Source organism: Panicum virgatum, chromosome 9N, assembly GCF_016808335.1.
Source record: "Panicum virgatum strain AP13 chromosome 9N, P.virgatum_v5, whole genome shotgun sequence".
Taxonomy (NCBI): Eukaryota; Viridiplantae; Streptophyta; class Magnoliopsida; order Poales; family Poaceae; genus Panicum; species Panicum virgatum.
Window position 1 is genome coordinate 34,106,472 of NC_053153.1, and position 71,647 is coordinate 34,178,118.

General features: G+C 46.4%; 3 protein-coding genes across 4 annotated transcripts; 2 read left to right on the top strand and 1 right to left on the bottom strand.

The window, feature by feature from the left end:
- Positions 1–13,795: 13,795 nt before the first annotated feature.
- On the top strand, positions 13,796–19,601 carry LOC120691031 (pyridoxine/pyridoxamine 5'-phosphate oxidase 1, chloroplastic-like). Its single transcript, XM_039973984.1, has 13 exons — positions 13,796–14,109; positions 14,208–14,246; positions 14,980–15,150; positions 15,235–15,340; positions 16,483–16,646; positions 16,754–16,996; positions 17,090–17,178; positions 17,286–17,336; positions 17,414–17,504; positions 17,961–18,065; positions 18,190–18,260; positions 18,965–19,060; positions 19,176–19,601. Exons 1-13 carry the CDS (start codon positions 13,801–13,803, stop codon positions 19,240–19,242), a joined length of 1,602 nt encoding a protein of 533 aa, XP_039829918.1. The 5' UTR covers positions 13,796–13,800; the 3' UTR covers positions 19,243–19,601.
- Positions 19,602–29,191: 9,590 nt separating this feature from the next.
- Positions 29,192–33,281, top strand: LOC120690241 (ras-related protein Rab11D-like). The gene is made up of 2 exons (XM_039972827.1): positions 29,192–29,611; positions 32,585–33,281. Exons 1-2 carry the CDS (start codon positions 29,397–29,399, stop codon positions 33,021–33,023), a joined length of 654 nt encoding a protein of 217 aa, XP_039828761.1. The 5' UTR covers positions 29,192–29,396; the 3' UTR covers positions 33,024–33,281.
- Positions 33,282–37,335: 4,054 nt separating this feature from the next.
- On the bottom strand, positions 37,336–39,367 carry LOC120692159 (homeobox-leucine zipper protein HOX8-like). 2 transcript variants are annotated; one of them, XM_039975397.1, is made up of 3 exons: positions 39,108–39,367; positions 38,442–38,848; positions 37,336–38,321 (listed from the first exon to the last, which is right to left on the bottom strand). In XM_039975397.1, the coding sequence occupies exons 1-3, from the start codon at positions 39,166–39,168 to the stop codon at positions 37,905–37,907; spliced, it is 885 nt and encodes a 294-aa protein (XP_039831331.1). In that variant the 5' UTR covers positions 39,169–39,367; the 3' UTR covers positions 37,336–37,904. The 2 variants fall into 2 exon arrangements, with proteins under 2 accessions (XP_039831331.1, XP_039831330.1); XM_039975396.1 differs by having other exon boundaries at positions 38,442–38,851; positions 39,108–39,365.
- Positions 39,368–71,647: the final 32,280 nt, after the last annotated feature.

The window sequence follows — 71,647 nt, forward strand, 5'->3', positions numbered from 1 at the left end:
CACCAGGAGCACCGGTTCCGGTTCTGGCCAGCAGCAGGGTCAGAACAACCAGGGTACCGGGATGCCGATGCCTCCGCCTCTGACCCCGGAGCAGTACTTCCAGCTCCAAATGCAGATGATGGCTACCCTGAACAACACTGTTCAGGCACTTCAGCAGGCTCACACTCAGCCTCCGCCTCCTCCACCGCCGCAGCCCCACGACAGGCGTGCCGAGTTCCTGAGGGGTCACCCGCCAATGTTCTCTCACACGTCCGACCCTCTACAGGCTGACGACTGGCTCCGTGCAGTGGAGCGCCAGCTGGACATCGCCCAGTGCGATGATCGAGAGCGAGTCTTGTACGCAGCAGGACAGTTGTGAGGGGCAGCTTTGGACTGGTGGGAGTCCCACCCAGTTCAGGATCACGAGGCTCTCACCTGGCTCCAGTTCCGGGAGCGATTCCGCAGCCACAACGTCCCCACGGGTGTTATGAAGATGAAACAGAAGGAGTTCCTTGCACTGAAGCAGGTAATCTCAGAAATAATCATTCAGCGTTTCCTTTTGAGCTAATACCCCCTTGTTCTATCTTTCTGAGTCATGAATTAATCCTTCGATATATAACTCTGTCTTTTTCACTTCAGGGGACTATGACGGTCATGGAGTATCGTGATCATTTTCTGCAGCTTGCTCGCTACGCCCCTGCCGAGGTTGCGGATGACCGCAAGAAGCAGGAGCACTTCATGGAGGGCCTTGAGGACTACCTCCAGTACGCACTGCTCAACCTCCACTTCGACGACTTCAACCATCTGGTTGACAACGCGCTCAACACTGAGCGCAAGCACTTGGAGATGGAGGACAAGAAGAGGAAGATTGTTCCCGTTGCTTCCGGCAGCAACACCTGTCCTCGCCTCCATCCACCTCAGCAGTACCGGCCTCCCCAGCAGTACTAGCATAGGCCGCAGCAGTACCCGCCTCGACAGCAGCAGCAGGCAGGTCAGGGCCAGAGGTTACCGGCACCTCCGGCTCGTGCTCCACCAGCTCCGCCAGCACCTCAGGCTCCACGGCAGGCAGATCCTCCTGCCGGACAGCAGGCTCCAGCACCTCCTCGCGTGTGCTATCACTGCGGCCAGCCGAGGCACTACGCCAACACTTGCCCCCGGAAGGCGCAGGCAGGACAGCGGGGGCGCCCAGCTCAGCCCAGGGCGCCAACATAGGCCAGAGTGAACCACGTGACAGCCGAGTCAGCGGCCGAGGCTCCTAACGTGGTTATTGGTACGTTCATGGTCAACTCCCATCCAGCTACAGTGCTTTTCGATACTGGTGCTACTCATTCATTCATCACCAAGTCATATGTTGAGGAGCATAGTTTCTTTACCACTGCATTAAGGAAGTGTCTGCTAGTCTCTTCACCGGGAGGGGAGTTGAGATCCCATATTGTTTTCCCCCGAGTCAGTATAGCCATAAGGGGGGCAACGTTCAGTGCTGATCTGAGGGTGCTAGACACCAAGGGTATTGATGTGATTCTGGGAATGGATACTCTTGCCAAGTGGGGAGTCAGAATTGATTGTGCTCATCGTGCAGTTCACCTGACAGCATCTGATGGCCAAGAGGTGATAGTCAGTGCTTCAGAGCCCTCGGGATTTCTTCATCAGATCGAGGCTAGACCCACGGACGGTATTCGCGTGGTGTATGAATTCCCGGATGTCTTTCCGGATGATTTGCCAGGTATGCCGCCTGAACGCGACATCGAGTTTTCTATTGATCTCTTGCCTGGCACAGCTCCTATTGCAAAGCGGCCCTACCGCATGGCACCTATAGAGCATGAGGAAGTTAAGAAGACTATTGATGAGTTGCTAGCCAAGGGCTATATCTGCCGCAGCTTCTCTCCTTGGGCTTTTCCATTGTTGCTAGTAGATAAGAAGGATGGCTCGAAGAGAATGTGTGTCGATTATCGGGAGCTGAATGCAGTTACCATCAAGAACAAACATCCACTGCCCCGTATTGAGGATCTCTTCGATCTGCTTCGAGGTGCTCGTATATTCTCGAAGATTGATCTGTGTTCGGGTTATTTTCAGCTGAGGATTCGTCCTGGGGATATTCCGAAGACGGCATTCACTTGCAAGTACGGGCTTTATGAGTACACGGTCATGTCCTTCGGCTTGACTAATGCCTCGGCTTTCTTCATGCACTTGATGAACATGGCTTTCATGGATTATCTGGATGTCTTCATGGTGATCTTCATTGATGATATTCTGATCTTCTCCAAGACAGAGGAAGATCATGAAGAGCATCTGAGGCTCGTGTTGCAGAGATTGAGAGAACATCAGCTGTATGCTAAGCTCAGCAAGTGCGAGTTCTGGATTGACGAGGTTCCATTCCTCGGTCATGTCATCTCCAAGGGAGGTATTGCAGTTGATCCGAGCAAGGTGAAGGATGTGATCGAGTGGGAGACACCGCAGACGGTGAAGGAACTCCAGTCATTCTTGGGCTTAGCGGGATATTATCGGAGGTTCATTGAGAATTTCTCCAAGATCGTGAAGCCTTTGACTTCCTTGCTAGAGAAGAATGCGGCATTTATATGGACTGATGAGCGTCAGATGGCCTTCGATGAGCTGAAGAAGAGGTTGACTACGGCGCCAGTCCTTACTCTACCAGACCAGAGCAAGAGGTTCACGGTGTATTGTGATGCCTCGAAGGATGGTCTTGGGTGTGTTATGATGCAGGAGGGTAGAGTGATTGCTTATGCTTCACGGCAGTTACGTCGGCATGAGCTGAATAATCCCACTCATGATCTTGAGTTAGCTGCAGTCGTGCATGCTCTGAAGATTTGGAGGCATTACTTGTATGGGCAGCAGTGCGATATCTATACTGATCACAAAAGCCTCAAGTATATATTCACGCAGAATGAGCTAAACATGCGGCAGAGGAGATGGTTAGAATTGGTAAAGGATTATGACCTGGAGATTCACTATCATCCGGGTAAGGCCAATGTCGTGGCAGATGCTCTGAGCAGAAGAAGCTATGTCAACATGGCCGTTGCTTTCCAGATGCCTCAGGAGTTATGTGAGGAGTTTGAGCAGTTGAGTCTGGGTTTCTTGCATCATACTTTGAGTGCGGCATTCGAGACAGTACCCACTCTAGAGGCAGAGATCAGGCAACATCAGAAAGAAGATGAGAAGCTGCAGGAGATCCGTGAGTTTCTCAAGAAAGACAAGGCTCCTCATTTCAGAGAGGATGATCAGGGTACCTTGAGGTACAAGAACTGGATCTGTGTGCCAGATGTGAAGGATCTCCGGAAGCTGATTCTGAGTGAGGCCCATGATACAGCTTACTCTATTCATCCGGGCAGCACGAAGATGTATTATGATCTGAAGGAACGTTTCTGGTGGTATGGGATGAAGCGTTCAGTGGCAGAGTACGTGGCTATTTGTGACACCTATCAGCGTGTCAAGGCTGAGCATAAGAGGCCAGCAGGTCTGTTACAGCCTTTGAAGATTCCAGAGTGGAAATGGGAGGAAATCACTATGAACTTCATTGTTGGATTGCCTCGTACTCAGAAAGGGTACAACTCCATATGGGTAGTAGTGGATCGTCTGACGAAGGTTGCTCACTTCATCCCAGTAAACACTACTTACTCTGGTGCTAGACTTGCAGAGTTGTACATCTCTCGGATTGTCTGCTTGCATGGTGTGCCCAAGAAGATCATATTAGACAGAGGATCTCAGTTCACTTCACGGTTCTAGGAGCAGCTCCATGATTCGTTGGATACGAAGCTGCGCTTCAGTACCGCCTATCATCCTCAGACAGATGAGCAGACAGAGAGAACCAACCAATTGTTGGAGGATATGCTGAGAGCCTGTGCTATTCAGTATGGTACTAGTTGGGATAAGTGCCTGTCGTATACTGAGTTTTCATACAACAACAGCTATCAGGCCAGTCTGAAGAAGTCCCCCTTCGAGGCATTGTATGGCAGAAAATGCAGGACTCCTCTCTATTGGGATCAGATTGGTGAGAAGCAGCTCTTTGGCCCTGACATTATAGAAAATGCAGAGCAGATGGTACAGGCTGTGCGAGAAAATCTGAGGATTGCACAGAGCAGGCAAAAGAGCTATGCAGATGGCAAACGGAGAGATCTGACCTTCAGTGTTGGTGATTATGTGTACTTGAAGGTGTCTCCGATGAGAGGAATCCGCAGATTTAACGTCAAGGGGAAGTTAGCACCTCGGTATGTGGGCCCATTCAAGGTGCTAGAGCGGAAAGGCGAAGTCGCTTATCACCTGGAGTTGCCCACCAGCCTCTCAGGAGTTCACGATGTCTTCCATATATCTCAGCTGAAAAAGTGTCTGCGAGTACCCGAGGAGCAGGCACCACTGGATGGATTAGAGGTTCAGGAAGATCTGACTTATACTGAGCATCCGGTGAAAATTATGGAGACATCAGAAAGGGTTACTCGGAACAAACGCATCAAGATGTGCAGAGTTCAGTGGAACCATCACAGTGAGGCTGAAGGTACATGGGAGCGAGAAGATGAGCTGAGGAAGACATATCCAGATCTCTTTGCTAGCCAGCCCAACTAAATCTCGGGGACGAGATTTCTTTAAGGGGGTAGGGTCTGTAACACCCTAGTTTAAATTCCAGCATTTATTAATAAATTTAATTGGCTTTATTTAAATTTCTAAGGTTTATTGTGATTAGTCTTGCATTTAATATAATTTTGTTTCATAAGGAATTAAAATTTTTCTAGGATAAATATGTTTGTGCATTCATGCTGGAGCATCTCCTTTATTTGGTTGAGTGTATAGGGTTTGAATTCAAAGTTGGTTTTGAATTCAATTAGAATTTGAGTGGTTTGTATTAGAAATAGAATAGAGAAGTGAGAAGGAAAGAAAACCCAAACTCAACCCAGGCCCAGCCCAACCTTCCCTGGAAACCCAACCCAAATCCCGCGCTAGGCCCAACCTGCCTGGCCCAGCTCCCCTCCTCTCTCCGCGCTGGCTCGGCCCACCGCCTCCAGCTCAGCCCAGCGCCCTCTCCCGCACTCCGCAACCCAGTCGGCTTCTCCCCGCGGACCCCTACCCTCTCAGCCCGCGCGCGTCACCCTCCCCGTCTCTCTGACCAGCCGGGCCTGCCGTCAGATCCTCCTCCTTCCTCTCTCCGCGATCCTCGCCGGACTCTCTGCTCCGCCCGCGCTGCGCCCCGCTGCCCCGTGGACCACCCCAGCTCCGCAGGGCCTACCCGCCAGCCTCACCCGAGTGTCTTCCCCTTCCAGAAGCTTCCCCAACCGAGCTAGGAGATCACGCCGAGCCGCTCCTCGATCCGCTATCCCCGCACGGCACCAATGCTGGCCGCTATTCTCGCCGGCCTTCCGTTCGTGGCACGCACGCCCAGGATCCCGGGATCCCCTTTAATTGGCACCGCAGCCGCACCCCGGACCTCCCTTCATCCCGCAGCCGCCACCTCGGCACCGCAGCTCCACGCCCGCACAGCTCCACCGCGCAGAGCACCGTGCGCCGCCGCGGCCACGCCGCACCGCCGCATCCTAGCCCCGGCCAAACCCCGCAGTAGATCTACCTCGGCACCAGCAAGCTTCTCCAGGCCCGCACCCGCGACCCCGGCCCGTGAAGCCATTTGATTTGCGCCGGATGCCGCCGGAGGTGAGCCGGTCCGCTGCCGCAATTCTATGCCCCTGGTTCCGCTCCGTGCCTGCTGACCCCCGTGGCTCCCTCGCAGGACCTTCACGGACCGACCCGTGGAATCCCGGAGCCGGGAGACGCCCTGCAACGCACGTCCAAGATTAGATCGTTCCCCCTATTAGATCCAACAGCTGAGATCCACCCATACCGGTTCGGCTTGGCTCTTTTTCTAAAGAGACCCCCGGTTTTGTCAATATCATCCCGCAGTCCACAATAGTGTAAAAGTATTTCCAGATAAGCCCAGAATTTATCGTTTTGAACCCTGAGCTTTTTAGATTTCGAACCCGCCGTCCAGCCCCTATTCTTTTGCGTGTTAGACCCTAGATTTAATGTTTAATTATGTTTTAGTCCTTAGTTTTGCCCAGAAACCCCCTGGAACTCCAGTTTTCTTACAAATAGGTGCCTGGAACTTGTTTTAGCTCTAGTTTTTGCGTTTTAGCTCCGTTTTAGGCGTTCTTTATGTTCACGCGATCATTGTAGTGCGAACAACAGTTCTAGCTTAGTTTTGTTTGCTATTTTTATGTATTGTTGTACTATTTCTTAGTGTTAGCCTTTGTTTGCATGTATGTTTATGTTGTTGCCTTGTTTTTGGCCATGTGTTCGTGAGTAGACGTTGAGCTACCGGAGGAGCCCCAGTACCAGTACCCGGAGCAGCCGTCATCCGACCAGTTTGAGTAGCAGCAGGAGCAGTACGAGGAAGGCAAGTATAACATGAACACCACCTATCACTTTAATTACAATTTCATACTGCATTTTAATACTGTATGCCTATAAGGACTTTCCTAGCCACTTTATATCATTTATATATATCCTTTGGGTTGCATTTTGGTTAGTTGTGCTAGGTGCCGCGCTATAACACACTTGGTCCTTTTTAATTAATTTGATTAATGGTATATGCAACTTAATTCTGAGAGTGGCCCGTTGGAGGGGCTCACGTCTCGTTTAAAATTGGTTTTGTTAGAAACATGGTTTAGGGGGGGCCAGCACAGTGCTTACTGCTGGGTTGGCCACTCTCCATAAGGACCGGTTCATAGAGCGACAACCTGGGACAACAGCGCTACCACAAGACTGGAATGGGACGGTCTTGGCTTACTAATTAGGTCATTTTGGTTCGGGAGTAACTTACCGACGGGGCAAGAGGGGAGTCGAGCTTCAATGGTCCCTACGCTACGAGGCTGGTCTGTGTTGTCTTGTACCCCCCTCGAGGTGGGCACCATCGTTGCATTGACTGAATCCTTAGCGGTTCCACCTTACCAACGTGATCCTTTGTAACGGCCTCGTAGTGAGTTTGCTAGTCATCTCACCTAAGGAAGTGTGATGAACAACTAGTGTAGCTCACGACTTGTGGGTAAAGATGTGCAACCTCTGTAGAGTGTAAAACTGGTATACTAGCCGTGCTCACGGTCATGAGCGGCCCAGATCCTCCTTTTGATTAGTGGGGTTATCTCCTTCCGACGAAGGGGGTGCCTCTTAGGGTTACCTTGGTGGTTTCGGTTTGGTTCTCAGTAGTAACATGATTAATTTTGATTAATTACTATGTAACTGGGTATATGGTAATTCATCAACTTGTAGTAAATAGCTTTAATAAAATTTTGCCAAGACTTAAAAGCTAATGCAGTCAGTCAGCCAACCTTAGAGCCTCATTGTTTGTGTTATACTTGTTGAGTACAAGTTGTGTACTCACTCTTGCCTACTCTACTCTTTTTCCTCTTGGGGATACTCTACTGCTGCTCAGTTCCTGCCGACGCGAGGGAGTTCGCTCAGCGCTACCAGGACTACGAGGACTTCTAGGTGTTTCGTCTCCCAGTCGACATCCCTGTGGCGTCCTGCTCAGCTTCCGACGAGAGTTATCGTTTATGTATTACGCTTCCGCATACTCTGTACCAGACTTTTGTCATTAATATAATAAATAACATTCGTATTTGCTTTATTATATCTTTTTACGTGATATGTGCTGTGATATACTGTTCATTCTGTTGTATATACGTGTGACTTGATCCTGACACGTATATGATTTCTCGGTTTATGTCCTTTTATAAACCGGGTGTTACAGGGGTGACCCCGGTCTTTACCGTGACGGGGGCGCGGTAAATGGGAGTGGGTCCCAGCCACCACCCATCTTCAAGTTGATGGGACAGGCAGCTCAGAGATAAGTTGTCCGCCGCATATCGTCTTATCTTCTAAGCACACGGCATCCCCGTAATCATGATGTTCTTACGGGGAAGCCGTGCGTCCTCTCGTGCTCCGCACAAAGTACGGCGGCGAGGCATCGTAACCGCCTGGTAAAAGATCTTTTTACTAGGCGGGTGTCATCGAGGGGAAGGAACCGTCCCTCCGGGTTCTACGCGCCGGGCCCGGCCCGGCCCGCTCTGGATGGACGCCCACCACTGGGGTGTGGATGTCGTGGTGGGTCCTCTGGCCATGCCTGGCTGACGTCGCCAGCTGACGCGGCCAGTAGGCCCCGTCCTCCTTAACCTTGTATGGGTCCGGAGTTAGGGGACCCCCGTTCCCATTACGCTGACACACGCACAGCATAAGATGAAAATGAGAAGCTCAAGAAGTTGAAATGTAATTTATCTTTGATCTTGAGTATAAGTTTGATGTACTATCAAGAGAGATGCATCATAATGATCTTTGGTTTAGTCTCAGTGCTCAAATAACCTAAGTGAGTTGAGAGAGACACAAAAAGCCTCACGTGCACATTTGGCATTGATGCCAGTGCAAATCCGGAAGTTTCGGATTTGGCACATGTGGCACTAATGGCTAATTGGTTTGAAAACTCGGAGGTTCTGGCTAATTCGAAAGTTTCGGGTTCCAACTGTCACATAACGGCTACTTTCTTTGGGACCGGCTATTTATACCCCTCAGCCCCGTCCTTGGTGGGTTGCTGTTCTAGGCTCTATTATGTTGGTTGCTGGTCGTCCAAAGAAACTTGGTAGCCATTGTTGAGCTCTACCCAACCTCTCTTTGTGAGATTGTGTGATTAGAGTATATCCTTGAGTTGGGTTGGGAGAGAGAGAGTGGTTGAGAGCACTAAAGAGCACATCAAACCTTGAGCACTTGAGTTTAGCCGAGATTTGTGTGATTCACATTTGTTACTCTTGGAGGTGAGCCTCCTAGACGGTTAGGCGTCGTCAGCTAGCTCCCAAGATTGTGGTGAGCAGCGGCAAGTTTGTTGCAGCACCGATCTTGTGCCACGAGGACGCATGGTCATATAGTGGAAGGAGAAAATAGCTTGACCTAGTGGTCGCCATAAGCTTCCTCAACGGAGACTAGAATTCACACATGGGTGTGCGGGGTGAATTTGAACTTCGGTAAAAATAAATTCTTGTGTTCATTACATTTACATTTGCTTTGTGGATTTGAGGAGCTCTCCATTAGACACTTTTGTCTTGGAGAGATTGTTGTTTTGTGTGTGCATGATCTTTGTGAACTTGCTCAAGAAACTTCACTGAGAAGACTCTACAATTGGGGTTTGAACTCGTATTAGTTTACACGCACTAGGTTTATTGTGTTCACTCTGCTCTGTGTGAATCCGGACGTTCCGGTTTGGTAAACCCGGAAGTTCCGAGTTCACCTATTGTCCTCTGCCGGATTTGCAAACCTGGAAGTTCCGGGTTTGGCAAACAGAGAATTTAATCCGCTGCATTTGAGTGAAAATTTGTAGGTGTGCCTATTCACCCCCCCCCCCTCTAGGCGACTTCACGATCCTCTAACGGCGTCTTCCTCCATAGTTGAAGAAGCCCCTGCCGCGTTGAGGGTGATGCACTGGAGCTTGGAGGAGTGCGTCCATCAGTCGACGAAGGTGTCGTGCAGGGAGGTTTCTAGGGAAAGAGGAACCAACTTCAAAGGAAGTTGATCTACGGGCCATACTTACCCTTGCAAAACAGGTAACCTCTTGCTTGCTCAATTGATGAGTTTTTACCATTAGGTTTTTCTAATACAAAGTTTCTAATGAGACAATGTTTAATGCAAGCATATGCCTTATCTCATGTTTTCCCCCACCGGGTTTTTTCTAGAGATAAAATCAAGGCATGGATTACTCCTTACACTTGCAGGTACATGATAGAGTAATCACCAGACATATTATTCCTATTTTTTCGCACAGGGTTTTTAAAGGAATTTATTCACATGTTGATCTCAAGATGGATTCGATCAAAAGGGGGAGTGTTACAATATCTTTATTTGATCTCATCAAATAGCAGTTACAATGGAGACCATAAAGACATGGTTAAGGCCAGGCTAACAGCTATGTTTCATGGTAATAAATCAATTTTATTTATGCTATTACACAGTAAATGAATGAGTTCGATTCCTGAAATTAGTGACCTTGTAAATCTCCCTATATATGTGTAATCCTGAGATCAATGAAATTCAGCCATTGTCACTATTCTATTGTCTCCACAATTTTACTCCTAACATTATAGATGCAAACAGAGCAAATTTGTATTGCCTCTGAGTGTAATGGCCAGGGGATAACCCTCGCCGATAGCTGACAACAGAGGAAGTTGTGTTCGCAGCAGTTGAGGAAGGGAAACGGATCTCCAGTGCCATTGAAAGTTGGAAAATCCAACTTGTCAAGCATGTGTTGCCGAAGGGGCCCTCCTTGCGTTGCTGGAGAAGCTCTGGACCTTGGGCGTGCAGGGTCATCTGCTTCTGCGCATGCTCCATGCGTCCGAGCCGATCTTTAAGTGTGGATAGGACGTCAAACTTCTTGAGTAGGCCTGCGATGAGCTCTCGGTGTTCCTTCTCCGCCGCCACCAAGAACTCGGCCGTGGCCTTGTCTTGGGAGTCGGATCCCTGGTTGTCTGATACCAATGTAATGGACAGGGGATAACCCTCGCCGATAGCTGACAACAACGGGAGAAGATCAAGTCTTCTCTGCCCTGCACTTATAGGAGCTGAGAGAGGCAAGGAAGACACTTGTATATTTATTGATCACGTAGTGTTTACATGGCTGGGCATATAAAGCCCGCATTGCAACCCCACGCCAAGCCTAACAAACCAAATCTATCTGACTACCCCAATCTGCTAACAAAAATCATCTCCTCATCTTAACTAACTGAACTAATCCAAATGACAACCAAATCTAACCTGGTAAATATCCTAGGATACACGTGGCTTAACCGGCCACCTTCTTTGGGCGCCGAGCATCATGTTTGCCCACATGACACTGAGGTTTTGATGCAAAGATTTTTTGTAGGCAACAACTTGTGTGCTCTCCAATTTGTCCTTCAGAGATGGTGATCGGCAAGAAATAAATCCAAGGCTGGGGAGAGAATGTATGGAGCTGCATATGCAAGTTCCTCAGTAACGTACCACTTACTAGAATTTGGAAACTTAAATCTGAACTATAGAGAATAGATTCAGGACCAAGCTAAATGGAGTCTACTAGACGAGGGAACATACAAGATCGACAGTGGCGGAGCTCCCCATGCAGCACGGTGGGGCAGCTGCCCCACCTACTGCTGGAGTAGCCCTCTAGGACCCTTGTCTTCCTCCCTTCCGGCTTGGAGGTGAGCCGACGAGCAATGGAGCGGCGCCAGGGTGGCGTCCGTCATCTCCGACTCTCCGTGACGAGTGGCAGAGCAGGCAAGTGGAAAAATCTCCATGACGAGAGCAGAGGCGCCCTGGTCGACCGGCCCCGCCCTCGAGCTGCGCGGCACCGCCCCAAGCGCCGGCGGGAGGCTGCTCTGGTAGAGGAGGAGTTGGTGGGGGAGGTTGGTCGCAGCGATGCCGGCGAGCCGACGAGCGTAGACCACCGCCGCAGCGCTCCGCCTCCGTGCTCTAGCCCGTCGGGCCACCACCCATTGCTGGTGCGTGCCGCGCCATGCCGCCGTCCATTGCCGCAGCGCTCCGCGACGCCGCTGCCCACCGCCGGTGCACGCTGGCGCCACACCGCAGGTAAGCTTCCGGCGACGCCGAGGACGACCAGCGAGGCGGTGGCCTTGCCTTTCCTAGCTGCCCCAGCTAGAATTTTGGGCGAGCTCCGCCGCTGAAGATCGATATTGACGCAACTCCCCCTCCCAAGGAGGTGAATGGAGTTAAGGTTTTGTGGCGATAGATACTCTGGTTATGACATAGTTCTAACTGGAGCCCTGGAGTTTATATATGAGTTTGTAACGGGTGACATGCCTAGATAGATTGTTGTTTAATGGAAGTGATCTTGTATGGAAAATCTAACTGCTTCATTTAAGATGCAAGAGAAAAGGCAAACAACGCAGCATGTAAATGTGAACAACAGAACAACATAACATATATATGATTACTTTCATGTATTTCTATACCAGAAATGCTTTATTCTATATTCCAGAGTAAAAGTGTATAAGAGCATCTCCAAGAGTTTCCCATCCCAAATTGCCATTTTTTTTCAAAAATAGAAAAAAAATGTTCTCCAACAGTTCCCCATCCCAGGTTGCCATTTATGCCAAGTTCGGAAAAAAAAGAGCCTCCGCGCGCGTATATATGCGCACTCGTATCCGCGGCGCATCCGTCCGTATCAGAAGAGGTGGAAGGGCATAAAAATAATTTTGTTTCTGTCTCAGGATTCCTGATGTAAGTTTTGATGAGGTGGAATGGCATAAACATAATTTTATTTCTCTCTCAGGTTCTTAATATAAGTTATATCTGGGTTTGGCAAGTGAATTATGTCAAACTATTGGAGATGAGTTTTTTTTACTTGGTATATTTTTTTAGAAGTTGAGAGCATCTGCAAAAGTTTGCCATATTTTACTTTGCATATCTTGTGTTTTGCCAACTTTTAAAAAGATATGCCAAATAAAAAAAGAGCTTATCTCCAACAGTTTAGCATAATTCACTTGCCGAATTCAGATCTAACTTACATCAGGAACCCTGAGAGAGAAACAAAATTATATTTATACCCTTCCACCCCTGAGAGAGAAACAAAATTATATTTATACCCTTCCACCTCTTGAAAACTTAAACCAGGAACCCTTCTCTGTTATTTATTTCTTTTTTCACCCTCCCACCTGACTAGAAACCACGATGTCAACCGCGTGCCGCGCGTATATATTTACGCTCTGGAGGCTGGTTTTTCCCAAGTTGCCAAAAATTGCCAAGTCTTTTGCCAAACTGTTGGAGGAGTATTTTTAACGTTTTTGACAAAAATCAAAGATGGCAACTCGATTTGCCAAACTGCTGAAGATGCTCTGACAAAATATAAGATTTGCCAAGTAAAATTTGGTAAATTCTTGGAGATGCTCTAACAAAACTATTTTCGAGGGCTTCTCTAAATGGGCCATATTCATAGTGATATTTTTCTTTTTAAGTTATACTATGTTCCAGAATTAACAGACATTAGACACAAATATAATCCAAAGTTGTTAAGAATCTTTTCAAAATACGTGCGACACGCACACGTGCACCTAACTAGTTTTACAATAAAGAATTTGACACCCACACAAATCCCTTGCGTCTACCAGTGGTGTCGAGAGTGCTAGTACAAAAACTGAATGTTTGCTCTTTTTAAGTTATACTATGTTCCAGAATTAACAGACATTAGACACAAATATAATCCAAAGTTGTTAAGAATCTTTTCAAAATACGTGCGACATGCACACGTGCACCTAACTAGTTTTACAATAAAGAATTTGACACCCACACAAATCCCTTGCGTCTACAAGTGGTGTCGAGAGTGCTGGTACAAAGACTGTTTGGTTTGCAGTATACTAATGAATAGTGACAGTTTGACCATTAATTACAATATCAAATAAAGACAGTTTACAAAAACAACTTCAGAACTCCCGTGTCAGTGACCCTGAAAAATCTAATGATGTTTTTGACCGTGCGATTAGAGGATGGTTAATGTAGCATAACTGTAGTAAATCAGCGATTAATTAATATCATTATATTCGCCATAAAAAATTACACATATCCCTAAAAAAATTTGTAAATAAACTTTATTCAGTTTTTCATACGAGAAAGATTTTCTTTAGTGCTAGAATTGTAGTGCCAAAACAAGGCCATACGAGGACGCCACACGCCACGTTACCGCTCGCCTTAGCATAAACCATACCACAGTTGCCGCCAGTCGGCCGAGTCGCAGAGCAGATGCTGGCCGTCGCATCCAGAACCCGATACAAATCGGCCACCACCATCCTCTCCCCTGCTATGCCATTCCTCCTCACCACCGCTACCGCCACCAGCACCACCAGCCCCCGCCCTCTCTTCCCCTCCTCCCCTCGCCGCCAAAACCCTACCACCCCCCACCTCCGCCCCCCGCCTCCAGCCCGCCGCCTCCCCGGATTCCCCGCCGCCGAGCCGGGCGCCCCCTTCCTCCCCCACCCGCCGAGGCGAGGCATGGCGTCGCTGGCGGCCGCGGCCGCCGCCGCGGAGGTGACGCACCTCACGCAGCGCGACGCGGCGGAGATCGACGAGCACCTCATGGGCCCGCTCGGGTTCATAGTCGACCAGCTCATGGTCAGGGGACCCTCCCCTGTTGCTGTTCCTTCGCCCTTAGGTTGTTGTGTGGGGGACGGACGGATTGGTGCTGATCGTCTGGTTGGTTGTCTTTGCAGGAGCTCGCTGGGTTGAGCGTCGCGGCGGCCGTTGCGGAGGTAAGGGCGTCGGGCACGGCGTTTGCCATGCTTTTTCCGTTTTTGTAATGATTGGTCCTCAGCATCTCGGGCGATTTAGCGGATCGGCCAAAATGTTCATGCCCCTGCATCGTTGTTGATAGTAGTGATAGTCGTTAATTGTGTTTAGTTCTGGTAAACTAGAGGCTTCTTTAGTGTTAACAAATTGTATGTTATCCATGCCGTCACTTGATTGTAATCTACTACCTGAACTTGATCGGGTCGACAGGTAGTTATGTTAGGGGTTTGGCACTATCGAGGCCTCTTTATCTATGCTATGGTGGAATACAGTGGCAATGTTTCCATGGTTCATGTGCTACTCTGCAAGCTAGTTTCAAGATCAAAATTGTCAGGACTCAAGTTTAGCTGAATGTTTGCTCTGGATGAATAAGATTGAAAGTGGAATCTCCTGTTAATTGATTCGAGATATCATCTACTGCTACTATAATGCTACCTAAAAAGTGGATGCAACAACTCATGACTGCACTAGCTTAGTATTTGTGAACTTTCTACTAAACACATTCGAACTTAGGAGCTAATAAAGTTCTATACAATGCGATCACTATACAATGTGTAGTATTTTTTTCTGTAGGAGCTAGCATTTCTGTGCCTGCATATGTTAATTTTTTATTATTTTTCTTCTTAAACCAAACCTTTTTCAAGGTTTCTGCCTGCACACTTAACAGTTTCTGAAAGAGTTCATCCATCAACACAGGTTTACAAGTTGAGTGAAGAACATACAAGCGTCCTTATCATCTGTGGTCCAGGGAATAATGGCGGTGATGGTCTGGTAGCTGCTCGTCATCTTTATCACTTTGCATATAGGCCCTCTGTTTGCTACCCTAAGCGTACGCCCAAGCCTCTGTATTCTGGCCTTGTTACTCAGGTAAACTATTACATCTCCATTTTCTTGGGATGCTGTATGGTTCCTTGTTTTCCAATATAAACTGAACATTCTTGTGTTTGTTAGCTTGAATCACAGTCGATCCCATTCATACCGGCTGAAGACCTACCTCATGACTTATCAAGGGAATTTGATATTATTGTTGATGCAATGTTTGGTTTCTCGTTCCATGGTAAATTTGCGTTTTAACCTTCCTTGCTGCTCTAGCTTTTGTTCACTGATTTTAATGTGAAGCTTCTGCGGGAGATTAATAGTTTCCCTGTTGCTACCTAGACTTATTCCTTGTGAAGTTTCCACATAATATGATTTCTAAAAAAGGGTTATAGATTCTCAATCAAACTACAATATTGCTGTTCCCTCATTAACAGAGTTGAGAAATTGAATTTCAGCATGGAAAACAAGTTAGACGTGTCTTAAGCAGACTGTGCCAAAGGGTGCTAGGTCAGCTGGTCTAGTCACTCCGGCGGCACCCCCAGGTCCTGAGTTTGAATCCCAGTGGGAGCGAATTTCAGGCTGGGGGTAAAAAAAATCCCCTCACCTGCCCCCGCAACCTACACATGGCAAGCGGTCCGATTGGACGGCCCGTTCTCACGCGGGAGACGGCTCAGGTATCTGGCGGCCGGTGTATGTGCAGGGGCAGGGGTTCGCCGATTTTCTCGGCTTGCGTGAGAAGGCCTCTTCTTACATGCAATGCCCGGGGGACGGCTTGCCCCACGCGGGTCGAGTTTTTTCTTAAGCAGACTGTCAAAGTGATAGTTATTCTTTCAGCTAAAACAAGAATGTTTCTTGAAATGGAAAATGCAGTTACTGAATGCTGTCAGATTCTGAGTGAACTCATTAACAACACCATTTTTGGGGAGTGTTACATGGACACGGGTGCGGGTGTCAGTGTCCGACTCGGGTGCGGGTGTCCGATTCGTTAGAATTTTTGGGGACACGGCAAATAACACTTGGAATCCGACACGGGTGTCGGAATCCGACACGGGTGCGGGGTATCCGACTCGGCAAAAAAATTAAGACATGGGTGTCCGGGTAACACATCAACAGGCTGGATTCTTGTTCTTTTCATACAAGTTTTTTGGACTGGGTAATAAGCATAGTTTACAGAGCAACCATGGCCTATTTTATTGTGTAATTTTAACAAATCAAGAACAGGTTGCTAATTAAGAATATGCTGTCGGTGCTATCATTTAGAGTAAATTGAATCATATTGAACTCTCAAAAAAGAGTATGCAATCGTATTCCTAACATGCATCGATTGTGATTCTCATTTTTTACTTATGTTTTTGCCTTTTTCTGTGCAAATATTTACAGGAATACCTAGACCACCCTTTGATGATCTTATCCAAAGGCTTGTTTCATTGAGTGTTATTAGAAATTCAGATAAAAAACCAGCAATTGTTTCTGTTGATATTCCTTCTGGATGGCATGTTGAAGAGGGAGATGTTGATGGAGGAGGGATTAAACCTGATATGCTGGTTAGCATCCTACTTAGAAGATTTCTGGATTAAAATTCTTCTATAAACATAAGACATGCTGTTTGAAAATTCCAAAGTTCATCTTTTAGTACCTGCGGTGTGTCTAGGTGTCACTGACTGCCCCGAAGCTCTGTGCAAAAAAGTTCACTGGCCCGCACCATTTTCTTGGGGGTAGGTTTGTTCCCCCACCTATTTTGAGCAAATATGGACTTAAGCTTCCTCCATACCCTGGCACATCGATGTGCGTGAGAATTGGAAAAGCTCCATCTGTTGACATTTCATCTCTCAGGGAGAACTATATTTCCCCAGAACTTCTTGAGAGTCAAGTGATGCCTGATCCATTTGATCAGGTATGGTCAACTGGAAGAAACTTTGAAAATATCCATTTTTCTTCTTGGAGCAACCTTATATTGTTAACAAATGTTTCTTTCATATGTCTGTAGTTCCTTAGATGGTTTGATGAAGCAGTCACGGCTGGCCTGCGTGAGCCCAATGCTATGGCTTTAACAACTGTCAACAAGGAGGGAAAACCGTACGGCTATTTGTTCTTCTAACATATTTCTTCCAGCTAAGCTGGTTACGTCTTCTTGTAGCAGAAACTTGGAATGATAATTGCTTGTCCTGTTGTTTTGTGTGCAGTTCTTCAAGAATGGTTCTTTTAAAGGGTGTTGATAAGCAGAGATTTGTTTGGTATGTGACAGACACATTATTGTCCCAGTGAAATACTATAGAATTTTTTAGACATGGTTTGATAGTTTCTTGTACAGGTACACAAATTATGGCAGCCGGAAGGCGCATGACTTATCTGAAAATCCTAACGCAGCACTCCTTTTCTATTGGAATGAGATGAACCGTCAGGTGAATTAACCAATCCCGACATTATTTGAAAGGACAGTTTCTGCCATCTGCAGTATCACATAGTAACTAGCAAAGGTAAAACTCCAACCAGGCTAACAGAACAAAGATATAATACGTCAACGGTCAACCCTTCTCCAACAGATTATGCTACTCCTTTTCAAAATCATTAATAATGTGTGGTGTTAAATGTGTCAAACAAGATCTCATTACCATTTTATCAGAATCTGGTTTGTTACTCCTAGTTAGGTCAGTTCATTTAGGAATTTCCGTTTTTGTGCATTTTTGCCTTTCTGAACCCGTTTCATGTAGTGGTAACTCTTAACTATTGACTGGGTTTCAACTACACTGATGCATCCTGTAATTTTCATTCACGAAAGTACATTGAATGAGCCATGTTGCAAAACTGGGGTTATAAAAAGGTTTGCATGCTCTAATTGGCAGTCATGGGGGATGTAGGTAAGAGTTGAAGGATCAGTTGAGAAGCTTCCAGAAGAAGAATCAGAGAAATATTTCCACAGCCGCCCACGAGGAAGTCAGCTTGGTGCCATAGTCAGCAAGCAGGTAGGTGCTGTGCTAGTTTGGGATTGCAAGCTTAAACTTATTGTTTCCATGTCTTTCGCTCGAAAGATTAAATGGAAGTTGATCTGCCAAGAAGAAAAAGCAAATTAACCATTCTATTCAACAGAGTACCTTCATAGCTGGAAGGGAGGTCCTTCAACAGGTGTACAAGGAATTGGAGCACAAATATTCTGATGGGTGAGTTTAACGTGTCAATGGCATCCATATTTATTATCCATTGCACTTTTTTTTGTTTGTTTCTTTCCTTTTGCTTTTCTTGCCATGAAAATTCCATTTTCGCTGCTTTGTTTGCTCGCAATTCGTTTGTAGCGGCAACAAAACTTTTGTATTACTTTCAAATTTAGAAGGCAATGAGCAACCTAATACTAATAAAGTCAGTTTGACAAATAGCAGCTATCATAATCAAGTTCTGATTGTTATTTGTGAGCATGAACTTATGAAACAGACTAACACCATAACCATAAAATAACTCTACCGTGAAATGTCTGCACCTTCCTGGCCATATCCTTTATTGATCAACAGTAAACCACAATAATTCTGCATTGCAAGTGTGAACATTGTTGTTTACCCTCTTTCCAAGGATTAGAGGGAGAGGGATTCCCTTAAACTCTTACTACAGAATTGTGCTATGTGGATTGGAGGACTACATCTAAACCTCTCCAGAGAGATGCTGCTAGCGTTAGTGTGATAGGCTTGGTATGAAAAATCAAATACTCTATTAGTCTATTAGATGCCGATAACAGCAGTTGGCACCTCAATCAAAGCCTCTAAACTTTACACACATTTGATTACCTGAAAAATGTTAGCTATGGAATCGTGGAATTGGCTATGTTCTCTGAAGTCTTAGATAATAATCCCCTTGCTGTGTTCTGTAACTGCAGTAGCTTGATCCCAAAACCTGAATACTGGGGCGGCTACAGATTGACACCAACACTTTTTGAGTTCTGGCAAGGCCAACAGTCTCGGTTGCATGACCGGTATGTTACGTACATCCTTTATTTCATCATCCGGCTTTTCCCCTCTAAAAAGCCTCTATGCCACTGAACACGGCAGCACACATGTACTTAACTTGTGATACCTTGATGTAAACAGGCTACAATACTCACAGCGAGAAGTAGATGGGAGTACAGCGTGGCACATCGAGAGGTTTTCCCCTTGACTGTTAACATGCCAGTGCTTTGGTTATAGGCTTCATCTTATCACCAGCATTCAAATCTTCTCCAGCTGCAAGATGTGCAAATTGCCCCATGATGTGAGCATTGCGATTAGGTCCCGTGTTTGAGAGCCAGAAGCTCTGTTTACATGCCAGCTTCATGGTTAGGTCCCTTGGTTATCATGGTGAACTGAATGAGTGGATGTGCTTTATAAAGCCAGCCATTCTTTATTTTACCCCTTTCATTTTGTTTTTTCTTTCGTAAATACCAGGTATGCAAATGTCATCTACCGTCATCGTATTGTTTGTAACGGTCAGCATGGAGCTGATGATGATGAATAAAGCTGGCGTCAAGAAAACATCTATCACTGCAGTGTGGTGATACGGTGTGTTTAATAAGAGTCCCCCCCCCCCCCCTCCCCCAACCCCTAAAGAAGATGCGTACGTTACAAAAAAAAATCCATACGTTAGAGATCTTCAGCAATAGTTTCTACTTTTGATTTCTACTTTTTTGAGTAGGAGCTCCTATTTTTTAGGGCTATAATGTTTTAGCTAACTCTAGCAACAGTCCCTATATTTTAGACTCTCTGCACCGGATACTGCAAACAATCTGCTACGCCATCTTGCTGGATCGGTTTTGAGGTAAAAACCCTACAACGGGTACTCTAAAGGCATCCGGTACCATCGCATACGTCCGCCCATTCGCAATTCCCAGGGGAGGAAGCAGAGTGAGGGGGCGGGAGGAGGAAGGAGGGGCGGAGGGCCATGGGAGGGGGAGGAGGAGGGGGTGGATGGCCATGGTGCCATGGCCTCCGCCGCGCGGGCCTCTACGCCATCATCCCTCAGCCAGCACCGCCGCCATGGGAGGGGGAGGGACGGGAAGAAGGCGGATCCATGCCGCCAGCCACCGCGGAGAGGGCTCTGCGCGCCTGCCATGACCGCTTTGTGCGCACGCCGCCGCAGCTCGCGTTCCCACCGTGGCCGCTCCGCGCGCCCGCCGAGGCCGCTCCGCGGGCGCGCCGCCGCATGCCGCGACGCCGCGCGCTCTCCGGCCGTCGTGCGCCCGTGTGAGGCCCCGCGCAGCCGCGAGACCCGTCGCCAGCCTCGAACTTGCCACTCAGCAGCCCACCTCCGCCATGTCGCCGCCCCCGCCACCGTCGCGCACGCTCACCGCGGCCGGCGCGCCGGGGCCGGGGCGAGGAAGGAGGAGGCCGCGGCAGGAGTTCGAGGAGCTTGGCGCGGCAAGGGAGGAGGGAGGGGAGTCGGCGCGGTGAGGGAGGACATCCTGCGCCGGCGAGGGAGTGGGAGGGAGCTCGAGGCGGTGGCGGATCCGGCCGCCCTCGAGCCACGCGCGGCGAGGCAGTCGAGGGGAGGGAGGAGGCGGCGCCGTCGAGGGGAGGGAGCTCCGGCCGGGAGGAGGAGGCGCGTGCGGGGCCCCTATTCGATGCATCCCGCCATGGCGCGCGGGGGAGCTCGGGCGGCCCGCCATGGCGCGTCGTGGAGCTCAATGCGGCCCGCTATGCCGCGCACGCGCAGAGCCCCTTACGCCGCGAGGGAGGGAGGGAGGGAGGCGGCACCGGGGACGGAGGCGGAGGCGCGGCACCGGGGAAGGAGGAGGCGGCCAGCACTTCCGAGGTGGAGGGGGAGAGAGAGAGAGAGAATGGGAGGGAGGGAGCGTTGGTGGGGGTTAAAAAAATCTGACCCGTGGGACCCACGGGTGGTAGTTGGTATAGAGGATGAATATAGAGGATGAATAAGTGCAGAGAAACTGAGTATAGAGTAGAGAATCTTGGTAAACAGGCAAGAATATTCCTTTTATAGGATGGATTTAGAGTACGATGAGTGTGGACAGCCTTAGCCCTACTCACTTGTGACAGGTGAGATCTACCCATCAGGGTCTCAACAAAATTATTTTTCCTTCCCAAAGCGATTCCCCTCGCTCCCTACGGCGGGGGCGTGGAGCAGAGGCGGCGCCGCTGGCCCGACCCGCTATGGGATGCAGAGGGGCGGGGGCGGGGGTGGGCGCGCATGAACCGGCTCGGTGGCACCATGCTCGGCAAAGGCCACGCGGGCCGGTGGCGCCATCCTCGGTGGAGGGCGAGCTGCATTAGTGATGCAGAGAGGGAGGAGCGAGTGGAGGCGGCAGCTGATCTTGCCCGCGGTTGCCGCCATTTATGCTGTGGACACGAGCAGGCGTAGCGGGGGGAGGAGAGGGATGGCCACCGGAGGCGAGAAGGGTGGCAGTGGCGCATATCCAGCTCAGGGATGGCCGGTGGAAGCCACGATCGAGCGTAGCCATGGCCGACAGCAGCTTGGAGCAGCGGCAGCTCGGGGGAGCCAGCTGCTTGGACAACCGGAAGGAGAGGACAAAGGGTAGGTAGGTGGCGGAGGGGAGCCACAGCTCGGACTGTAGCTCAGGGCGATGGCAGCGCGGGGCGGACCACGGCGGTAGTTCAGGGGCGGCGGAGTGCTTGAGCTTGGTGGTGGGGGCGGTGAGATGCTCGAGCTCAAGCTCTGCGAGGGTGAGAAACAGTAAGAAAAAAAAGTAGGGGCCTCGCGAGGGGTATGTGGAAGATGGGGCAAGAGGTCTAATTTGGGTGCCTCCCTACTTTAGCAACCTAAGTCGAGGCTCTACTGGAGCTGATTTTTTAGCTCTCAGTCCCTACTTTAAAAGTAAGAATTCTACTGGAGTTACTTTTAGAGGATCTTGTTTCGGGAGCGAGATCCTTTGTCGTACGTAAGAGGTCACTAATGTGTGGATGCGTCAGTGACTTGGGAGTATGGTAGAGGATCTCGTTCCCTTTGTAGCCTTTCTGCGCAAACGATGCGCATTGGAGCTGCTGCGTGACGGTATTTGGCATGCCCACAAGGTCATCTTCGTAGTGGGAAACTAGAAAGAATCTCAAAGGGTTAGGGTCCCACAGAAAATTTCACAATGGATTCTTTGAACTATTTGAATTCTTCGAAATTTCATATGGAGCCTTTTGGAGTGAATAAAGAAGTACTAGAATTCTAAATTCATATGGTATTTCGTTTGTTGCATATGAGGTTTAAAAGATCTTGAGCTCCATTTAATGTATACTTGTGTTAATATTCCTTCCTGAAGAATCATAAGTCATGTGTTCGGGAATTTTTTGGAAAAGTAACCGGCAAGAAAATCGTTGTGCATATAGTGATAGAGAAGAGATGACTTACAAATCAAAACAAACAACAAATAAAATAAAAATACAACACCCATGCAACAATCTCGACAACAAGGCAACCATCAAATAACAATATGAAGCCAACATAACCATAAATACTCCAGTTATCAAGCACACCCCGGCACATCATAGCAACAAGTATGAGGATGATAAAGTTTTCACAACGATGCTTCCAAGGAGAAAAAACAACACAAATGCCGTCAATGCCTACCACGACGGACCCAACAATCAATGAAGATTAGGGCCAAAACAATGGATTGGGTTGTATGCTTGGATTGGGCTGTATAATTGTGGACCTAAACTAACTGTGGTAGTGGATGTTAATGGGCCACGACTAGGGCCATGGCCACGATGGTCCTAGTGGCAGGCACCACTGATACCTACTGAAGATCTGGTACAAAAATTTTCAAATGAACCACCAAAGAGATGGAAGCACATCACAACAATATCACAAAACGAGAGATATAGCGCTAAAGGCATCACTATAACTATCTCGGTAGGAGTGGAGGAGAGCCTTTGCCAAAAAGCCTGCTAATGGTCTAAGACCCGGACCATAACCACCCGCAAACTATTTACTACTTGGCTCATTGATTGAACCCCACCACCCCCAAACAACATGCCTAAAAAACTGAGCCAAACCAATATCTTTGCATCTTTAAACCAAACCCAAACCAAACCAAACTACACTGCCAGCAAACACTTGCAGATAGAAGCATTGAATACCATATTCTTACAGAATGCCATATATAGATTTTTACAGATAATAAATTGAATCAAACGCTGCCAGCAAACATCAACAAATATGATTTGTGACCTTGTTCCTTGTTAAATCAACAAAAGACAACAAAGTTTACAAAAGCACTCACAATATCACTTGAAATCTAAAACTAAAAGATGAAATGCACGAACCATAACTCACATGCTAAAATTGGTTTTGAGTCACATTAAGTACATATGGAAAAAGTTCAGACATATTGATATTGTTGATGTTTCTTAGTCAGCATCCATTTCCTCAAAGTTGTCTGAGGCACAGTCTTGGCCTGCTCCAAAACAGATCATTTGGTACCTATATGATAGTATACGATAAGTTAGCAAACAAGGTCAGCTTCAAATTGACACAATGGATGAATAGAGGCCATTTTTCACTACTACAGAACATGGCTTTAGTAACACCAAATTGTGTTACTGTAGCTCCATAAAAGTATTACTAGGTCTCATAGTAACACATCCATTTAGCATTACTGTAGCTGATGTTACTACATTTTGATCAAATGGAACACAAGAAATGTACATCATAAGAAATCATATCCACCCAGACTTAATGTCTAAATACATGATGGAGGAAAATCCACGTGACTTGTGGAAAAATCTCAAGCAGCACTATGAACAGCAGAAAGCAATAATTCTACTTAAGGCAACTCATGAGTGGAACCACTTGCGCCTATAGGACTTCAAGACTATAGATGAATACAATCATGTTGTTCATAGGCTAAGCCAGAAACTCCGTTTTTGTGGGAAGCAGCCAACTGATGCCGAAAAGATAGAGAAGACATTGTTTACAATGCTTCCATCTGAAAGAATCCTCACACTCTCATACCGTGAGAAGAACTTTACAGATTATGCCTTACAGACATTGCGTCAGGCGGAGAAGAACCATGAGATAACTGTTTGGAACTCTCAGTAGCGCCCTTGCACCTCTGCTTGAAGTACATGCGAACATTAAGAAATCTAGCCAGAATGGGAAAACCCAGCCTGGAAGTTCATATGGCAAAGGCAAGCGCAAGAGAACCTGCAAGCCACGTGGCAAATTCTAGAAGGGGAAAGACATCTCTAAGCTAAAATCTGATAAGAACAACAAAACCGCTTGCTACAATTGTGGTTGCTACAATCATGTGGCAAAGAAGTGTCGGGCCCCGAAACATCTGGTGGATCTCTACATGCAATTTGCAGGTCATGCACAAAACAGTCAGAAGTTTGAAGCACACTTCGCCGCTCATGAGATGGAGACGGGCACTTCGGACCAAGTTCCACATGGAGCAGGGCCAAGCAACGCCATAACTTCACCACCTACCGAGGAGAAACCTCAGACCGTCGATGACATGCTCGTGGACAACACCAGTGATGTGCATGGAGATCTCATCTAGGCTCCAAAACACTTAGTCATTTCCTTTAAAATTGCAAGAAGTATTGTAATATAAACATGATGTTTCATCTTTTCATTTGCTTAGCTGGATTGTAACTAAGTACTATTTTAATTAATATCATCGGTGTGTTCTATATTTTTCATGAGTTTTTATTTAATTCTTAATTATATAAATCATTATGGGAGTCAGCCTAAATGGAGGAAGAGATGTACCTAGTGGATAGCTGTACCACTAATACTATACTTAGGGAAGTTAGATATTTCCAAACCCTTACAAAGAGGGAAGGAATGGTTCTTACCATCACTGAACGCGATGCTATGATATTAGCTTCTGGAAAGGCCACTATCACACTTCCAATGGGTACACAAGTACATATCGAGGAGGAATTATTGTATCCCGATTCAACTTGTACCCTACTAAGTTATAGAGATATCCGGAAAAATGGTATTCATATGGAAACACATGAAGAAAATAAAGAAGAATTTCTTCTTTTCACAAAGGATATCAGACAAGGCAAAGAGACACTAGAAAAGGTGCCTTCTTTCCTATCTGGATTGTACTACACCTACATCAAATTTGTACCATATGTTGCATACAAAATGATTTTTCAAAATGTTGACACATTCCAAACTTGGCATGACTGTCTTGGCCATCCCGAAATCGGGATGATGACAACAATCATAAGCAATTCAACGGGTCATGTTTGTGAGTGATAAGAAATTCCCACAATCATCAGATTTCATATGCACTTCATGTGCAAGTGGGAAATTAATTTTGAGACCCTCACATCTCAAAATACAAGCTGAACCACTCAAGTTCTTTGAACGCATTCAGGGAGACATATGTGGACCCGTTCAACCTTTGTCCACGCCATTTAGATACTTCATGGTCCTCATTGATACATGCACAAGATTGTCACATGTGTGCCTCTTATCGACGTGAAACCATGCATTTGCAAAGTTGATTGCACAAGTAATTCGACTTAGAGCATGTCAACCTGAACACCAGATAAAGTAGATCAGAATGGACAATGTGGCTGAATTTTCTTCCAAAGCCTTCAATGATTACTGTATGGCATTAGGAATTGAAGTACAACATTCAGTGCCGTACGTTCACACCCAGAACGATTTAGCAGAATCTCTCATCAAGAGAATAAAGCTCATCATTAAACCATTATTGCAAGATTGTAACTTCCAACAACTGCAGACTTGATACAATTGCATCCAACTGCATACCATTCAGCTTCCCTGCTGTAATTGGTTCATGGTGATCCTCCAAGTATTTTCCATCTGCGGAAATTCGGTTGCGCTGTGTACGTACCGATCTCACCACCAAAGCGTATTTCTATGGACTCTCATAGGAAATTAGGGATATACGTGGGATATTTATCTCCGTCAATCATTAAATACCTGGAGCCCCTCACAGGGGACCTATTCACTATCGAGTACGCAGATTGTATGTTCAATGAAGATCATTTCCTTGTGTTAGGGAAAGAATTCAAGTACCATATTGAATGCCAGGAAATTAATTGGGATTCCATTGACACCTTAAAGGTGGATCCACGTACCAAAGAAATTGAACTACAAGTTCAGAGAATCATTGAGTTGCAACACATTACAAATAATCTGCCAGACGCATTTACCAACACCAAAGGTGTCACAAAATCATCATTCCCCGCTAGGAATGTGGCAGAAAGAATAGAGATACCAAATAAAACTATTCATCTATCATCTCATGAAGAGAAAGGTAGAAGTACGGCTAATCCTAAAGCTGTGACTTCCCGTAAGCGCACCAGGAAACAGAGGAATGAACCCTCTGAACTGGCAAATGCAGCTCAACCACAAGTTGAGAGACACCAAGGGAATATACCAAATCCACATTCCACATCAATAGTGCACTCAAATCTTGATGATGGGACATCGGAACACCCTGACAATGTTGTATTGGGAAATACTGAACAATCAGAAGAGGTGCAAGAAATTTCCACCAATTATGTTTATTCTGGAGAATCATATAACAGAAAGACTACAATTGTCGATGTATATTTCGCGACATCAATTGCCGACAACCTTCAAAAAGATCCAAATCCTAAATCCATGGCAGAGTGCAAAAAGCACTCAAATTGGAACAAATGGAAGGAGGCAATTGAGACGGAATTGGCCTCCCTCACAAAAAGAGAGGTATTATCATCAGTAATACCTACACTTCCCAAAACCTTTCCTATGGGTTTCAAATGGGTTTTTGTCCAGAAACGGAATGAGAACAATGAGGTGGTGAGATACAAGGCGAGGCTTGTAGCACAAGGGTTCACGCAGTGACCCCGCATTGATTTCAATGAAATTTACTCTCCAGTAATGATTGGAATTACTTTCTGATACTTAATATCTCAGGCAATACAAAAGTGTTTATCTATACAGTTGATGGATGTCATGACCGCATACCTCTATGGGTCACTAGATTCAGAAATATACATGAAGGTTCTCGATGGAATCTCTGTACCGAATTCAAGCACCAACTGCAACATGTATTGTGTAAAGCTCAAAATATCTTTATATGGTCTTAAACAGTCGGGAAGAATGTGGTACAACCGGCTGAGTGAGTACCTTATTCAAAATGGCTATTCCAACAATGATGATTGCCCGTGCGTCTTTATCAAAAGATCCTCCACAGGATGCTGCATTATATCTGTGTGTGTAGATGATTTGAATATCATTGGCAACACCCAAGATATAGATGAAGTCCGCAATCACCTAAAGACGGGATTCAAATGAAGGATTTGGGTAAAACCAAATTTTGCTTAGGTTTGCAAATTGAGCACCTTCAATCTGGAATATTAGTGCATCAATCTATCTATGTCCAAAAAGTATTGGAGAAATTCAATATGGACAAATTATATCCAACTAAAACTCCCATGGTTGTTCGGTCTTTGGACTTAGAGAAAGATGCTTTCCGACCACGGGAGGAGGGAGAAGAGATACTGGGCCCTGAATATCCTTATTTCAATCTTATTGAAGCGCTAATGTATCTTGCAAATAGTACTAGACCCAACATTGCTTTTGCGGTGAGTCTATTAGCAAGGCATAGTGCTGCTCCAACAAAACGCCATTGGACTGGAGGAAAACAGATCCTCAGATATCTAAAACGGTTCAAAGGACCTTGGATTATTCTTTCAGAAGACTCAAAACTCCAGTCTGGTTGGATATACAGATGCTAGCTATATGTCTGATCCCCACAATGCCAGATGACATATAAGGTTCGTTTTCCTTCACTGAGGAACCACCATTTCATGGAAATCGTTCAAGCAAATGCTTGTGGCTACATCCACAAATCATTCTAAGATCATTGCACTTTATGAAGCCTCATGTGAATGTGTTTGGCTCCACAGGATGATAAATCACATAGAGCAATCATGTGGAATTGGTTCCATGAAAACACCCACTGTTATCTATGAGGATAATGGGGCTTGTAGATTCATACATGTTATATCAAGAGCAACATGACAAAAACACATCACTCCCAAGTTATTCTTTCCACATGAGCTTCAGCAAAGTGGAGAGATTAATGTCACGCAAAAAAAAATCTTGAGACAACCTCGCCGATATTTTCACCAAATCTCTACCAACCACCTCATTTGAAAAATGTGTTCGAGTGATTGGTATGAGACGGCTTCGAGAGTTGCAAGATTCAGGGGGGAATATCTCTTGAAAATTAACTATGTTCACATTGCATTGAACTCTTTTCTTTTATGAGTTTTCCCATAAAAGTATTCTCATATAAAATTTTTAATGAGACAATGTTAACATAAGTATGTCCTTTCTCTTGTTTTCCTCACCGGTGTTTTTTTGGAGATATCAAAAATAGCACAAAATACTTCTTAAATTCATTGAGTTTATTTTTTTTGCGAGAAAAATTCATTGAGTTTATGACAGAGTATTTGTTTGAAATCTTTCTTTTTCCCACGGGGTTTTGGAAGATATGACTCAGTTAATTTCAAGACTTGGATTCGATCAAGGAGGAGTGTTAATTTTGAAAAAGTGTGATCTCACCCGAGTGGTCAAAAGCCACAACCGTTCCCGCGTAGGAGCATGGCAAAGCTCGCGCTCGTTCATGGCGACGTGGGAAACAGGTCACGATCTCAAGATCGTGGGGTGTGGAGAGTTTGAGTGGGAACTGCAAGAACTTTGAACACCATTTATAATCTATAAATAGCTCCCTATTGATCAATGAAAGAGCTGTTCATTCACTGATTATATTTGTGTTCATTTCATTTACACAAAGCATCACAACACTTTTCATCCTTAGGGAGCAGGAGTAGGGGTGAAATACGACAGGGGCAACTTCGTCATTGTGCATCCTCTAAGCCTAGCAACCCTAGGGGTGGTAAAGGGCCCAATATTTTGAACTGGAAAATCTAAAGACCGGGCTCTAAAATAGCCGGACTTTAATTTTATATAATTTTAAACTAAAAAATTTAAGAGTCTTGTTGGGCTGTAAAGAAGTCACTAGCGTCATGGTCCATTATCACCCCTAAGCAACCCCCAGTGGGCCCACTAGATCACGGCCGGTGCACGGTAACCACCGCCGCGCCTACTGCCAGCCAAACCCAGCCCGAGGGCAGGAGGGGCCGACAGAGCAGTGCGTCTCCCCCGCTTCCTTCGTCTCATCTCAAATCTCAAATAAAAAAAAAATCCAAACCAAAACCCCCACGCGCACTCCGCCGCCTCACTGCAGTCCTCCCTCCGAGCCTCCGCCGCAGCCTTCGTCGTCGCGTGAGCGAGCGGCCGAGCCAGCGGACCCAGGAAGGGAGGAGGCCATGGCGGGGGGCGGGGACAAGGTGGACTATGTCTTCAAGGTGGTGCTCATCGGCGACTCCGCAGTCGGCAAGTCGCAGATCCTGGCCCGCTTCGCCCGCAACGAGTTCAGCCTCGACTCCAAGGCCACCATCGGGGTCGAGTTCCAGACGCGAACGCTCGTCATCGAGCACAAGTCCGTCAAGGCGCAGATCTGGGACACCGCCGGCCAGGAGAGGCGAGTCCCTTCTCTTTCCGCGTTCCGCCGCTCCGATCACGGGGGCTGATGTTCCCGTAGAATTAACCCCCCCCCCCACCCAACCCACCCACAAAAAAAACAAAGGGTTTAGGAGGTGGTGCCCAGCAGTGAGCAAAGCGCCTAGTCATTTTAAGCTCTGTTTCTGTCCATTTCGCAATTTTCGGCGTTCAGATCGGCCCATTGTTCGTGTGATTTTGATGTGGTGTGCGCGGATTAGCTGGGAAGGATTTCTGGTACACCGCTGTTGCACGGAAGGTGGTTAGTAGAGTTGCAGATCTCCGCATTCTTGTGGTTGAGGAACTCTGCTTAGCTTGCCTTACCTTTCACCCTACTCAAGTGAATAGAACGGAGAGTAACCTGTGACACTGATCCTGGTTCTGCTAGTTGTACCAGCCTGCTTAAAGTGTGGGTGTGGGTGTGGGTGGGTAGTTAGATGTAGCAGTGTGAATGTGAACTTACATGATACAGCATGAGTGTAGTCTTTGCCAGATACTAGAACTCCTGGACTTGGTGTCAAACTTAGCAACCATGGCACTCCTGCCATGAGTGAATGAAACTACTATTTAATCTTTTTTGACACCTGACATGCCACATAGATTCCTTGGTGGACCTATTTCTTGTGCGTTCTGGTAATCAAACAGATGCAACAGTCAGCACTGTGAATTTAGCTGAAATCATGGTGTCATGACCTCACGGGTAGGATATGGGATACTCTTGACTAAAAATACTGGCGTGCTTTTGTTCCATGCTGTGTCAAATTCAGCAAGTTGTGCATGGCATTCTCGTTTGTCGAGAGTGGGTAAAATGGTGGGTTTTGTTTGCTAAATAACTAAATATTGATTCATGGGACTAGTACTATGGCCCTCTTGCCATAGGTTGTAGTGTGTGGCAGCACATTATCAAGAGAATCGTCATTCATCAATAGAGTTGCATGTTGTTTTGTGCTAATGCTATACTAGAAATTAAGCTGCCTAGATACAATGTTCAAGAAAACGCTAGGCGCTAGCCTATTGACTAGCGCCTAGGAAGGTTAAATGTCGACGTTAGACCTCCGTTTAGCGTTTCATCTCAATTAAATGACGTTTAATAATGTCTTTTTGAACCTTGCCTAGATAAATATTCACAGGATGTAAAATCTCACCATATATTCCTTGAGATCAATCAGAAACAATATTAGAGCTATGATGGGAAAAGATATTCATACAGCAGTCTGCTCTTTGAAGGATATTAATTTTACATACGATTAGTAAGCTGATGCAATGAATTCATTAGTAGCTCCGCATATTTATTTCCAAAAAATATCAAATGCATTCTTTGGTGCCCCTACCTATTTCCTAGCAAGCATGCAAAAATTAGGTATGTTTTGCTTTGATGATGCAATTTGTATATTAATGACTTTAAAGAGATGTAGCTTTGTTGGCACTGATGATTGTTGGCAAATTTGAGTGATTGAAAGAGTGAGCATGGAAAGGTTATTGGATTTGCTGTATAGGATTTTAACTTCGTTCATACTAATAGCATATTTTGACTTCGTTCATACTAAGAGTGAACAGTTAGGTATTGCTAATTTTAACTTCGTTCATTGTAATAGCATATTTTGACTTTTGAGACATTAATGCATGATACTGTTAGGGTATAACTTGCTCCAGTCATTTAGCTGGCAACTATTGGTCCACTTTGCAACCTCTTTTAACATTGTCGGCGTAATTGATTTGTTGGATGCCTTGGGGCCTGGCTGAGTGGCCAAACCAGACCAGTGTGGGCCTGGTTCTGTGCATTCAGGGTGGCGTGTTTAGTTTGCATGGCCCATGTGAGCCAGCTTGATCTTGACGGCGTTTGGTTGGCTGGGCAAAGGACAGATGGTCACAGTCTGCAATGCATTTCACGCCCACGTGTGCCTCAGGCTGCAGCCCCTCAGCCTGGCTTGAGGGCAAAGTCCAAACTCCATGTTCCTGTCTTGCTTAACTCTCCTAAGGGAATCAGGCACCACTCGGTCCTGTCTGTAGGGTCTGGCTTGGCAACCAAACATGACCGTCCTGCACCAGTTGGGCCTGGCCAGGGGTTGGGCCACCCAATCAATCATACCTTCTATGAATTGTGTTAAAATACGCTCATGTAACTTTGAATGTGGTTTCGACTTTCCCCCTTTGGTTCTCTGCAGACTATCTAAAGTTTATTTGTAACAAATGTCATGAAATTATTCAACTAGGATTCAATGAATCAAATTTGAAATTGGCATGCTAGTAGTTTGAACATTTTGTAGATGCAATTTTAATTAGATTTTCCTCCTGCAATAAAGGCTTACCTTTGTTTAGTTTAATTTTGGTGTGTTGTTTTCTTCTCTGTAGATTGACATTTTCACCTCTTGCCTGAAATTGGACAGTTCCTTTTGTTTATTTTTCCAGTGATTGCACACAGTAAATGTCATGGCCTAAGTTCTACTTCATTGTTCATGTTTATTCAACCACTGAATTAAGAAGTGTGCGGATATATGCATTCACGTACGAAGTTTCTAACAGGTGGATTCATTTACTCGAATAAACAACAATTACTGGTGACAATTTGTTCAAATGCTTGTTGTAGCTATTCTTTATGCTTATGGTTTCTAAGTGCAGAAATGCTTGCAACCACAGTAATATTTTGTTCAGGCTGCTGCAGTTGCTATTTTCCTGTTATTTGCGTTTATTGTTTGAACTGTATTTTCTTTTGCACCTATATATGTGATAGACAATAGGCTACTTACAGCTAATTCCATGCGTTGGGTATTGTGCATGTCTACTTATCTAGACAACTGTCTTATCTGTACTCACAATTGTCACCCCGTAGAAAGAGAAATGTTCCCAGTTGAGACATCACGTCATAGCATTTCACACTTCATCTGAACCATCATATCTTTGTTTAACCACCTAATAACTTGGCAACCTCTCATGCTGGTTATTTCCACTACTACAGGTATAGAGCTGTCACAAGCGCATACTACAGAGGTGCTCTAGGAGCTCTGCTAGTCTATGATATCACCAAACGCCAGAGCTTTGACCACATTCCTCGTTGGCTGGATGAGCTCCGTGGCCATGCCGACAAGAACATTGTCATCATGCTGGTTGGCAACAAGAGTGACCTCGAGGAGGAGCGTGCTGTGAGCACCGAGGATGCCAAGGAGTTTGCCGAGAAGGAGAACCTCTTCTTCCTGGAGACATCCGCGCTGCAGGCCACCAATGTCGAGAACGCTTTTCAGACTGTCTTGACAGAGATCTTCAAGATCCACAGCAAGAAGAACATGGCGGTGGACCCCAAGGCCAACGGTGCTACCCCGTCACTGGCAGGGAAGAAGGTCCTCGTCCCAGGCCCAGCCCAGGAGATTCCCAAGAGCAAGTGCTGCAGTTCCATGTGATATCTTGCCCGGATTTCATTGGGTTTGTGTGCGTCGAAAATATTCATGTGATGTTTCTGGATGTATATCTCGACTGGAATAGGCTTAGATTTGAATGACTGGTTATTTTGATGTTCGGATTGAAGGGGTCGATACCATAGTTTAGATTTGTCACTCGTCTCTATGGTGACACGAGGACAGGGAGCGGGGAGAAAAGCACTATTTGCATAGACTTGTGGAATTAATTACAAATAGCAATGCACGCCGATTGTTCAATGATGTCTTGAAACCCTAATGAACTGTGGCTGCAATGTACGCCGATTGCTCAATGATTCCTAGAAGCCACTGTCTGTGACTGACATGCATCGAACATTGAACTCCTTCCGTGTGCATTGAACACCGAACACCTTCCATTTCAAGTCAAACTTCTCCTAACCATGTGATGCAAGTGATGCAAAATGGAGGACAAAATATTAAGCAAATGGAATTAGCCTACTATGCTTTTAACCTCCTCCATCTATTCCTCAACCACACAACCTCCATCTCACTTCGATCCACTTGCCGATAGCACATTAGCACCCACCCACTTGTAAGACGAACAATATACTCCTTCCATCCAACTATCCAAGGCCTATTAGCAAATCTGAAAAATCCAAAAATACAAGGCCTATTCCCATTTTTCCTTGGAGTCAGAGGACGCTGGACGCTTCGTTCTGGGCGTCGAAGCACGCAACGTTCTGGGCGTGGGCGTCGAGCCGCTCGTCGATGTCTGCGTCGCCGCCGTTCGTCGGGCTGGGCATGGACGTCGACGTTGAGCTTCTCGTCGGTCTGGGCATCGAGCCGCACGACGGGCTGGGCATGGAGGAGCATGACTGCTGGTTGACGTTCTACTCTATGCCGATTTATATAGACCATGGATTTTCGGGTTGGAATGGCGGGGGTTAGAGAAAAATTTTGAAGTCTGAAATTTGGGGACTGAAACAAGCGATGGTGGGTGAGGAGAGGCGATAGCAGGGTAGAATTATTCGCGAGTTTGGCGCTGCATAGCCGATCCCAGCTGCCGGACTCAATCAAGCCCGATCGTCTCAAACGAGGAGGAAGTAAATACTCCTCTCTCCTTGCTAATTATTCCTTGGTCTTTGAGCCATCAACAAATGGGGCTTGGATAGTTGGATGGAGGGAGTAACAAAATATGTATAAAGTAAATAAAAGTAACAATGCACATAGATTTTCTAATCACCCCCTTTTTCCTTTTTAAACCCAAATCGTTCTTCTATAACTTTTTCCCTTTGTGGCATATTTTTTTCACCGATATGATCCCGCGTTTGTGTGGTTGAAGGGGAACATGGAACATGCCACCCTACTTGCTACCTAGCCTCTTAGCTGCCTCACATGCCACGAATCTTCCACAGCTCAATCATGATGACATTAACAAAACCGCAAATCATTTTCTTAAGACATCTTTGGTCTCTTGAGATTAAGTTTACTAAAGCTCACCATAAACAAGAGGGAATGTGCCCACTTCAATTTCCAGTTACCGCTTACCACTCTGTCAGAATATTTTGTGCGTGTCCGTGCGAGAACGCGGCGACACTTCAATTAGACCCTCCATTGACACGGCCCATGCTGCCGTGCAAAGAAAATGGGGCCAAGCTGTACACAGCGGGCCCACCGGATGGGTCCTGCCGGGCGGAACGGCCGAGATCTGCCGATCTCTTGCTGTGATGGCCTAGGGGGTCAACAAGTGTCCGCCGCCGTACTGTGCTGGCTATGTGCTGTGATGTCGTCCACCGCCGCGCTGCTACCATCCAAAACGACGACGCCGAGCACGACTGACTCGCTGAGGATAAAGGAGGAGGAGGGCAGCCCGGCTGCCGGTCATGGAGGTGGGCCGCCCCTGGCCTAGCTGTTTGCGAGGCATGCCCATGTGTTTCCAGGGTGATGTTTTCCATTACAAAGCTATATAAAATGGGCGTAATTTGTTTGCAGATTGATACGTTTGTTTCCAGGGCAATATTTCCACAGCAAGTTTTAATTACTGCATGACCAAATCGGAACCTTGACCACTAATCTCCTCAGTTATATATAAAACATAGAAATACTGTAATGCTACAAAACTGCCTTTTCACACAAATCTGTGCATAACATTTTTAACGTGTTCGATGCTATTTCCAAAAGAATAGGGAAGAAAACGAGTGGAAGCGATCATACATTATAAATTATTTTGATTTTCATGATTTTTCTCGGAATGGAATTGAATATCTTGTCGAAAACAAATATAGCATCGAGAGCCAGTGAAAAGACCTCGACCCTAGTGGTTAAAGCACCTAAGTAGCATCCATCAAATCTAGACTGAACTCCCTATGGAAATGAATTAAATAGATCCAAAATAAAAGTTACTAAAAAAAGTTAGGGCTTCCCCTACTAACTTTGGTCAAAAATATGATATATCAGGCCAAAACACTAATTGGTGCTAAAATGTGATATTTAGTACCGGTCGGTATCTTGACTCGGTACTAAATGGTTGTACACATGTTACTTCAAAAGGAAATCATCTTCCATCCAATTGCATGTGTTGTGTAGTTGGGATAAGGAAGGTTTGTCGAGGGCGGAGGTCATGAGTTCGAACCCCATAGACCGTGAAATTCGTGTGCCTTTTTTGGCGCAAAGCCGCTTTGGCGGCACTAACTGGCCAGTGTTCTAGACCGACACTAGTGCCTAGGGTTGAAAACGGTCGGAATCGGTCGGGATAACCCCGTTACCGTTTTCACTTTTACATTTTAATACGAAAGCGATATCGAAAACGAACAAGTCGAACACGAATACGAATACGGACTCACGGTATATCGAAAACGAACCAATTCGAACGGATAAGTGTCGAAAGCGAACGGTCTACGAAAAGGTAAAACGGAAACACCGACCCGTACGATCGTGCCAAGTCATCCAATAAACTCGACATGAGTACATAAAAATATATAGACAAATGACGGTACATAGTCACAACCACAACTCACAACCGGAGGAGGGGCTGGCGACGACCGAGGACGACTGGACACCGGAGTCGAGGCCTCAGGGGACAAGAGCCAGAGAGGCGGCTGGCGATGGTAAGTGGAGGGAGAGGCGGAGAGAGGCAGCGGGCGAGGGAGGGAGGCGGGGACATCAAGGCCTAAGGGGTTGGGTTTGAAACTAGTTAGGTTTAAGCTGAAAAAACGGTATATCCCGAATTAGTGAAAACATGATATCTCGATCAAATACGGGAAATACGAAAATGATCGGAATATAGGTCAAACCGTTTCCGTCCCATTTTCGAATTTGACATCCCGTATTTCGTATTGATTCCGAATTTGTCCGAAAATATGAAAACGGACCGGTAAAATGTAGAAATCGGAACGGGATTTATCCCGACCGTTTTCAACCCTACTAGTGCCTAGTTCTCTAGGTGTGAAAGAATCCTCGGCTAATCCTGAAGACCTCACGGGATGGAAATTGGAGGTCTCGGGTGACCTTCGAAAGGCGTACAAATCACTCTACAACCATCGAAGATATAGAAATCCCTTCAAGATCAATCGAAGGTGCATGAAGACACGCGTGGAGCATATATAGACTGCCAGAGTTACCTTTGAGGTCACATGAGAAGCATGATTCGGTGGGAGTAAGCAATTTGTGTACGTACATAAAAGAGTATTCACTCAGCATCCAAAGAGTGGCATATATACACACGCTCGTTATTATTACTTTGTCCACTTCAAATGTGCTCTCCTCGCAGAGATGAAACTTGAATCAAATAAACTAGACCGCTAGCTCCCGTACACACGCTCCGCATCACATTGCATTCAAACTCAGGTGATGTCAAGATCACCCAATGACGACGTCGCCGCTCATGCACACACACACATATGAAAAGTATTGCGGGCAGATATGTTGGATCCATTGGCTTGGCTCATTGCGCGCGTCGCTTTCCAAGATGCATCTAGAAGAGATGCCGCGGGCCCCACACCAGGCCGTATCTTATTATACTGGTAGGCATTGCCACCCTTGCGTCGCTGGTCTTCCCCGGAGCATTTTACAATAATATATATTGCGTGGAGGGCCGGGCCGCATATGCTCATCTCCCCTATTCCTTTCGGGCAGAGCTAGCTAGTAGAGACCTTTATTTCTTTGCGCCGTGACATGGTACTCGTCGCTGTCAGGGTGCCAACACGAGCTTTGCATTGGTTTACTTCACTTCCATTGTTGCCTAAAGAAGCACATCCTAGGAGGAAAATCTAGGCACAAATACGGCATGTGAAAAGCTTACTTTTACCACGGATAGACTTCAAAGTTCAAATCCAAGGGGCTAAACTTTACTCTCACTCGTTTTTATTACTTTTTACCCTTGAATCCTTGATCCATGATCTACCTCCACATATATATTTAGTATTTGCACTATATATAAAGTAATAAATGATTTACAACAGCTAGGCTTTAACTTGTAATAACCTAGCTAGTAGACCAAGTACTGCCGCCTACCCCCAAGGCCCCAAAGCATCCAGTTTACATTTACACCCTCAGGCATTCCCTTAATCCTCTCTTAGTCTCCTTACTAATCCCCTCTCTCTCTTTGTCTGTCTCTCTCTCTCAATTTGACATGCATCTGACAGAAGCATATATATACTTGTCAACAGTATATGAGAGAGAGAGAGAGTGAGACTGAGAGATGTCTAAAGAATTAACCCAGGAGAGCGGGGTAACCGTCAACCAAGACCAGTATAAATAACCTATCTCCTCCTTCCGTGGTCTATTCCCCAGCCGGTAAAAAATATAGAAATTGACCCTACCTAGTTACCCCCCATGCATGCATGTACAGCGCCATATTTTTACAGAAATTGTGGACATCAATTCTCCCCAGCCAACAGCTCACCTCTACCAACCCTCACCGCCGTACCAGCTGCCGAGGCCAGCGGCGCCCTGCTCCGCCTCTGCGAAGAAACCGTCGGCGGCGGCAGCGCTGAGGAAGCCGTCCGCTTCCTGATCCAAATGTGAAACCCCATGGTACAAGGAAGTAGGAAGAGAGGAGCTCAGGGAGCTCGATGAGGCCAGGAACGAGGTGAAACCCGTGAAGCTCGGGTGGAGTTGGTGCTGGTGCTGGTGGTCGAAGGCCGTGCCGGAGTACGGCGACGCCTCCTCGTTGAACACGGCGCTCGAGTCGCTGTCCGTAGACCCGTCCTTGTACACAGCGGCGGCGGCAGCGGCTGTCCCCGCCGCGACCGGAAGCATCTCCTCCGCGGACTCCAGCTTCACATCCATCTGCCTCTCCACCTTCTCCCTCAGCTCCCTTATCTGGACACGGACACATGGCTTCTTGGTCAGTCAATTGATCTATACGGCAACAAGCGTGGCGAGGTACAAGCTACAAGCCAGGTGGAGTGAAGGCCTGAAGGGAGCTCGATCCGTCCGTACCTCGGCGGCGAGGGCGTCCTTGTCGCGGCGGAGCGCGTCGCATTCGGCCCGGAGCGCATCGTGGCGTGCGCGGAGCGCGGCGAAGTCGCGCTCGATCTGCTTGGTCTTCCAGCGCGCGCGGCGGTTCTGGAACCAGACGGCGACCTGGCGCGGGTGGAGGCTGAGGTCGCGCGCGATCCGGGCCTTGCGCTCCGGGTCCAGCTTGTTGTCCACCTCGAAGCTCCGCTCCAGCGCTCGCACCTGATCCGCCGCCAGACGCCTCTTCTTCTCCCCGAGGCCGCCGCGGGAACCTGCGAGCTCCTCATCGTCGTCCTCCTCGTCGTACGCCCCGGCCTCCATGTCATCGCGATCAGCTGCGGCGGTGCCATCGCCGTCCACTCCGTGCCGCTCCATGTACCTGCAACTGTCTTCTGCAAGAAAGAGAGATAAAGAGTAGATTAATGGCCAAGTTGTGTAGCCTGTTGTTAATTTGATGTCTGTCACTCTGACACTGATCCCTATGGTTTCATATATATTCGTCAAGATGTATATTAATAATATGCTCAAGATATAGAGCAAAATGTAGAACTGAGAAGCAAGCAAATCATTCGCCATAAATTTGTTGTATTTTTCATAGTTGCATGCAATTGAAGAACAAATGTAGTGAAATTTGAACTTGTTGTGTACCTTGTTGATCTGTGGTTGCTTGGCTGACCATTGAGGATCCTCTGCTGGTAGGCCTCTTCATGTGTGTTCAATTCTTTAGGGAGAAATGAAGCAGCAGAGAGATGGATCTTGCTACAGGAGAGAGGCAGAACAGAAGAGCACCGCACTTGTTGAGCTAGAGAGAGAGGGGCAGGAGAGCCTGGATCTACAAGTAAACAAGCTGGCACTATAGAGGGCCGGGGCCGGGGAGAGAGGTGGGCAGGGAAAACAAGCATGCAAGAGGCCAAGGAGATGTATAAATAAAAGCAGCGGTTGGGTTGGGCATGTGGCTAGTGTAGAGATGGCATGTGGCAGGGATATTTGATGCCTAATATGTTATCTTTGACAGGTAAGGGTTTCGTAGTTTATAAATGTCTCTCTAATTTCCTTAGAATTGTTTGTTGTAATTACAATGTATACAAAGAGGGCCATAAATTCCTTAATTCTGTCCAAGTGTCCATACAATTTTATGATTCACTATCGTGGATTTGCAGCAGAGACTCATACATTGCAAAAAAAAAAATTCTTAACTTCTAATAAAATTCTTGTATGAGTGGGTTAAAAAATTGTGTACAATCCTACATGGCACTGTTGTGATTTATTGCATGTGCATGTGTCATCAAATCGATCATACTTTGCTCAAGATCATTTAACTTGTTTGCACTATTACATTTTGCAAATATACTATCATGAATGTATTATTGATGAAATACATGATGAAAGTCTCACTACTACAGAAATGCTAATTTGTCCCGGTTGGGAAACCCTTATTGTCCCGGTTTCCCAACCGGCCGGGAACGCCAGGCCGGGACAAAAGGGGGTCCTTTTGTCCCGGGTCTGGCAACCGGGACAAAAGGTCCCTTTTTTTCTTGTTTTTCTTTTCTCAATTTTTTTTCTATTTCAATTATACTTTTGCATTTCAATTAAACTTATGTATTGGAATTCAGTGTATATGATCTCCACTAATATATACATATGTATAAATACATATGCATATATATATACATATATATATAGTTACTTATATAATATTTGTCCTAGATAGTTTTCATATATAAATTAATTCACTTATATATATATGTATACACATATCTATACATGTGAATTCCTTTACATATGAAAATGTCTAGGACCAATATTATATAAATATATATATATTTATATACACATATATATTATTGGAGTGCTTATATATATAATACATACATACTCATAAATAGAAATTTAATACATACACACACATATATATTTACATAGGTATATTCGTTCTTAATTACATATATACGCGTATATTATCATATTTGCTACGATTGTCAATATTAGATAATCCATCATAGTAGAATTCGCTTTTTGGATTGAGGATTTGCTCAACAATAAATCCGGACAATTGTTCTTGAATCGCCATAATCTTTTCCTCCGGTATGAGTTTATCGCGCATCTCCTCGACCTATGGAAAAAGGGGATAATTAATTTCGACTAATTAAAATACGAGTTCAAATATTAACAAGTTTTTTACTTACTTCCTCCTCCCAATCTGTCCAGGCCCTTGGAGGACCTATCAGACCATGGATGTTCTCGCATACATAGTATGCACATAAATTAGTGCCTTGTTTCTGCCTCATACACTTTAAGATAGAAGAAATTATCAGGTATTTACATGAATATATAATAAAACTAATGAATCGTGCAACGAATCATCTAAGTGCGTACCGCAAAATCTGTCTTGATCTTCAATTTTTTGTCAAATTTGCCTGAATGATTTTTAGCGAATTGTTTCCAAATCCTGTGCATGATTAGAATAATTATAGTCAAGTAAGAAAGTGATTCAAATTATCGGTCATTGACAGAGTAGTGGTAGAATTACTTTTTCATCATGTTAAGAATATTTTCGTATTGTTCTGGATTTCTCCTCAATGAGTCCATAACCACGAGTAGGCTCTTCTCGGGAATTATGACAATTAGGACCCCGTGTTCACTGTAAGATTATACGGAGGCAGTTCTTAGTAGTTAAGGTTCCAGCATTCCCGGAAAAGTGGTCGTCATCGAATGCACCGATTCCAGCATTCCCGGGAAAGTGGTCGTCATCGAATGCACCAATTCCAGCATTATACGAAGGCAGTTCTTAGTAGTTAAGGACCCATGAATCAATAACGACGAGTAGGCTCTTCCATGGGAATATCGTCATCGAATGCACCGATTCCAGCATTCCCGGGAAAGTGGTCGTCAAAATCTTCTTCTTCATTGTCTTCCATGGTAACCCCCTGTTCTCCGTGCTTCGTCCAACAAACATACTTCTCCATGAAACCATTTGCGAAAATGTGGCTATGTAGGATTCTTGAAGATGAGTAATCCTTGTTATTGTTGCAATGAACACACGGGCAGCACATAAAACCATTCTGCTTGTTTGCCTCAGCCACAAACAAAAAATAATGCAGGCCATCAATGAATTCTTTCGAACGTCGGTCAGCATTGTACATCCATTGCCGGTCCATCTGCATTTTAAATAAATCGATTTGAATTCTTTACACATATCGAATAAATAAAATATATCAAACCTAAATTAAACTAAATGTAACATAACATGAATAATTAAAAGATCTGCAATATCCATCATACATCTTGATTAATTAAAAGGAGTACTTAATCCATTACATAACTTAACAATGGAGTACTATACATAAAACTTAAAAATTCGGACAACAACACATATGTTTTCAACCGTCCTTGCGTTGGAACGCAGAATGATCTAAAGGATTTCTTGCAGGCGCAGAAGAAGATGGCAGAGCTGAAACCTCCGAGTTTGGTGGTGACGAACTGTAACGCCGCAATAAATCCTCAAGATCAAACGGTGGTTCCTCGCCCCTTGACATACATTCTCTATATTCTTTTTCCAAATAATGGAGTACTGCCCTATGAAAAGCACTAGGTTTTTTGGACCGACGACCTACTCGAGTTGTGCCCTTCTCTCCAGAAGGACAACGATCACCCCCACCGGCGCCACTCCCTCCAGCTGCTAAAGCCATATTTTACTAAAAAATACCTTTATTTTCCACAAAATTATAAATTATTACCATTACAATGCAAATAATATTTACTATTATAATTACAATGATCAGATTAATAACTCTTGCAAATAACAATGAAATCATATAAAAAAGACGGAATGTATCATTAATTGAAAGAAATCTCTAATTAATTGAAAGAAATCTCTATAACTTCTAATTACTTTGACACCCTTCTGTTCCAGAAGTACACTCTTTTCAATATCCAGAAACCCTCTAGAAGAAAAAAAACCTTTATTTCTGAAAATGTATATGTCAGTAACCTCAACCCTGCGGTGATGACACTGCCTTTCGGGGGGACACGGTGCAGTACAAGGATGTCACCAATCGGCCAGTCGCAGCACCAACATTTACGATTAATAGGCACAGCACTTGTCACAGGCAGCGTGCTCGTTGATATGCTCTCAGTACAACAACGGCCATGCTGACTGCGTCAAATGCTGTCTTCTTATCAATCGGAAGTGCTGGTGATGCAACCAGCCGATTCGCGACGTCCTTATAGCGCATCGTGTATCCCCGAAAGGTAGTGACATCACCGTTGGATGGAGATTAACGACGTATACTTGTTTCGAAATAAAGATTTTTTTAGCTTCTAGATGGTTTCAATGTGAGCCTGAATAAATACATCACTAGAGTGTCAAAATAATCCATTCATAATAAAAAAATTCTAATATACTCATTTCATTAATTCATTCATGAATACAAAAATCAACTATCCACAATATGGTCATATATACAAGTACATCACATGAAGTGTCTACACTCATTCTAAAAATTTCTACTATCCACATACTCATCTAAATCTAAAAGAAAATCACACCTACATATGCAATCTAAATGTCCAAGAAATGAGCTAGCTACACATTTTCTCTATTTCTAAAGCATGAAATGAGCTATACAAGCCAAGGAAGAAGAGAAAAACAAGCCCCAAACCTTTAGCGCCGATGGATGGACGGGGAATCAAAGATCTTCACAAATGTGGTGAAGAAATGAGCAAGAACTCCTCTCTCCCGAGGCAAGAACAGAAAGAACAAGTGAGCTGAATGGCTTGGTCGGGGGGAGAGGGAAGGGGATAAGGCGGCCAAGGAGTTTTGTCCCGGTTGGAGACACCAACCGGGACAAAAGGGGGGCTTTTATCCCGGTTGGTGGCTCCAACCGGGACAAAAGGCTGCGCGGGCCTTTTGTCCCGGTTGGAGGCACCAACCGGGACAAAGGGCCACCCTTTGTCCCGGTTGGTGCCTCCAACCGGGACAAAAGGTCCCTGTCCCCCGGCTAGCCGTTTGACCCGGGACAAAAGCCACATATTGTCCCGAGCCCAAAGGCTGTCGGGACAAATGACCTGGAACAAAGACCTGTTCTGTAGTAGTGTCTAGACTTTTAATATCAAATAAAACCACTTATTCTTCATAGACTGCCTTCCTACTACCATAAAATTTTGGTCTAATTTTTGGATTGCAATTCTGAGAACCTAGCATACAACACTCACTACTATATTATGATGACTGTTTCTATTCCTTATACAAAAAACAATGGTACGAAAAGAATCAAAATTAAGTCCTCTGCCCCCACGAAAACATTTTGTATTGCATAATTTTGGCCTATTCCAAGTAAGAAAACTTTCAGAATTAGTATATTATTTATGGACATGGACTGTTTGGTTAGCACTATGGCATAAAGAGGAATGCTAGTGTGCCACTCTTGTAAATTTTGTGTTAAAAAACTAGTTAGACTAAAAATGCTGTATGGACTGTGTTGGGTTTGGTATTTTTAAAGGAATATTTTCCATCACTACTTAACTTGCCAAAGTCATATTGAACAATATATATAGTTGTGTAATAGAATCATAGAAATAACAGAAACATATCTATACATGTCATTGTGTTATGTAGTGGTGACAATTATTAAGTATACAACCTTCACGTTTCGTTGTTAATGAAGATATTGAAAATTCATTATAATTACAATATAACTGCCTTTTCAGACACAGCTATGTGTTGAGCACAAACTAACTATTCTTTCCCTTTTTATGATAAAAAACAAATGCCTTTTGAGTTGTGGATGTATATAGCCTATGCATTAATATTAATTTGCATAGAGGTTGGAAATCACAACTGTGTATTTGCAATAAGCAACTGATGCCTACGATTGAACATATTTTAATGTTTAATTTGGTATACAATTTGAATGCATATGCCACAAGTAACTTCAATCTATGCTAGTTCAGCCACAAAGTATCCTGATGCTTAGATAATCTGACCATGGTTACTGACGACTCTAGTTTAGCTAACATGCAATGGAACTCCAACGATGAATACCATATTTCTCCTAACACTTTTAATAAATATTTTCTCTCCAGATGGGACCAGAGTGTGTACATTAATTATTATCAATATTTTTACCCTTACCAGCAAGCTAAGTAATGTCACAAATACTGCTAAGTCAATTATAACAGCCGGGTTTATAAAAAAAATAGAAATAGACTTGTTCAAATGTGAACTCAACCACTAATGCTACAGCGAAGACTTTTCAGAAAATTAAAACTACCAGTACAACGGAAGATAATTCTATAGTATTTACCAGCTTGTAGGCGTATTATGTATTACGCAGCCAGAAACTTGTGTTATTGTACGGAAGTTCACATTATAAATTGGTACCTGTATATATATATATGCTTGCATATGTCAGCAGTATTCGTTTGGGCGCGTGTTGCACGCCATCATTATTCATAAAATTTGAATTTTAACAAATGGCGTGCAGTATTTTTGGTATACATGTATATCAATAGGTAGATGCAAAACATGGAACCGTTATGGTGTGCACTCCAGTCCATTTTATGAAGAATAATTATTCTTTTATGTTTTTCCGAATTGGAAATATGAGAATGGATGCAAATTTAATTATAGTTCCTGTTGTTCTCTCTTGTACTGAAGTAGGAACTATGCACGACAAACCTTTCATGCACCATTATCTCTCATCCCTCCGAAGCACCATACATTCAAGATATTTTATGATGTACCACTACTGCACACAGGACCATCACTGTTGGATCAATAATGCCATCATCACCGGTTCTGAGATTCCGTGGATAGAATCGGTGGTGAAGGATTGAGCCATCACCACCAGACTAGAATCCATGCATGGTGATCCCATTGTCAGAAAAAACAAATCTTCACCCCGCTTGCCGTGGCACCGCACCGCCACCCGCTTGCTGTAGCTCAGCCCTACCACCACAGCCCCTCCGTCGGGAGAGGCGGAGATGATGGGAGGCGAGATTGGTAGCACGACAAGGGAAAGGAAGGGATATGGGAGGGTAGGGTCAGGGAAGGTTGGAACGAAGGGCGGCAGAGAGAGAGAGGGAGAGAGAGGGAGGGAGGGAGAGAGAGAGAGAAAGAGAGAGGTGCCGGCAGGGGACGGGGAGGTGGGGTTCGGCGGGGGCACGGGGGAAGGGCACCAGGGAGAGGAGGCAGGGGAGTGGCGGTGAGGGAGAAGAGAGGAGGTGTGGGATGAAAATAGTGGCGGAGGAAGAGAGAGAAGGAGATCAAATGGGGGAGGAATGAGAGGGAGAGGAAAAACAATATGAGGGTGGTGTTCGTATCACTGCTGGTTCGTAATAAGAGTCGCGGTGATATAAGGCTCGAACCTATCACCGCAGATTAGCAATAAGAACTGGTGGTGACACTACTACAATAATCTTTTCTGAGGCGGTTGAAAAAGATTTTCAGAGGCGGGCAAACCCAACCGCCTCTGAGCAAACATCACAGTGGATGAAGCATTTTCATAAACGGTTGACTGCCCGCCTTGGTTAACCCGGTAGTGGGCTGAGATATGGGCTTTTAGTGGGCCTCGGGAATATTAACCGAGGCGGGTTGGGATAAGAGGTCCGCCTGTGTAAATGGGGGTATTTCTTTGGAGGTGGGCCACTTATAAAGCACGCCTCCGTTAATGGATTTTTAGAGGCAGTTATTCGTGACCACCTCGGTAAATAAAAATTGCCCGCCTCAGTTAATCCAAGAATTAACTGAGACGGTTCAAAATCATGCCCGCCTGATGAGTCCGGCCCAGGTGGGATTGGATGAAAAGCTCGACACACCGATCCGGATTTTCCAAATCCCGCAATCTTAGTACCGACAACCAAAAATACGTCGCACCGATCCAGCCTCAGGAGTCCACTAGGGCTCAACGACCTGAACATTGGCAGTCTTAGCACCGTACTCCGGCGCACCCCTCGGGGAACGGGCCCAATCACCCAAAAAGACTAGTCCGATAGGGAAAGGGTGGCTCTCTCTTTTAAGGTGGCTTCCTCCTCCCGAGCTAAGCAAGGTGGGATTATTCAGAGGCTCACACGGTCGCCGCTCGACTACAACTAGGCCACTTGGCCTATTTTTTGTTGCGTCTTTGCCAGCGGGTAATAGTGGAGGATGTTCTCACCCACCCTCTTAAAACAAGGGCAATGCTCTGATACCAATGATGAGTCCGGCCCAGATGGGATTGGATGAAAAGCCCGACACACCGATCCGGATTCCCCGAGTCCCGCAATCTTAGCACCGACAGCCGAAAATACGACGCACCGATCCGGCCTCAGGAGTCCACTACGGCCCAACGACCTGAACCTTGGCAATCTTAGCACCGTACTCCGGCGCACCCCTCGAGGAAAAGCCCAATCACCCAAAAAGACTAGTCCGATAGGGGAAGGGTGGCTCTCCCTTTTAAAGTGGCTTCCTCCTCCCACTACTACAATTCTGGATTTTGTGAGGCACTAAAAAAAGGCATCTGAGGCATGCACAAAAAATAAGCACCTTTGTTAATGCACAACATTAATATAGGCGGTCATTTTTTATTAACTGAGATACGAAAAATGCCTCAGAAAATCTATTAACAGAAGCGGTCATCTTTAACGTGAACGCCTCTTGAAATACTCCTATTTTTAGAGGCGGACACGTTACAATGGCCCGCCTCAGTTAAAAAGCCCAGCCCAAAAAACCCATTTGGGCCCCATAGATGGCTTCAAATATAAATATCCACCACTTAGGGTTTTCTTCATCACTCACCCTCTCTCTCTCTCCTGCCCTCCATCGCGACCAGCAGAGGCGGCGGCTATAGTTGGCCATGCAGCCCGAGCCCGTTGGCCCGGCACGGGGCCCGTTTTTTTGGCCCGGCCCAAGCCCGGCCCGGCCCGGTGACCAACGGGCCCGGGCTAGCACGGCCCGAGGGAGCGAGCCGTGCTTGGGCCGCACTCCAGACCCGTGGCACGGCACGGGCACGGCCCGCTCCAACGGTCGGCCCGGTAACCGGCACGTTAACTCCCCCCAACGGCTCTTTAGGCACCGCCGGCCCAGCCCACCAGTGGCTGTTGGCCCCGCCGCCTATAAAACTCGACGCGCCCCCACCCCCCAAACCCTAACCCAACCTCTCGTCCTCTCCTCTCCCCTCCTGGCCGCCGCACTCGTTCAGTCGCTCTCGCTTTCGTCTCCTCAGGCTCTCCGCTCTAGGCTCTCACAGTAGATCCGTCGGCCGCCGCTCGCCTCCGACCATCCCCGGCTCCGGTGACCATGCCGACGCTCCTCCATCTCCCTCCCTCCTCGTCTCCTCCCTCCCTACTCTCCCTTCCTCTACTCTGTCCTCTCTATCTCGCCGGACTATGTGAGTTCATGTTACTGTCCAGTCCCTTCGCCGCTCGCCGTCGATTCCAGTGTCTAATCGGTTCTGTCTCGTCTCCTTTGGGTGGCCCTCGTTCGGCACCGGGCTCCGGTAGCACAGGTAATCCTCGAAACCTAACCCTAACCCTAGATCTAGATCGATGGCTATCTCTCTCTATCTCTCACTCACTCTCCTTTGTCCTCTGCACAGGTCGGTGTCCGATGCCGAGTCTTCCTCCTCTGGCCTAGACATGGCTCGGCGCCGGCCCAGTGCTCCGTTGAGGAACGGTGCTGGAGGCGAGGGTCAACCGTCCGGCCTGTCCATGCTCGGGGTCGCAATGCCGTGGTGGATGAACATCCTGGCGACGACTACCTAGCGGACGAGCTAGAAATGGAGGACGACGACGACGTCCGTGAGGACGCTGCGGCGTTGTTCGGTATCGATGTTGGTGACGGCAATGTTCCGAACAACGTTATTTGCTGATCGACGTGATGTGCTTATGAAATCTGTGTTGCCTGCTGCTTCTTCTATTTCTTTAACTTCAGACATTTGGTCTGGCAATGCTAAGGAGGACTATGTTAGTGTGGTTGCTCATTATGTCAATTCTGTTTGGGAGTTACAAAAAAGGGTTCTCGGTTTTAGGCTGATTGAGGTTAAACATTCTGGTGAAAACATTGTCGAAAGGATTGCTAGTGTGGTTGAGGAGTTTGGTTTGATGGATAAGATTTTTGCTGTCACTCTAGACAATGCTTCTTCTAATGCTAAGGCTATGGAGACTTTGGCACCTATGTTCTTTGGTTACTTGGGTTCTGGTCCTGCACCTACAGCTTCTGATCCTAATACGCGTAAGTATTGTCTTGTGCATCAACGTTGTGCATGTCATATCATTAATCTTATTATCAAATCTGGACTGAAAAGGTTGAAACCTGTTACAGAAGATTTTAGAACTGCAATTAACTTCTTAAATTCCTCTAATCAAAGAATTGCATTGTTTAAGGAATATTGTAATGCTAAAGGTGTTAGACCTAGAAAGTTTGGCTTGGACATGGATGTTAGATGGAATTCCACATACCTGATGCTTAAACATTTGATTCCATACAAGGATATCTTTTCTGTGTTCATTAACTCTCATTATGGTTCAGAATTGTTGATTAGAAATAATTGGTATGCCGCTGAAAAGGTAATGGAATTTCTGGAACTCTTCTATGATTCAACCGTTGTTCTATCTGGTGTTTATTATCCCACAAGTCCACTTGTTTTGCATCATATCTTAGAGATTGCTTCTCATTTACATGCTGCTGAAAGAGATCATAACCTTAGAACTATTGTTGCTCCAATGAAGCTTAAATTTCTTAAATATTGGGAGGACATACCACTGCTTTATTCATATGCATTCATACTTGTTCCTAGATCTAAGATGAGAGGATTCTTTAATGTGCTGGAATTACTTGCTGAAAGTATTGGAGGCACTTACAGTTCATACTATGCTGATGTTAAAATTGAATTGTATAAACTATTTACAAAATATGAGAACAAGTTTGGTGCAGCTAGATCTCAAAGGGTTGCACATCCATCAGCTCAATCAGGTAAGAAAAAGCAGGCATGGGGAAGGATCTTTGGAGGCCGTGGTGGTTCTGGTTCAGGTGTTGTTGGTCCTCCTCCCTCTTCCACTTCATGTTCATCTTCCTCTGCTGTTAGTGAGCTCTCTGCTTATTTAGATAGTGATTGTGTCACTGCTTATGATGATGACTTTGACATACTTCTTTGGTGGCGTGACCATAAGCTAACCTATCCAATCCTATCTATAATGGCTAGAGATATCATGTCTGTTCCTGTATCTACTGTCTCTTCCGAGTCTTGTTTCAGTTTAACAGGAAGGATCCTTGAAGAGCGGCGATGGCGCCTCTTGCCAGAGAACGTGGAGATGCTTACCTGCATAAAGGATTGGGAGTTAGGGGCAAGAAGAGAACAACATGAAGCCGAGGACACAGAGCTGGAGGAAGCATTCAAGAACCTCTTTCTTGATGATGAAGGAGCTGGTGGTGGTGGGGCTGTGAGCTGAGCTGAGACTCTGAGAGTGACTGAGAGGGTTATTTTGCTGTGAGATGAGTGAGTAATCTATGGACTCACTGTAATTTTGGGTGGCCATTTGAACCACTATGGATTGTAATAACACTAACACTTAATTCTGAGCTGGCTGCACTCTTTTTTCCTTTCTAGGGTTTCTCACAAGGGTGAGTTTTACCTAGAAAGGTTTTTAATGAGGCAGCATTGCACATCAGCTCATTTTGATATATTCTTGCTATCTCTTGACTTGTGTTGTGACTGTGAATGTGCCTGTGAATGTGTTCTCTCTTGAATTGCTGAGTAACTGTGAATCAGTGAATGTGAAAAATTTAAAGTGTTTGAGGTATTTTGAGCGTTATGGGCCATGGGCTGGCACGGCCCGTGGATTGGGCCGTGCTTCACGGGCCGGCACGGCACGAAAAAAGGCCCACAAGGCCGTGCCTGGGCCTGAAGCCAAGCACGAAGCCCGCAGCGGCACGGCCCGTGAGGCCCGTCGGCCCGATGCCTTTCGGGCCGTGCCAGCCCGACATCGTACCGGGCCGGGCCGGCCCATTGGCCATCTATAGCGGCAGCTCGTGCGGCGGCACCACCCTACCCCCTCCCTCCCTCGGCGGCATCTCCGAGCGGCAGATTCGGTCACCCCCGACCGGCGCGGAGCGGTGAGGCGGCGGATCCGACTTCCCCCGGCCGGCGCAGAGCGGAGGGGTGGCGGATCCACTGGAGTCGGCGCGGCAGGCGGCTGTGGCCGCGGGCGCGGCGTCTTGGCAGTGCGATGCGGCGGCGGCGGCGCGTGGAGGCAACCGGCGGCCGCGGCGGCGGCGGGCAGCGCGCGGAGGCGGCGGCGGGCGGATGTGCTGGCGGCACCCGATGGGCTCGGCGGGCCCGATGGTTTTTTTGTTTTTTAAACCTATTAATAGAGGCGTGCGGAAAAATGCCTCTGAAAATATGGCATTAACACTGACCCTAGCTCAGAGGCGTTTGGGTCTGTATGCCTCTGAAAATAAAAAACAAATGCCTTTGAAAAGATTTTTTGTAGTAGTGTTGCAAGCTAAGCAAGGTGGGATTATTCAGAGTCTCTCACGGTCACCGCTCGACTACAACTGGACCACTTGACCCATTTTTTATTGTGTCTTTTCCAGCGGATAATAGTGGAGATGTCCTCATCACCGCCTCCAAGAACTTTTTTAAAGGTTACGGTAAATCTTTTTTTGTAATAGTGTGATAGTGGGCTCAAATCAACCTATGGGCTCAAATTAACCTATCACCACGGTTCGTATTACCATTTGGTGGTGATGGTCTCTTTAGAACTATGGACGGTTCAGTTGAATCCGGCGGTGATGGAGCGTTTTGGATGTACTGTTCTGTAGTAATGTACGATCCTCACATCTACTCTTAATGATAGACTATCGCGACCGGTTTGGCTCAAACCGGCGGAGATTGTTCGGTAGTTGTATATGATCCTCACATTTACTTCTTAATGATATATCTCTAGCATGTCGATATTTCTATATGTTCCTATATACAAAAATATCAACATAGTGTTGTCGACCAAAACCCACCAGCGAGCAACGACGGGCAACACGAAGAGCCGGGAGGTTGCTGGTGCGCTGGCAAGCACTGCTCCCTCGTCGACGGCCCGCAAATTCCGTCATGCGCCCGGAGGATGTGTGAAAGCCGGGCGTGCCACCTGACCTATACCCGATCAGGAGGGTGTAGACGTGCCCTGAACAGTTTCCTGCATACAAAGACACGTGTAAACGTAAGTCCGAGCCGTGGTCGGCTCCCCGGGACGACTCTTGCATCGGCTTTGAAGAGCCGATCGAGTCCCGGTGTCAGACGGGATCTGATTGTATCCGGATATGATAAATAGAGCAAATCACTATAAAACTGCTTCAATCAAGTCCAATTAATCTTAACCCACGATGGTAACAGCCTCACTGCTAGATCGGAACATCCTACACGTGACTGGGCCTAGCGAACGTAACAGACAACTAAACCACAACCTAAAACAGAGGCCTAAGAACTAGCAAGAGCCGATTCCCGGAACAATCCCTATCAAGGCTAAGATAAAGCATCTACTACGCCACCGGATCATCCAATCCGTTTGCAAGGCCTAACCCAGCAGATATTATGCCAACTCTTAAGATAAGAGCAAACCATAACAGATCGGATCTACTAAACATGAAAGAAGCAGGGTGTTGTCCCTGTACGACTAGTTCTACGCGATAAGAACTAGCGAGAGATTGAAACGTGACTACACAGAGAAAACATGATATTCGCAGATGATAAGCAACAAAGCATAAAAGATCTACTAAAAGCCATGCTACAAACATCATGATAACTAGTACTACTCGCCATCAAAAATGCTTCAGTACGAGTAATACCAAGGTAAAAGCAAGAACAATACCGCCCTGATCGCAAGAAGCGATCAGGGCAGCATGGCACTTACTTGGTTGAAACCCTAGGATTAGGGGTGGCGATGCGCCGAGAGTTGTTGTTTGCGAGTCGTGATGACGCTCTCTTTACAAATAACAAAGGATACATATTTATAGTCCGGAGACTTGGGAAACAATCTAAACTAATCTTGTCTTGATTGGACTCTATCTCTAATCTTGAACTAAATCTAAGGATACACGGCCAATGTGGCCCATACGCTCACGCAGGAGCCGATTCACAAGCCTTCCTCAATCTTCTGCTTTAAGCCCATCTTGCTTTCGGCCCATAAATTAACCCTGTTAATTTATGGCGATAACACATGCCCCCCTAGTTTTGGCAACGATAGTTCCAAAACCAATCCGTCGCTTCATCTTCCCGTTAATGCTCATTAATCATACTGCAACCACCAAGGAAGACGCAACATCTCTGCAACTGGCTCCTCGTAGAACGTGAAACTGCCGATCCATCTTCTATCTTCTTACTATTTAACCTCCCTCTGCATCGGCTCCTCTTCACAGCAAAACTCCATCTTCTTCCCAAAGCCAGTAGCACAGAAACCACCCCAATCCTCCAACAGCCATGGCCATCTCTTCCTCCTACGGCTCCAACTCGTTCGGAGACTCTTCTTCTTCTTCCTCTTCCCCTTCTTCTTCTTCCTCCCTCTCGGCCTCCTCCATCGACTCCATCCCAGAGAGCCGAGAGCCGACCCCTGAGTGGGACCCAACCGCGGCCTACGAGGCGCTGGCTCCTCTGCACTGGGACGCAGAGGAGTTCGACTTCGGGGTCGCCTCCGAGGAGGACGAACCCACAACTGAGGGGGAGGAAGACCTCCAGTTCCTGCTCCATGAGGAACTGGAAAGCAGCGAGGACGATACCTTCTCCTGGGAAGGAGCCGACTCCTCCGAAGAGATTGGCTCTTTCACCAGTGACGACACGGTGGCAGGGGGAAACCCCCACCAATTCTTCAAGGCCCCCTTGGAGGGGAACGAAGAAGGAAGCAGCAGCAGCAGCAGCAGCGGACGAAGCAGCAGCAGCGCCGAGGACGATGGCAGCAGCAGCGGCGACGACGGCGATGATGATGACGACGATGGTGGAGACGCACCGTCGCGAAGCCCGAAGCGCCGCAGGTGCTCAGACACCTACGACTGGTAGATATAGGTAGCATCATAAGAATAGGACCTCAAAGCCGAAGGATTGATTCCTTTGTAGAATCGGTTTTCCTTGTAATAAACTTTCCTTTAATGAAATCGAGTTTCCCCAATTTCGCATGTCTTCATTTATTTCCCAAAAAGCTGATGGCAACGCATCAGGCTTCCATAAATATCCGAGAGGCGACGAAATTGAAACTAGGAGCAACCTGCACAAGAGTAGAATATCGCTTCCAGCTTGAACCGAACTCGACGAACTCTCAAATTCGAGTGTAATTCGAAAACCAAACTCTACAAATCCGAGCAAAAACTCTCCAAGCAGCCGGAATTCGAATCAGAATCTCCAACAACCAAACCCTAAGTCCACAGATCTGTGACCATGGCGGATTTTGCAGTTCAGACAACAAGTTCTAATGATGCGGCAATCCACGGCCTGAAGGTAATATTCGGCCTAATCTTTTAGTTTTCTTCAGCTCACTACACTTCTGAAACTGAAACTCTGAAATATGACATCAAACGCATATTTCTGAACTTCTGAACTTCAGGTGTCAGACATCCTTCTACCGCATCCCACCAATCCAAAATCTTTGTGTCTTGGCCCACAAACCCATGAAACTCCCACAGATTTGATCTCTTGTGAAGCGAATAGGATCCCTTTTGTGAGTCAAAACATTGACTTGAACCTCTGGGCCGACTGCTTAAGAGCCTGGCCTAATCCACCTGAAAGCTGGATAACATGGTATAACAGAGTAGCAAAAGCCCACATGCCCTTGTGGCAAGATTTGAACATAGCCGATGCACTTAGCTTATCACTATCACCCCTTGACAAAGATGAAAATCTTCTGAAAACCATCGGCTATTTCTGGTCTGATGCTCTGAATTGTTTCCTTTTTGGTCATGGACCCATGACCCCTACTCTGCTAGATGTTGTCATGATCACCGGACTAGACATTAGCTCTTCTAATCCTGCTGCTCACAAAATGGCAGAAGTCCCCTTTAAACTTTCTTCCAAAGTCAACTGCACAAACTGGGGGTACTTACATGAGTCAGCACATGAAAACAAAAGGTCCAGTGACTGAGAAGGAACACACAGCATTTTTAAATCTTTGGCTAGAGCACTTCATCTTCTGTGGCCCTTCTTTAGCTCCAACTAAGAACTATCTCCCCTTGGCCTATCACCTGGCCCATGGTAATCACACTGGCCTAGACAAACTTTTTCTTGGAGAAACATATAGATATCTCCACTTAATGACATCCAATCTGCTTAACCACAAGAAACTGAGAACTGGAGGCCCTTGGTGGTTCATTCAGTTATGGGCACAGCTGTACTTCCAGCATCATATTCCCAACTTCCAAGGCCTGACCAAGAACTCTTTCCCCGATGAGAGTGGCAAACCAATTAGATGCACAAGCTATGGCCAAGCTTTATTCAGTCTTCCTGGCAGTAAACTAAATTCAGCAGATGCAGCAAACTGGTTCAGAGTCTTCTACAAAGGACTAGATAATCCCCTCTACTTCCCATTTACTGAATCTGAATCCTTCAAAAACCCAACTGCCTTTAGATTAGATAACTTTGCCGATGACGACAGCACTCGGCATCTGTATTCTTTGATGATTCGACCTAGCTTCCTTCCTGTTGGCATCAGCACTTCTAATAGAATTATCAAGCCAGGCTATGAATCTTACCAGCCAGTCGTAGCAGCTCGGCAACTTGGTCTAGGACAGGTCCCTCCCCACTTCCATATTCACCACTTGGTGGAGAGCAGAGCCGATCTGCCCGATGGTCTCACCAGTTCAAGATGCTACAGCATGTTTGATGACCTCCACATTCCAATACCAGCCGATTTGTTCTTTATCTCTTCATCAATCGGCTTTGATACTTGGTGGAACATGTGGAGAACTCATGTTTTCAGAAAAGCTCTAGGTCCTCGACTGCAGCAAATCGATCCTGAATACGTAATCCTCGAGGAAGAGGTACTGAATTTGTGCATTTAATTCCTCCTAAGTCCCCTATCCTTTTCTCTTGGCTAATCCTGCTCATCCTGTTAGCAGCAACAAGATGGCCCAGAACCCATAACCAGTACTGGGGAACCGTTTCACCTTCTTCCAACTGCTCCTAATGTACTTTTCTGCAAAGGATTACCACCAATGAAGAAAGTGATAATGACTGTCCAGCCAGACTTACTTCAGTCAGCTTTCAAACGAAGACAAACTTCTGCAGTAGTTGCCCCCCGAGTCTTGACCAAGAAAAGGAAGATGATCACCAGGCGAGTGATCAAGAAACCAGTACCAACTTCTCCGAACCCATCAGAGTCCAACACCAACCAGGTAACTCATCATTCAAGAACTTCCTCTTTATTTCAGACATATATACTCTGGTTGACTGTAATTCTATTTTCAGGATGCAGCTGAAGAAACCTTCAATGCAGAAGGCCTGAATCAACATGAGACGGCTGCAACTCCTGATGCACTGATGGATACAAATGAAGAACAAGCTGATACAGTCGATGCTCTTGACGCTAATACTAGCTCTGATGGGACGATTGCTCCTGAACCGACCAACACTTCTTCTCCAGAACAGGTAACATCACAAAACCAATTTTGAACCAACCGATAACTTCATAAATGCACCTTGTTCTAACTCCATAGATGTCCATAGAGCTTTGACATTTCAGGTTTGCTTTCCTTCGACCCGGCATCAATGGGTCTGATTGTCCCTGGAGCAGAAAAATTATCTCTGCAGCAATCGGCTAACTTGACACATCAGCTTCAACTCATCAAGGATCTTCTATCCGCTCCAATCACCGCTCTGGTTGACGATTCCAGCAAAATAAAGAACATCTTCGAGCAAATAGAATCCCAACTTCCAGAGCCATTGCAAATCAAGCTCTGGTCGGCCAGCAACCTCCCATTCTTTCGGATAGAAGTCAGTAAAGCTCAACAAAGGATGGAAGCACGTCGCTCTCAAACTTCTCTGAAAGCTGACATCACCCAAAAGTGCAAGGCCCTCAACCAGAAGAAGGCAACTCTAGATATCAAAGCTGACATGTCTGCCAACGTGAACCGACTCAACCTTCTGAAGAAAGAACTGGCGGAACTTGAAGAAAAGGTCCGCACCACCAAAGAACTCATCCAGGCCGAAGAAACCTCCATCGCAAACTCCAAGCAAGAAACTCAGGAAATAGCCAAGCAGATACAAGCAGAGTTTGCAGACATCAGCACCTTGAGTCGGCAGATAGTCACAGGCGATGACAAGGATGACGAAGCGATTGTAGCACGAGCAGACGCCGTCCGTACTGAAGCCATCCATGCCATAGTGGAATTCCTGAACCAGTAGATAGGCTCAAGAGAGAATTAGTACCGCCTGTTAATTTGAGACTTGTAACTGTTCTTTTAAAACATCTTAAGTCGATGGTCACACATCGGCTGTTCGCTTTTCATATTTTTCACTAGCCAACTCAAAGTGTTGGCCTGTCATGATTTTTCTTTTTCTTTTTTTTTCTTTTTTTACTGGCCAACTCAATGTGTTGGCCTTTCATGACTCTTTTTTTTACAGGCCAACTCAACGTGTTGGCCTGTCGTGATATAGCCAGATGGACGTCATCGGCTTTCATTACTCGCCTTCCCACATGCTCGGGAAATACCTCTTGAGATGCTGACCATTGACAGCAACAGGAAACTTGACACCGTCCATTTCCTCGAGCATGTATGCGTTCCCAGGCAAAACCTGATCAACCTTGTAAGGCCCATGCCAAGTTGGAGACCATTTACCAAACTTTTTGTCTTTAGTTCCCAATGGCAATACCGCCTCCCAAACCAGATCTCCAACTCGGAAATCCTTAGGCTTGACCTTCTTGTTGTATGCACGGGCAACTTTAGCTTTGTTCTCTTTGATTTTTTCCAGCGACCAAAGCCTTAGCTCTGTCAGGTCCTCCACGTTATCGTTCATCAAGGCTGCATACTGTTCAGCAGATAGATCATTCTGAAACTCAACACGCCTTGATCCAGCCGTGATTTCCCATGGTAGCACAGCGTCCTGGCCGTAGACTAGATGGTACGGCGACGTCTTGGTAGACCCATGACATGAAATACGATATGCCCACAAAGCTTCTGATAACACCTCATGCCAGCGCCTAGGATATTCATCGATCTTTCTCTTTATGAGCTTGATAAGGCTCTGGTTGGATGCTTCAGCTTGTCCATTAGCTTGGGCATAATACGGAGATGATCTGATCAGCTTGATCCCCATGTCATCGGCAACCTTTCTGAACTCCTCTGATATAAAGACCGATCCTCCATCGGTCGTAATGGTCTGAGGGATCCCAAACCTGTGAATGATGTGTTCTTTGACAAAGCTGATCACATCTCTCGATGCTACTAACCTCATGGGCACTGCCTCTACCCACTTTGTGAAATAATCTGTGGCAGCTAAGACCCATTGGTGACCCTTGCTAGACGACGGGTTGATCTGTCCAATCATGTCCATGCCCCATCCTCTGAATGGCCAAGGTTTGATGATAGGATTCATCACTGATGCTGGCACTATCTGAATTTTGCCAAACTTCTGACATGCTTGACATCCCTTGTAATATTTGAAACAATCCTCAAGCATAGTGGGCCAGTAATAACCCGATCGCCTAATCAGCCATTTCATTTTATGAGCCGATTGGTGAGTACCGCAGGCTCCTTCATGTACCTCATGCAAGAGCCGATTTGACTCTGAGGGCCCCAGACATTTGAGCAGTAGTCCTTCCAAGGTCCTGTAAAACATGTCATCCCCTATCAGAACATACTTCATGGCCTTGAGTCTTATCCTTCTGGGTACCCCCCGAGCCGAATCCTTCAAGTAATTGAAGATATCGGCTCTCCAGTCTCCGGGTTCTAGAAACTGAACCTCCACATCGACTCCATCGGCTGCTTCCCTGTACCCGAAAGCCATCTGTGCCAAATCATTGGCTTCATTGTTCAGAGTCCTGCATATCCAGTGGAAATTGATGTATCTAAATTGTGACATCAACTCACGGCACTGCATCCATATCGGGAAAAGAGCCTCGCTCTCACATCTATATTCCTCCGTGAGCTGAGAAATCACCAATTTTGAGTCCCCGAAAATTTCCACCGCCTCTGCTCCAGCTTCAAGGAGTAGTTCCATCCCTTTGCGAACGGCTTCATATTCCACCAAATTATTGGTGCATGAGGCAGTCATTCTGATGGAAAAAGAATACGTCGCCCCACGAGGCGAGACCAACAGAATTCCCACACCGCACCCATCATCACAAGCCGATCCATCAAAGAACATAGCCCAAGCACGAATAAATACTGCAGCAATATCAGTGCTGATCCCGTCCGCAACAAGATCCGCCAGTGCTTGTCCCTTGACTGCTTTTGCAGGCTGGCATCGGATATCAAACTCTGACAATGTAAACATCCATTTTCCAAGTCGGTCTTTCAGGACAGGAGCCGACAGCATGTGCTTTATGACATCTGATTTGCATATAACAATTGTTTCCGCCGAGAGCAAAATATGACGAAGCTTTGTACATGTAAAGTATAAGCAAAGGCAAAGCTTCTCGATTTTAGGGTACCTGGTCTCGACGTCTAACATGCGTCTGCTGAGGTAGAAAACCACCCTCTCCTGGCCGTCATGCTTCTGAACCAACACTGAAGCAATAGAAGTGTCACCCATGGATAGGTACACATAGAATGGTCTATCATGCTGAGGAGGAACCAACACTGGAGGCTTTGACAAATATTCTTTGATTTCATCGAAAGCTTGCTGTTGTTCTGCCCCCCAGCAAAACTCATCATCAGATTTGATCTTCACTAGACCCATGAACGGCTCAATGCGCCCAGACAGATTAGAGATAAACCGTCTGACAAAGTTGATTTTACCGATGAGCTTCTGCAACTCTTTCTTCATAGTAGGTGGCTTCATCGTCTTCACAGCCTCTTGACTCTTTAGGCCGATCTCGATTCCCCGTTCATGCACAAGGAATCCCAGAAATTGACCAGCCGATACACCGAAGGCACACTTCTTTGGGTTCATTTTGAGCCCGAACCTTCGAGTCCGCTCCATAACTTGACGCAGATCTTCTAAATGCTCCGCAGTTGACTTGGACTTGACCACAACGTCATCAATATAAATCTCCACAAGCTTGCCGATGAGATCGTGAAAAATGTAATTCATAGCACGTTGGTACATTGCACCGGCATTTTTTAGTCCGAAGGTCATAACCAAGTACTCAAACAAGCCAACTGCACCTGGTACTCTGAACGCAGTCTTGTTCACATCCTCTGGGGCCATGAAGATCTGGTTGTAACCGGCGTTGCCATCCATAAAACTCATCATTTTGTGGCCAGCAACGGCATTGATCAACGTCTCTGCAACAGGCATTGGGTATTCATCCTTCGGAGTTGCTCTGTTGAGATCTCTAAAATCGACGCAGACACGCCATCGGCCATCTTTCTTTTGTACCGGCACCACACTGGAGATCCATTCTGCAAACCGGCACGGCCTGATGAACCCAGCATCCAGCATTTTCTCCACCTCTTTCTTAACTTCTTCTAGGACTTCGGCCTTCATCTGACGTGCTGGTTGCTGAAACGGCCGAAACCCCTTCTTGAGCGGGAGCCGATGCTCGACGATGCTTCTATCCAGACCGGGCATTTCAGTGTAGTCCCATGCAAAACAGTCCCGATACTCTTTCAGTAATGCAATCATCTCCTCACGCAAAACCGGATCCAACTTTTTGCTGATAAATGTCGGTCGTGGCTTATCCCCAGAACCGATGTCAACTTCTTCCAAATCGTCAGCTGACGTGAACCCGTATCCTAGTTTGCCGTCGTCTGAGAAACCAGCTGCGAACGCAGGCGAGTCTTCATTGTCTGCAAGATCAGCGGCAAACACAGGGAGATGTCAAGAAAAATTATTTGGCCAACCGCATGGGCTGGCCGCCTCTATACTTCCATTATAATTCGAAATCAAATAGTGGATGAGTGGCCAACTGCCAGAGCAGGCCATCGTGTGTACATGATGTAACAATTCCAAACCCAAACAGGATTTTCCTATTTTTTGGGGCCGATCGCCGGGATCGGCCTCTCTATTTCTATTACATCCCGTGGCATGCCAGGATGCATTTACTATGTGAGGCCAGTGGATAAGACCAGCCTCAATCCGTTTTTTGTCGCCTCGATCCGATCACAGTCTTCAAGGGCAATCCCTGAGATCGGCTCTTGTCCTTCTGCATCCCAAGCATGCATATCCGCGACGGAGACTTCGCTGGAATCGTCTGCAGGGACCACTTCTACTTCATCGCCGTCCCATTGGACGAGGTACTGATGCATTGTGGAGGGGATACAACAGTTGGCATGAATCCAGTCCCTTCCAAGCAGCACCGTGTATGTACCCTTGCTGTTAACGATGAAGAACGATGTCGGTATGGTCTTGCGGCCCACTGTCAGTTCCACATTAAGAACCCCCATTGCTTCTGATGGTTGTCCGTTGAAGTCATTGAGCATCACATTGGTCTTGATCAGATCAGCAGAAGAATGACCCAGCCGGCGCAGCACAGAGTACGGCATCAAGTTGACTGCAGCGCCAGTGTCAACCAACATCCTGTTCACAGGCTTGCCGTTGATGAAGCCCTTGAGATATAACCCCTTCAAGTGTTTGTAGCTCTTCTCCTTGGGCTTCTCGAAAATGATTGGCCGTGGGCCGAGATCCAGCTGCGCGACGGCCAATTCCTCCTGTTGGGGTGCTCGAAACTCCAACGGGAGCACGAACACCATGTTCACGTCAGCCGATGGCTTTTCATCGGCTTTTGTCTGCTTGGGGCGCCACTCCATCCTCGGGGGGCGCCTCTCTTCCCTCTGTGGTCGCTTAACTTGCTCCGCGAGATCCGGACGCGCTTTCCTCAGCACATCAAGATACTTTGCTTCTGCGTCTTCGAGGTTGCGCAAGCGCTGTATTCTGCGCTTCTGCGACCGATTGAGCCCGTCAGGACACCACCGTGGGCGATGGTACCTGTCTTCTTCCTCTGAATCTGAACCACCTCCGGATGGGTGCCCCACATGGTCGTCCTGACGTGTTCTGGGCCCCAAACGCCGGAACACCGATGTCTTGTCTTGTTGATGCCCTCGAGGCCTGCACTCCAAGCAATCATCTATAGTAGGTAATCGGCTCATGCCGGAATTCCAACAGTACCTGAAGAACGGTCAATGCCAGTGGTCGCGTGTAGCCTGGCGCCTGCCCAGTGTCCTTCCTGAGCGGTGCTCGTACTCGTCTTCCTCCGATTTGTATCGGCGGCGTAGCTGATACTGGTACTGGTATTTCTCCAGAAGCCGATTAGAAGCTGGAAGCTGATTGCGGATGTGACGTACTTGCTCTTCAGTCACATGCTGCTATTCCAAATCACGTTCATCTTGCGGCCGTTTGCCAGAAGCGGCCTCTCTCCTCTGCTTGTTATGGCGGCGCACAGGTCCCACCATGTTGATCTGGAATGCTAGATCCTGGCCTTCGGATCCGACGTCTGACAGCTCCACAACGTTAACCGGTGGGAAGGGCTTCGTGTCAACCTTCATGGTGTGTTGAGCCAGGATCAATCGGCCTTGTTCGATAGCCGATTGGATCTGTCGACGCAGCTCCTTGCATTCTCCCGTGGCATGAGTGAACGAGTGGTGCCATTTGCAGTACAACCTCCCCTGCAGCTCTTATGGCGTCGGTAGCTTGTGGTTCTCTGGGAGCTTTAGCTGTTTTTCTTTGAGGAGCAGGTCGAATATCTGCTCTATTTTGGTTACGTCGAAGTCGAATCCCTTCACAAGCCCCTGCTGCTTGATCCACTTGCATGGGACAGGATTTGCCCCCCGGGTCCACTCTGCCGCGGCTACTTCCTGCTCTTCGCCAGAGTCGTCAGATTCCTCAGCTTGTGCCATGTTTACATGGCGCTTGAACTTGTTCTGGTACAGCTCGGGATGGTAATGCTCGTACGCTGTAAGCTTCTGCACCAGGTGAGCCAAAGATGTGAACTCCAACTGGAAAGCCGCATCCTTGATCGGCTTAGCGAGTCCCAGGGCAGCCAGATCGACTGCCTCCTTCTCTGTGATGCGTGACGAGTAGCATCGGTTCTTGACCTCCCTGAAGCGCTGTATGTACTCTGACACGGTCTCTCCTCGCTTCTGCCTGACTTGGGCGAGGTCGGCAATTCCGGCTTCTGCAGCTTCCGAGTGGTACTGGGTATGGAATTGATCTTCAAGCTGCCTCCAAGTCCGGATCGAATCCGGAGCCAGTGATGCATACCATCCAAAAGCTGGGCCTGTCAAGGATTGGCCAAAGAACCGGACCCTCAATGGATCCGATACTGAGATCATCCCAAGCTGCGTTAAGTATCGGCTCACATGCTCGATGGAGTTGGCTCCTTCTGACCCGTTGAACTTGGTGAACTCAGGAAGCCGATACTTGGGTGGCAGTGGGATCAAGTCATAATCACTTGGATACGGCTTGGAATAGCCGATCGCTTTCCTCTTGGGCAGGATGCCGAACTGGTCTCTGAGTATTGCACTGACCTGCTCCACACTGAGAACTCCTGGGGCCGATGGCTCAGCATTCGGCCCAGTAGCGTAATTTGCCAGCCACGCTTGTTTTTCTGCGTCTGCTCCAGGAGCTCCTGGGTTCATCACCTGCACTGAGCGTGCTGGACTGACGCTGTCAGGGATGTGGGCGCACGTGTAGCCGTGCAGAATCTCCTTAGGTGGCTCGGTGAGGAACTGGCCTTCTCCAGGATCACCGCCGATCTTGTGGACGACATAGATCGGCGAGCTGTGTGGTCTGGGAGCTGCAAATGAGAATGGCAGTTGCGGCCTAGAATGCAGTGCAGCTTCCTCTGTGTGACTCCCCAGGATTGGCCCCGATGGAGAGTACTGGTTCTTGATTATCTCCTGGATGACGCGATGCGCCATGCGCTCGAGTTCGTTCATCAAGCTCTGAGAGTGCCGATGAAGCGCATGGGCCACCATGTAGTTCATCTCCTGACGCATGGCTCTGGTGCGTTCTTCAGATGGTACAGACAGATCTACATTGTCCAGAGCGCCTTCTGGTGAGAACCCCTTCCACTTGATGCCATGGTTGCGAGTCCTCTCAAAAGAGCCGATGAGATCGGCTTCCAGCAGAGCTTTGATCTCATCATACTTCTTCTTGTGTTCAGGAGGAAGCTCATCATATGTGACGGGCTTGGGAGCGGGTTCTTGATCTTGAGCTCGAGTCATCATTGCGGTGGATGTTGTTGCCGAGTGTCCCACCAGGCGTGCCAGAATGTGTTGTCGACCGAAACCCACCGGCGAGCAACGACGGGCAACACGAAGAGCCGGGAGGTTGCTGGTGCGCTGGCAAGCACTGCTCCCTCGTCGACGGCCCACAAATTCCGTCACGCGCCCGGAGGATGTGTGAAAGCCGGGCATGCCACCTGACCTATACCCGATCAGGAGGGTGTAGACGTGCCCCGAACAGTTTCCTGCATACAAAGACACGTGTAAACGTAAGTCCGAGCCGTGGTCGGCTCCCCGGGACGACTCTTGCATCGGCTTTGAAGAGCCGATCGAGTCCCGGTGTCAGACGGGATCTGATTGTATCCGGATATGATAAATAGAGCAAATCACTATAAAACTGCTTCAATCAAGTCCAATTAATCTTAACCCACGATGGTAACAGCCTCACTGCTAGATCGGAACATCCTACATGTGACTGGGCCTAGCGAACGTAACAGACAACTAAACCACAACCTAAAACAGAGGCCTAAGAACTAGCAAGAGCCGATTCCCGGAACAATCCCTATCAAGGCTAAGATAAAGCATCTACTACGCCACCGGATCATCCAATCCGTTTGCAAGGCCTAACCCAGCAGATATTATGCCAACTCTTAAGATAAGAGCAAACCATAACAGATCGGATCTACTAAACATGAAAGAAGCAGGGTGTTGTCCCTGTGCGACTAGTTCTACGCGATAAGAACTAGCGAGAGATTGAAACGTGACTACACAGAGACAACATGATATTCGCAGATGATAAGTAACAAAGCATAAAAGATCTACTAAAAGCCATGCTACAAACATCATGATAACTAGTACTACTCGCCATCAAAAACGCTTCAGTACGAGTAATACCAAGGTAAAAGCAAGAACAATACCGCCCTGATCGCAAGAAGCGATCAGGGCAGCATGGCACTTACTTGGTTGAAACCCTAGGATTAGGGGTGGCGATGCGCCGAGAGTTGTTGTTTGCGAGTCGTGATGACGCTCTCTTTACAAATAACAAAGGATACATATTTATAGTCCGGAGACTTGGGAAACAATCTAAACTAATCTTGTCCCGATTGGACTCTATCTCTAATCTTGAACTAAATCTAAGGATACACGGCCAATGTGGCCCATACGCTCACGCAGGAGCCGATTTACAAGTCTTCCTCAATCTTCTGCTTTAACACATAGCTAATGTGATTTTGTACTTTCTTAAGGTTAAAAATGTTATGTTAATTTTTCCACGGGCCATGTGTATGAATTCTTAATTGGAAGTGGGAATGTACCTAATTTATGCTTTGCTTATTCTTAATAACCCTTTCAGTTATCTTAATTTGCAATATGCTTTTCCCATTACATACCTTTGTTTTCCAAGTTAATTACCAAATAATAATACCTATTAATTAGCCAGAATGGTAATCGATCTGTCACTCTGAAGTGTCAACCTAACTTAATTACTATTATGATCATTAGCAGGAGTAAGCAGGAAATTAATCTACAAATCCACAGGGAAGCTACGTTTCTGTTGAGTTTGCTGATGGGTTCGTGTGGTGTCGAAACGTGGCAGGAACTGTGCAGCCGATCCTACGCAACCACCTAGCCGGCATTCGCAACTGAAAAGTGCATGTGATCAGGGAACCCTACCGTGACCCACGCCCCGAATTATAAAAGTCAGAGAGAACTAAACAACTATATATATAGGTCCTCAAAAAACAATACAATTGGGTCCACAAAGTGGCCCTACTTCCCTAGCAAATTAAGCCTAGATATGGTTGTAGTTACTCATCAGTACCTAGCAGAGCTGCATGTTGACATCTCAATTGAATTCCAGATAACGCCTGCATCTATCTATAATATTAATGGAGACAGATTGTTGACGCAAATCTCGGTCAACACACGAACGCACTAGATCGTGCGGCGCGAGAAAAAGCTCGATGCAGCTCTCTCTGCGTGGAGCGGTCAGACCGGTCTAAGGAACCGGTCAGACCGGTCGCCGGTGAAAATCGGCGACGGCCGACGAACGCGAACCCGGGAGGGACCCCGTCAGGGTAGGCGCACGTAGGGTTGTTCTAGGATCGGCAGGCCACCTAGAACGCCTTCAAACGTCACAGAGACGAGGGAAGAACAGCAGATGGTGTTGGAAAAGCTAGGGTTTGGAGAAGATAAAAAGTAGAGTTTGTATTGATTTTTGTTCGATTGGATGCTCTAATCGGCCGTGACCCTTTATATTTATAGGGTGGGTGGACTTATCCCGCAAGAAATCATGTTTACAGATCTAAATCTATAAAAATCTCTAGTTGTACTCGGACTCTACCTGGACCGGTCAGACCGGTCGGACCTACCGGTCAGACCGGTCGGCCCCTGCCGGACAGGCCACAGTGCCTTGACCGGTCAGACCGCTCGGTCATACCGGTCAGACCGGTTGGTGCCAATTTTGGCTGTCAACATATGCCCCCCTGTTTTTTGGTAAAGCTTGCTTACCAAAAAACATTCTTCTGAGCCAAAATTATCTAAGGGCGATGATTAACACTACATCGGCCATGTTTTGCTCAAGTCAATGTTGAAACAACTTGTTTCGGCCGCCACACCTTCTTCATTGTCGCTGACGTCTTCGGCACGGTCTCCACTTGTTGTCCCATTGCCTCCTTCTTGCGCATACGTTGCAGCCTTCGCTTCTGAGTATAAAACAAACCTGAGGGACACCACCTCGGCTGTAAATACTTTGAATCTTGCTCCTTGCTCTTCCCATTCTCTTTGCTGCAATCAACATCTTGCTTGACCGGATTATTGCTAGCAACAATCGGTCTTTGTAATAATGCATGATTTGGATACATAGGAGGATATTGAATATAATATGATTGCATATGTATCCTACTATAATCCATAGGTGTATAAAAGTAAGGATACAAACAATACCATAGAGCAATCGGTCCACTAGATGAAGTATAATTACTTTGACTCGATTGCTCTTGATGTCTTGACGATGATCCCTTATCCTTGACTTCGTTTGGTGGCCCCTTCTGTCTCTGAGCACTCCCTTCCTTCTCATATTTGGCCAAGAGTTCTTTAAAACTCGGCCTTGTCTTAATTTTGGAAGAGTTCCCAGATTTACTGGGCGCACCGGTCAGACCGGTCCCATGACCGGTCAGACCGGTCGAACCGGTCAGACCGCCGCTGTGGCCGGTCAGACCGGTCGACTTGTCGTCAGCCTTCTTCTTGTCTTGCCCCCCGAGTGTTTTTATACCTTGAGGGATCTCCTGTGTCAGCTTCTTTTCAGGTCTTTCATCACCAATAACTACATTCTTCCCCTTGGTTGATTCGGCTTGACTCGGCCGAACTAGCACTTTAGGATTATTCAATTCTAACATATGGACCGGGAAAGGAGTCTGATCAATTTGCATATTAGAAAGAACCAATCGTCCTTCATTAATGGCCGATTGAATTTGTCTACGTAACACATTGCAATCATTAGTAGCATGTGAGAAAGTATTATGAAATTTGCAATATGCTCGCCGCTTCAACTCTTCAGGCGGCGGTAGAGTATGCGACATCTTGACATATCCAATCCTATATAACTCATCAAATATTTTCTCGCACTTGGATACATCAAAAGTAAATCGTTCATCTTGCCAATTTTTCTGAATCGGCTTAAGAGCAGAACAAGTAAATGGTTTATTTTGAGATGGCCAAGCAAACTCAGCAGTAAACACATCATTAGACTCATCGTCCGAACAATTTGAATTGATCGTCCGAATAATTTGAATTGCATTCTAAAGTATGCACACTAGAACGATGATGTCTATGAGACTCTTGAGGCTCTTTGCTTCGGCTTTCTATAGCCAAAGCTCTTTGATGCACCTGAGTAATGGTAAAGAAATCATAGCCCTCTAATCTTTCTTTGATGTGAGAGCGCAAGCCATTAAAAGCCAAATCAGCTAGATCTTTTTCTGCAATATTCACACTAAAGCATCGGTTTTTTGTATCGCGGAATCGTCTTATATAATCATTGACAGATTCATCACGCGATTGTCTAACCGATGTTAAGTGAGACAATTTAAGCTCATCATGCCCACAGAAAAAGTGTTCATGGAACTTCTGCTCTAATTGTTCCCATGAACCAATAGAATTAGGTACCAAAGATGAAAACCATGAGAAAGCGGTTCCAGTTAGAGATAAAGAAAATAAACGCACTTTCAACTCATTTATTGAACCAGCTTCTCCTAATTGGGCAAGATACTGACTAATATGCTCAAAAGTACTCCTAGTATCTTTCCCACTGAATTTAACAAACTCAGGCAACCTAAAACCAGCAGGGTATGCAACCGAATCAAACGAAGTAGGATACGGCTTTTGGTATGTGCGGGTTTTGCTTCTAACATCCACTCCAAAACTTTCTCTAAGCAGATTAGCCAAATCATTCTTATAATCAGTAAGCATTTTATCAAAATTACTTGAAGAATTTGGCTGTGTGGATGTAGATACCTCTCGCTGGTTTGAAACAAACTGACCGGATGGACCGGTCGGTATGACTGGTCGAACCGGTTTGGGGGAACCGGTCTGACCGGTCTCTGCCGGTTTTGCCAACGCTGCACATATTGGTCAAACATCTCGTCGGAGATAGGACCGGGGTGTGGCACTGAATTCCTGGAGATTTCTGGTGGTGTGTACTGAACAATCTCATTCGCTCGGCTAATGTTGGCCGAACCAGGAATACTCATAATAGGATCAGTGTATGTGGGTGTAACAGTTTGACCACTGAAATAATTTATCGGCATCCCATACTGAGGTTGACTCGTAGGAGGTGCTGCCGATGGTTGAGGAACATAAAATTCAGAAGTAGAAACAGATGGAGGTTCATCGGCTGATTCTGGTTTCTTACCAGCCGATTCCCTTTCCTTAGAGCTAAGCCAATTAACCCAATAAACATCACGCTCTGCTAACAATTTCTGAATTTGTTCCATAGTAACACCAGAAGGTGGAGCAGTTGCAGCAGGTGTTACCTCAGTAGATGCATCCAAGGAGGTAGAAGTGAAGTCGATCTCTTTGATCTTGGTGACTTTGCCGCATCGACCGACCTTGATGCTTGCAAGCGCCGCTTGTAGATCTTCTTCATCACGCTTCTTCTTGCGCTCCTCCAGCAGCAAACGAACATCCTCCGGAAGATGCTCATATGAAGGGATGTTCTCCTTGTCGATTTCTGTGTTGGAGCCCATCTTCTTTGGAGTAGATTAGATCGGTTCTATTAACCAAGATCTTTCTTCCCCAGCGGAGTCGCCAAAAAGTATGTTGACGCAAATCTCGGTCAACACACGAACGCACTAGATCATGCGGCGCGAGAAAAAGCTCGATGCAGCTCTCTCTACGTGGAGCGGTCAGACCGGTCTAAGGAACCGGTCAGACCGGTCGCCGGTGAAAATCGGCGACGGCCGACGAACGCGAACCCGGGAGGGACCCGTCAGGGTAGGCGCACGTAGGGTTGTTCTAGGATCGGCAGGCCACCTAGAACGCCTTCAAACGTCACGGAGACGAGGGAAGAACAGCAGATGGGGTTGGAAAAGCTAGGGTTTGGAGAAGATAAAAAGTAGAGTTTGTATTGATTTTTGTTCGATTGGATGCTCTAATCGGCCGTGACCCTTTATATTTATAGGGTGGGGTGGACTTATCCCGCAAGAAATCATGTTTACAGATCTAAATCTATAAAAATCTCTAGTTGTACTCGGACTCTACCTGGACCGGTCAGACCGATCGGACCTACCGGTCGGCCCCTGCCGGACAGGCCATAGTGCCTTGACCGGTCAGACCGCTCGGTCATACCGGTCAGACCGGTTGGTGCCAATTTTGGCTGTCAACACAGATAGCTCGACCCTGCCATAATTTCACGTCATTTTTGTCCACGCAGAAATGTTTGGAATTATGTTGCAGCAGCTGACAACTCATTTTCTCTGGCATGTTTGTTATATCAACTCTGTGTTACTGTCACTTGAGAGAAGGAAATAATTGAAGCTGTTAATATACTGCTAATAGAGAGATCAATGGTCGCTGATACTCCGCATAGAAAGCTGTAATGCGCGTCAAGCGGTTAACTTATTTGATCGAGTCTATCTTCAAGTATTATTACGTACGTTCCTACAAATCGGTTTTTAGTAGTGAAGGCCATATTCCGACGAAGCTAGAACCACCAGAAAGAACTGTTTTTTTTTCGGACTAGAAAGAACTGTTTGTGATTAGTTAGACAGACAACACCGTACCTGATGGAGGTAGATATATGTATATGTTTTTTATAGGGTGCGCGTATAGATTAAGAGAGAGCGTACCAGTATGTGACACAGACAGTACTGGAATAAATTCGAATCACTTATGATTTATGAACCTTCAGATGTATTTTTCATCTGAACCATGGATAGATGCATTTGAACTTTTGTGTTGCTTGGAATTAATGGATCATATAGATGTTTCTTATTTTTCTAGATGTTGGAATATTTTTTTTCGTGAAGCCTGAATACTTTTTCTTCTGAATCTAGAACAATTTTCAAGTGAAAGCTGGAATAATTTTCATCTAAAGCTGAAAACGTTTTTCATATGGAACAGTTTTTTTACCCTAGAACATTGTTCTCATGAAACTGGAGCAATTTTCTGCTGAACATGGAATGTTTGTTCAAGATCTTTTTTATGAATCTGGAGAAGTCATAAAAAACCACGATCGACAACTAGGGAAATGTTGGCTATGCCATGACTACTATGTGTAATAACGTCGGCTTTAAGGCTTCTGAGATTAACAGAGTCAACTGTATTTATGCAAATCAATGCAAAAGCATAGGTAAGTGAATGCATGTCACTCGAATACTACTCATCAGTATCCCATGCATGTATATGTATCCAGAGCTGGTAGAAACCTTTTATTACCAGTGCAGCTTTTTTACGCCGACATGAATACTTCGACTGTCATCCATATGTTGTTTCTGTAGTGCCGGCTTAATAACCGGTACGTACCAGAGTTATTAGAAGGTGCGTGCCACAAATGATGTGTTAGTATGAAGTAAACAAGATGGATCGACACATATCATTTTCTAATATTCAATATTAGTACGCAGTGTGGATGTATCGATACTTATTATAGAGACCACACTCGCCCAAAATGTCACTTACTATTTGTAAACAGCTGCGATCAAGGGCCCTAATCATGCATCCCCTAAGATACCTTATATGGCCAAGTTAGCTACACTCGATTCTCCACAATTTTCTGTTCTGTGTTCTCTTTGTGGGAACAAAAGCTATGGCCAGCTTTTAGGTGCACAACGCAGGATCAAAAGGCGATGGAAAAAGCCGTCTCTTTTCTCCCTCTCAAGGCACAGCCCACGCCATACTCATATGCTCCCATCCCTTTCTCTCCCCTCCATCTCCCACCATCAGCCATCGACTTTCTTTAGCCCTTCTTTTTTTCTGGTGGTGGATGGCAATGGCGATCGATGCCGACGGCAGACGATGCACACTGCGCGGGGATTCCGTCGCGGCCAATGGCCGGCCTTGCACGTCGGCGTCACGGGGTCCATACGGACGTGGAAAAAAACACAACAGCACTGCGCCACTGCCGATCCGTCGCTGTCCTAGGGTTGCAAATAGGGCTAGCCCTAGTATGGGAACTACCACACTTGACATTTATGCTTGGTACTGGTTGTGCTCCCTTCCTCATGACTGTGTTGGATAACACTACTACACAAAGGCTAATTTGTTCCGATTGGGAAACCTTTGTCCCGGGTCTGGCAATCGGGACAAAAGGTGCTACCAGCGCCACGTGTGGTCCTTTTGTCCCGGGTCTGGCAATCGGGACAAAAGGTGTTACCAGCGCCACGTGGTTGGCGCACCCTTTTATCCAGGTTGGTGTTAC

Excerpts from the sequence above, each read along its gene's own strand:
- LOC120692159 (XM_039975396.1), bottom strand. The coding sequence starts at position 39,168 with ATGAAGAGGCCTACCAGCAGAGGATCCTCAATGGTCAGCCAAGCAACC. Across the intron at positions 38,852-39,107 it reads AGCAACCACAGATCAACAAG|AAGACAGTTGCAGGTACATG; the intron begins GTACACAACAAG and ends TCTTTCTTGCAG. Across the intron at positions 38,322-38,441 it reads AGGACGCCCTCGCCGCCGAG|ATAAGGGAGCTGAGGGAGAA; the intron begins GTACGGACGGAT and ends GTCCGTGTCCAG.
- LOC120690241 (XM_039972827.1), top strand. The coding sequence starts at position 29,397 with ATGGCGGGGGGCGGGGACAAGGTGGACTATGTCTTCAAGGTGGTGCTC. Across the intron at positions 29,612-32,584 it reads GACACCGCCGGCCAGGAGAG|GTATAGAGCTGTCACAAGCG; the intron begins GCGAGTCCCTTC and ends CCACTACTACAG.
- LOC120691031 (XM_039973984.1), top strand. The coding sequence starts at position 13,801 with ATGCCATTCCTCCTCACCACCGCTACCGCCACCAGCACCACCAGCCCC. Across the intron at positions 17,179-17,285 it reads GTCAACAAGGAGGGAAAACC|TTCTTCAAGAATGGTTCTTT; the intron begins GTACGGCTATTT and ends TTTTGTGTGCAG. Across the intron at positions 17,337-17,413 it reads GATAAGCAGAGATTTGTTTG|GTACACAAATTATGGCAGCC; the intron begins GTATGTGACAGA and ends TTTCTTGTACAG.